At 35.7% G+C, this 72,089-nt stretch overlaps 2 protein-coding genes across 2 annotated transcripts; both read left to right on the top strand.

Annotated features, from left to right (window-relative positions):
• The first annotated feature begins 43,828 nt into the window (after positions 1-43,828).
• Positions 43,829-46,604, top strand: LOC121242210 (wall-associated receptor kinase 2-like). Its single transcript, XM_041140102.1, has 3 exons — positions 43,829-44,803; positions 44,939-45,106; positions 46,360-46,604. Exons 1-3 carry the CDS (start codon positions 43,936-43,938, stop codon positions 46,602-46,604), a joined length of 1,281 nt encoding a protein of 426 aa, XP_040996036.1. The 5' UTR covers positions 43,829-43,935.
• Positions 46,605-67,892: 21,288 nt separating this feature from the next.
• On the top strand, positions 67,893-69,736 carry LOC121242974 (protein JINGUBANG). The gene has a single exon (XM_041141021.1). The coding sequence runs from the start codon at positions 68,057-68,059 to the stop codon at positions 69,479-69,481; it is 1,425 nt and encodes a 474-aa protein (XP_040996955.1). The 5' UTR covers positions 67,893-68,056; the 3' UTR covers positions 69,482-69,736.
• The last annotated feature ends 2,353 nt before the right edge of the window (positions 69,737-72,089 follow it).

Here is a 72,089-nt window from a genome sequence, read left to right as displayed (position 1 = left end):
TCTGCAAATTGCCGCTGTCATACTGCTTGTATTCCTTACAACTACGTCAAAGAATAAAATGTAATGTCCTCTAGGTGTAGCTTTCCAACTGTGGCTTTTATTTACTTGTTTATTACCCCTTGCATTATAGTGCTCATTGTAAATCTTTAGAGTGCCAGAAATAAAGTTATCAATATTTGGGATCAAAGACTCATGGACAATCTTATTTCTAAGAAGCCAGATGCTGTCCATAGCATTGATGGAAAAAATTTGAAAATAATGCTCATAACTACAGGGCATAATAAGCTTATCTGATGGGGAGATTATGCATTCTATCCAGTGACTGATCTCATTGTTTGCAAATTGAGAGATGTTCAAGGGCCAAGGGGATTATCTCCAAAGGATTCTAGTGAAAGAGCAAGAGAAAAATAAGTGCATCTGGGTTTCTTCTTCGCTTTTGCAAATCGGACATTGGGATTCACTATTAGTCAGAGAAATGAATTTTTTGATCAAAGATTTGGTGGGGATGATGTTGTTTAGGATTTTCTAGCTTAAGAGTTTAAGCCTATCTTGAACTTTTACTTTCCAAATGTTTTTCTAAATCTTTTAGTGATCGTGAGGCGTGTTTTGATTTAGGATAATGGCTACATAGGTTGACTTGACAGAAAAGTTCCCTGAGGAATGATGCATCCATTTAATATTGTCCTCAGATCTGTGAAAATTTGTTTGGGCTAAAGGAATTTTCTGGATCTCAGTCACCGTGTCAGGATGGAAGAGTGCTTGTAGAAGATTGGTGTTCCATTTTCTTGGTTTTTTCATGGTAAGCTCGGAAACAATCATGCAAAGGTCTTTTTCAATCGACATATCTTTTGGGTCGGGCTGGAAGTTTAGCTTTGTAGGTATCCAATGACCCAACCAAACTTTTGCGCTAGCTCCATTGTTAATCTTAAAAACAGACACTCTTTTTAAGAAACTCGTTTTGCTTAAGAATGCTTTTCCAAATCTAAGAGTCCAAGTTTTGGTAGAGTGTCAAAGAATTTTGAGTTTTTCAGATATTTTCTTGACAAAACATTTTTCCAAATGGCAGTGGTTCCACTAATCATGTTCCAACCTAATTTGTACAGTAAAGCTGTATTGAAGTCAGAAGTCAATCTTAAGCCTAGAACCCCTAGAGATTTAGGCTTACAGATGGATTTCCAAGATTTTGGTGTGAAATTTTTTGATTTTTCAAAAGGGAAACCCCACCAGAATCTGGAAAAAGTTTTATTAATCTTTTTTGTTATAGCCTTCGGGATTAGCAAGGAAGACATGGCATAAGAGGGAATAGAGCTAGTAACAGATTTAATCAGCATGGTTCTACTAGCATGAGATAGGACTTTTGCTTTCCAGCCTGCTAGTTTATCAAAGATATTTTCTTGAATTTCTTCAAAATGAATTTCTTTGAGGTTTCAAAAGAAAGGGGAAGGCCCAAATATTTAATTTTTGATGAGGCTATTTTGAACCTGAGAATATCCTTTATCTCAATTTTGTCCCGAGGCAGTGTATTATTGCTGAATTGAATAGAAGATTTGTTAGTGTGAACTTTATGGTCAGAGTAGGATGAATATTTTTCCATGCAATTGAGAAAACCTTGGGCATTTTCAGAAGAGGCTTTTCTAAAAATGATAAGGTCATCAGCGAATAGAAGGTGACAAATGGGTGGACTGTTTCGGCTGATTTTAATTCCTTTAAGAAGACCCATACTTTCATTTCTAGAAATGAGCCTAGAAAGGACTTCGGTTTCCAATATGAAAAGGAAAGGGGATAAAATATCTCATTGCCTGAGTCTCTACGAGGGGTTAAAAAAATCATAAGGGTTTCCATTTATAATCATCAAGTATGAGAAGTGGTGATACATTCCTTGATCCATTTTATCCAAATTCTATGGAAACCAAGAGCTGAAGGGATATTAAAGGTGGAGTTCCATTCCAAGAAGTCGAACGCTTTTTCCATATCAATTTTGACAGCCATAAGCCCTTTTTTCCCTCTTTTCTTTTTTAGATGATGGAAAACTTTTTGAGCAAGGATGATGTTGTCTTGAATGACTCTACCAAGGACAAAAGCCGTTTGATGAGGAGAAATGATCTTTGGGAGGATTTCTCTGAGCCTGTTCGCAAGGATTTTTGCTATAACTTTATAGCACACATTGGATAGACTTATGGGCCTGAATTGATTCACAATGTTTGTGTTGTTTGTTTTTGGGATGAGAGCAATATGAGTATTGTTCAATTCTTTTAACAGCTTTCCATGAGTGAAGAAATTTTTAACAGCCGCAATGAAGTTAGATTTGATGATATCCCAATAATGTTTGTAAAAGAGACCCGTGAACCCATCAAGACCCGAAACTTTTGTTGAAGGGGTACTTCAAAGTAGATATAATTTCCTCCTCAGTTGAAATTTCGCAAAGAAAATGATTTTCCTCCTCAGAGATTTTTTCAGGGAAAAGTTCCTCTAAGTCAGATAGTGGGGCTAGGTTGGAGGAGTTGTAAATGTTTTTGAAGTGGTCCAAAAATCTTTCCTGAATGTCATTTTGGTCAGATGTCCAGTGATTTTGACTCAATTTCAAACTGTCAATGAAATCCGATCTCCTCCTAATGGTGGTTGAGATCGGTCATGGTTAACCACTGTAGCCTAGACTTCTGTCTCTAGAGGATTTCTTCCCTTCTTAACTATTCATTGAGCTACTCTATTTAGAGAGGATGAAACCAGGAGAACCAACAAAGTTAATGTTCCAAGCTTTTTGAATGACCATTTGACTAGTAGGGTCTTTTATCCAAAATTCTTTAAATTTAAAGGAATTTCTAGTGTAATTTCTTCTCATGGTGTCCAAATGGATTGGGGAGTGGTTAGAGGAGCTGATGGGGTGATTTTGGAGAGTGGCATCGGGGAAAAGATTCATCCAGTGAGCATTTGCGGCCCCTCTAACTAATCTTTCTCAGATGTTCCTATTGTCCTGTCTATTGTTGGTCCAAGTATGTTTTGGTCCATGATAACCTATATCAACCATACCATTTGTTTCCATGTACGCTCTAAGGCCATTTGGCCTAGAAGAGCAAGCAAAGGGCTCGCCTCCAAACTTTTCAGATTGACTAATCACAGCGTTAAAATCCTTTATACTGATGATAGGACCATTGAAATTGGTTGTTATGTTATTGAGAGTGTCCCAGAAATTCCCTTTTTTACTATATTGTGCAGGGAAATAAACAAGATTTAAAAGCTACGGATTATGAGTAGGATTTGAGTACACAAATATAGACATTACATTACTATTCATAAACACAGGTTCTACATCCATACCTTGTCTCCACATAAACAAAAGTCCACTCCATCTACTATTTAGTGGGATATTCACATACAAGTTAAACCTAGTCTCTTTACAATAGTACGAGTATTTACACCTAACAAAATTGTCTCCGATAAGAAGACTGTATCATATTTTAGAAACTTGATATTTGCCTTTAGACTTCTCAAAGCACGGGGTCAGACTAAACCCCTGCAGTTCCAACACAATGTCTTCATTTTTCATTTGGTGGCAGCATGAGCCCTACCACTTTGGCTTCATAAAAAAGAGTAAAAATAGTGGTATGAGATGCGTTACCCGGGTGTTGCACCTCCTTGTGGTAAGGGGAGAAATGTGGCTTCTTTGGTTGCCTACTTGGATTGCTTCCTCTTCTTTCTTTTGCCCTTTGCAGATATTTTGCAATTGGGATTTCCTCTTCAGTTACTGATTTTGAATTTTCCCCATGATCTGACCTTGGATAGTTGCTGTTTGAAAATTGTGATTCCTCTCCAGGAGAGGCAGACTCACCTTATCCTTCATGAATCTGTCTCTTCTTTGATTCATTTTCCAATGTTTCGGCTGTGGGTGGTTGTTTAGGATTTGTTTTGTTTCGGTTTGCATGGATTGAGATGGCTGAGTTGCATTGCTTGGGATGAGGTGATATGAATCTGTCCGCTACTAATAACTGAGATGGGTCAGGGTGAGTGTACTGGTATGGGCTAGTATTTTGTGAAGGTGGGTTGTTGTATTGAAAGCTCTAGTTTGGGTTGTTAATGGATTACTGTAAAGGATAGTTGAGGCATTGACTAGGATGGGTTAAATTTGGTTGGGATGAGACTGGGTTAATGGGGCACGGTTTGATTGGAGTGAGACTGGGTTGGGCTGGGACAAAGGTTTCAGTGGATTGATTAGCTTTTATGGCCAAACATGTCCTGCCCGATGGGCTGACCAGGAGAAAAATAGAGTGGGCCTTTGGAGCTATATATGTTGGGCATTTCAATTGCTCAAATTGAGCAGTAATGCTTTTAAAAATTGTGTTTACTTCAGCTTGGGTTTTTTGGTCAAGGGGATTTTTGTTATTTCTGAAAGAGAAATGTGAGTTGATGGGGGTTAATGAGTGCGGGCTGTGATTAATGGATGGAGGTGTGATGCTTACCATCTAATCTGCACTGCTTTGTTGGATGGCCTGGATTTTCTTGCTCAAAGTGAGGGGGGACAAGCCATACTGTTTTGATCTTTCAGAGAGATTTGCCTTGTCGTTAATGGGCTCCTTGAGCTGTCTTCATTAAATGAAGCTACCTCTAACATCAGGTGGGTTTGAAGGTTGCCACGTGTGTTTCTCTTCCCACTCGCATCTGCATGCATGTTGTAATGCCTTCCATGGATATTTTGAATAGTGTCTCCGCAACCATTGCAGTATTCGGCTTCAGCTTGCAGTTTTTGTTGTATTTCTCCTACTTCATGCATCTTTTCTTTGCCTTCGAGTTGTGCGGAAAGAAATTCCTAGTTTTTTGGATAGCTTGTCTACCTACCGAGGCTATCATCTCTAGTTGATTGAACCCGATTGCTTGTTGGAAATTTTCTATTTTCAAACTTTCTTATTGTGGTGCTCTCAGCTCTCATCCAAGGACCATAATTGGACACCTCTGTTTGAATTTGAAATAAGGGACAGACTTGTTGAACATGGCCGAGGCAACCGCAGTAGTAACGAAAATCTAACAATCTTTCGTATTTAAAACTAATCCAAGTTGTAGGTTTTCTTGGCCTTGAGAGTGGAGAGCTGTCTGACAGTGGGTTCTCAATGTTTATTTCCACTTGGATGCGCGTATACCTTTTCAAGATGATTTTCATATTAGTTGCACTTTCCACCTGAATAAAATTCCCTAACTTTCTTGCAATTCTTTTCGTATTAGAGCATCCTCATTACCTTAGCCAAATACATTTTCAAAATTTAGCAATTATCACACTTTTTTACATTTGCCCATTCCATTTAAATTCAATCCCCATATTGGATTAACCATTCACTCTCTATAAATAATAAAATATTATTAAATTAATAATTTTTTATTTAATTTATTTGTATCACATTTTATAATTATACCAATTTAATATTAATAATAATTATATTCTAATTAAATTAATATTAAAAAAATCATATTTTCAAAGGTCATTTAATGCTAATAACCAAAAATTGAGATTAAACTTATCTAAAATTTTATCTAAATTTCTTATTCACTAACTAAATATCTAGCAACATATTCATTTCAATGTCAATAAAAAATCTACATACATAAACACCTACAAGTGGTTGGAGTGAGAAATTAGTATTTTAATATTTGGTGAATCAATTGTGGTTCTCCATCTTTGGTCAACCACTATAACAGAAGTCCAAATTGTTTTAGAGATGCTCAATCTAATGTGGGGTCTTTGTGACGCAGATTATCTAAATTTTAGCCATCCTTCAACTTTGGCCAAGCTAATGAGGATGCTAGCCATCGTCATATATTCCAGTGGTAGTCCATGGATCTATTGTAACACCCATCCCTGTGGTGGGATTTTTTATAAAATGATTTTAGAAAAGACGACGGGAATTACCGTTTGATTTAAAACTTTTTACTTCCATACTCAGGTTGCAAGACTCTACGTTATGAAATAAAATGTGTTTTGAGAATAAAAGAAATTTACAACAGAAAACATTAATCTTCAAAATAAAAAGGCCTCTCATACAATTAAACTCTCATGCCTAAACTTCCATTCTCTTTCCCATGGGCCGTGTCTGTCCTAACGCGTACTGTTCATTCGGTTCCTGTGGGGGGAGGGGCATACATAAAAATTAAAATGAGTCGATGACTCGTAAGCATTACTTCATACAGTTAAAATATAATAACATAGGTTTTCATTCATGCATTCATCATACCATACTATACATACATGCATGCGTGCGTTTGTTTGAAAACATCATTGGACAGAGTTTTTCTTTAAAAAATGGGCTTTCTCTTAGTAAAACGTTTCTCCCGTTAGTGCTTTAATTTCTTAAAGAATGTGATGCATTTATGCGTTCATACGTTCATGCGTTCATACATTCTTTCTTATCACTTTCATTGGCCGGTACAAACTATTACGCCTCATGTGTTGAGGTTAGCGGTCTTCCTTTGGACCTGGAATCCGCCCATGGCCATGGGTTGAGAATCCCTTTTTAGTCAAGGGGTGCACTACCAGTACTATTACTTATCCGACATTGCAATCTGCCCATTCATTTGGTACCCTTTTCATCCATTCATGTGGCCGTTATGTATTTTCATACATTAAACGTTCAGTCATTTCTTTCAGTTCATTTCAGCTCTATCTTTCATTTAACAGTTCGTTCATAGAAAATTTCATTTAAAAGCATGGGCTTAAACATCATCTTTCATGGCATCATTTAAAACATCGATTCGTGGCATCCTTAAAACATCAGTTCGTAGGGACATTTTAAAACAACATACTTTCTTCGTGTCGTTTAAAGCATCAGTTAAAGCATCAGGCATCAGCCTCAAAGTTTCTTTTCGTGGAAAATACAAACAATAGATACTGCGTATAGTCATCCATTCACATGCGTACAATTAATACTTTGGGTGAGTAAAAAGGGGCTGCCAAGGAGGACCGTTACATACATGTACATTTGAACACTTATACTTAGCACGTTTTTCGTAAACCATCTTTTGTGTCGTTTCGTAAGGCGTTGTAAAGGAAAAACATTTATTTTTCATTTCTTTTATTTTAGAAAACTCTAGAAGAGTATGAACGTAATACTTACCTGGACTCCATACTACTTTCATATCATGCAGTCCATTCATGTGCGTGTTAGATGGCAACCTACATGCATACACATAACTTTGACGTCATTCTTTATTTAATGCATAAGCAACTAAACTTAAAAGACGTAAACTACAATTCACTTGGAACACTCTCCTTCTATCACATGCTCTTACGTGCCTTTTACTATATTAAAACCTTCGAGATCCACTAACGATCACTAAATCTCCCAAACTCAAGATCTTATCTCAAGTGCCCATCCACTAAGGTGAACTCATGATTCACTTTAGGATTAAGACACTAAAACTTTCATCTTACTCTTTCTATTGACCACATTTCGACGCATGATTCCGAGCGACAGAGTCACGCATCTCAATTCTAGACAATACACCCGTCACTACCTCAATGCACCTTAGCTCACATTAATCCTCATTGCCCTCCATACACGCCACATGGCTCTAAGCCAACTCCGAGGCTTAATCACCGTGTAACCATACTTATGACAGATTACCTATTACATATGGTAAATCTGTCCGACACATGTGTCTCACTAGATTACACATGTACCTTACCCCTTCATCATCTAAAATCAACATATAACACGTTGATCACATGCTCTTAGGGACAAGCGCCATACTCCGATACCAACTTTCTCTTAACCTAGCTAGCATGACTCTTCATGTTTCCCGTCCCTTTTGACAGTTCATCCCAACACTTAACATGATAAGACTCCATTCACAACTATGCCTTACGTCATGTCATATAGCTCGAGACTAATCTCAAGATACACAGTGACTGTGTCATGTCACCTGACATCCCGATACGTCATTTCTACGCCAACTCCTAACTCATCGTGAGTAAGGTCCCTCACGTACTCCTATTACATCATGACATCTTGTCAAATTCCTGCTACGCCATTCCTACACTAACTCATCACTCATCACAAGCACGACTGTCAGTAACCATGTCACTTCGTGATATTCCCCAGTCATGCTTCCGTTGCGCAATTTTACATTTGTTCTGCCACTTCACACATACTCCTAGCCAAAAGTCAATCATAGTGACACTTGTCACCTTAGACTACAGGCTACATCATAGCTACTTTGGGACACTATTCAACAGTTCCCGACACTACTCACCACGCTCTATGCCCATCAACCACACAACTATCCTTATCTCTGCGACACGTCACATGGTGTGTCGTTTCACCTGATGGAGTACGCTCCACGTGTACTCCCTCTATACATGCTACGACCTATCACTACTACGGCATACCCGCCACATGATGCATCACTCCACCATATGGAGTACACTCCACGTGTACTCCCTTCACACACGCTACACCTCACAGAATACACTCCACGTGTACTTTTCCCATTCCACCTTATGCCATGAGGGTATATTTTACATATACTCTCCTTATCCAACACTACACCATAAGAGTACACTTTATGTGTACTCTCTTCCCAATCCATACGATGCCGCTCATCATTACAACACATACTTCAGAGCCACACTTCACAGCACAGTTCCCAACTATACCCAATACTTCACATATACAGCACATCACATCTCCATACTACACAGCGAACTCCACAATACTAACAGTACAGTCCACAACCTAACTAACCAACTAATATAAATAACGAATGATAGAGAGTTATACCATTGTCGAGATTGACTCGTGCGTTGTTCGCTGACCGTCACGGTTGATGACGTCAAAAGGGTCATACGTGGTGGCTAACCCACGTACAGTGGCTGTCCACCATATAAAGTGGTGGTTTGGGCTTAGGGCTAGGCTAGGGGAGGCCAAGGGAGGCTGAGGGTAGTCTCACAGTGGCTGGGGAGGCCGAGCATGGCGGAGCCGTGGGTTTTCAAGGGAAACCCGTTTGCCACAAGGCATGGAAAATAAAGGGGAGCTTGGTTGGTCATGTCTAGCCATGGAGGAGTTTAGGAGGTTGCTGGTGGAGTTATGGTGGCGTTAGGGTGGCTGGAGGCGGCAGTGGATCTAAGCCGCATGTGAGGGAGAGCCCGTGAGAGAGTGAGAGAGAGTAGGCATGCGTGAGGGATAGATCGGGGCTATGGGTGGTTTGGGTAGACCGATAGTGGCCAAAGGAAGCTCAAGACGGTGGTTGGCGCCATGGGTGGCGACGCACTGCGGTGGAAAGGGGAGAACCCATGCGTGAGGGAGGAGAAACGCACGTGCGTGTGGGGGAGAGCTATGGGCTTCGAGTCAAGGGGAGAAGAAAGGGGGAGGGAAAGGGAAGCTCATGGTGGTGCTCGGTGGCCATGGGTGGCTGCATACGGCGGTGCACGAAGAGAGAAATGGGTTTTACACATTTCGGTTAGCTTACCGTGAGAAGAGAGAGGGAGTTGCGTGTTGTTCACCGGTGGTAGGAAGGTGCTCACTGGCAGGAGAGGACGCCGGTGGTGGTGGCAGTGAGGCCAGGCGGCGCATGGCGGCCCCGGGCTGGGCTATGGAAGAATCGGGTGAGAGGGAGGAGGCTTGCAACACACGACGCAAGGGAGAGGGAGGAAAGAGAGAGGGGAGGGAAAGGGGAGAAAAAGTGAGGGTCTGGGTTTGAATCCTGATCCCTTTATCTTGGGATCTTCAAAATGATTTAACGGTGGAGGATCAAAACACTAATTTGAATAGACGTAAACATTAACTTAATTAAAAGCACTGAGAGGAATTAAGGTAGAATATTTTTTAAGCTAAACTTTAGTTTATAAAATAATATTCCTTCATCATTAATAAATGATGAAATCTTATTTAATATTTTTAAAAGAATAAAATCATTTAATTAATTAGAGTTTTCAACATAATTCAAATCCCATAATATTTTAAATAACTGAAATCATTTTAATAATAATATAAAAATGATTTTTGACAATTATAATCTAGTATAGTATTGAATTTAACTATAGTATTCTTTATAAGTTCTAGACTTTTTATATGAGTCTATATGATCAAATGTGTAAAAAATACATTTACAAAAAGAATATATATAATATAATTTATTATGCAAAAATGTATTTATCATTTACTTATATATATATATGTATCAAAAGTAAGTTTATATTACTAACTTAACACTAATGTTTATGTTGAAGATTAAATTTTTATGTTATATCACTTGTTATATAAATTTTATGTTATAAGATTGATAGTTTTCAATAATAAGATTAGAATTTTATGTTATATTAATTAGCAATTTAGCATATAATATGTAATGCCCTGATCTCGGAGGTCCGGAGAGTTAGCTTTTAATACTTAATATCAATTCCAATACCAGAACTATAAAATTTAGAAAATTCAATAAAATATTAATTCATTTGTTCAATCTAAATATCCATGTTACTTCATATGGACAACAAAGAAACTCTCAATAAAATAAATTAGAAACTCCTTAAAAACTCGAAAATATCCTTAACTCATCATGTCAAAATAACCAAAAATAATCCATTTACTAACTATGACTCTCAAATAAGTATTTGTACCATCGGACACATAATCCTCTACTAACATCAAACATCTGTAACACTATCAACTCTTGTTCTCCAGCAGAACCATCAAGACCATCTGAAAAATGTTTGGAGATAAGGGGTGAGTTATCAACAACTCAGTAAGCAAAGAACATATACTAGTGTGTAAACATGAGCATTTACAAAGTTCAGAATGTAGAAAAAAATACTTTCTTTTTTTTTTAAAATGCAGAGTTAGAACATATTATCAAAATATCAGAGCGAAAGTTTGAAAATATTCATAATCAAAATCCCTTTGGCATAGCATAAACTGAAACATCACATCTTATCTTATCATATCAGAACAGAGACCATGTTTAACTCTCATTGTAGGGTTGTGCAAATCCCAGTGACGAACCGAGCAGAAATAGAATGTGAATCTTTCCCTTATTATTCTCGTTGTCCCGAGTGTGCACATAAGAAAGACCAAGCAGACAACCACTTTGCCTCTAAAGTGGGTGCACTGAAAAAAAAAGTTGGTACCAACCCGAACAAAGGCCATAGTTGTACACCCATGGTAAGGTCAAAACAGAACAAAAACAGAAACAGAATGTTATGCCAGAAGTTTTCAAAAATCACATCATATCATATCAAAGTATTGAATATCTTCATAACAGAACAAAATTAGATCACAAAAATATAATTTATGCACAAAATTTCATATTCTCTCTCTTTTGCACAGTTTAGAAACAAAATGCGAAAATAGCTCATGTCCACACTAGTTATGCTAGAAAGTACTTTATTCTTAAACAAAATTTTATGAGTAATGCAGAACAAATAACTGAGCTAGTTCAAATCATAACAAAACATGCATATTTTTTAAAATTGACGTCAATCAATTTTATTTTTATGCAAAGTCTGGCATAGTTTCTCGTGGTTTCCTGTGGTTGGCATCGTGTGTATGGTGCAGGAATAGTGGTTTATGTTTTCTTGAGGGGCTGAGCAATAACTAGTGGCTTCCGTCGTGCAGGGGGAAGACTCGCACGATGGTGGTCTCTGTTCGGCTGAGCGCACATGGGCTTGGATTTTTGTGATGGTCTGAACTAGGGGAGTTGCGGATTGAGGTGTTGCAGGGCAGAGCTTGGAGGCCTTGGCAGCATGAGGTGGTCTCTTGCATGATCACTACAGATTCCTCCATGTACTGACCGTGCGTGGGCTGGGGTGCAAGGCAACCTGCTGTTTGTGGGACTTGGTGGCTATGGAAGAAGAATTAAAATATCAGAGGGTGGAAAAACTGGGTTGTGTGTGTGAGTTCGGTGTTGCCTGGATGTGCAGGTGTGTGGGAGTTGGCAACCCTATTTTGGGTTTCTGCATGCACGAAGGATGTGCATATATAGGTGATTGAAAGACCAAAATAAAACCCTAGAGATGAGGGAAAGTGGCGTGCATGCATAAAGATAAAATGGACGTGAAACCGTGTAGAACGTGAAGTCTGAAATAAGGTAAGACGGGCTTGGGGTTTTTTTAGTGAGTTATAAGCCTTGACTCAACTTAAAAAAAAAAAACCAACTTGTCCAAAAACTTTCTCAATCCATAAAAGGCTTTTAACCTCATAATCAAACCCAACGTAAAACAAACACATACTCCGCCTAAATAAAAAACATAAGCCCGCAATACATTCTAAAAAAAATTATCTGAAATTCCAAAAAGGCTTTTCATACAGAAAAATCCTAGAAAATTTTAGAAAGTAGGCTGGATGCTGGACCCGGGTATTACATAATATATATATATATATATATATATAATATAATATAAAAAGATTATAAATATATATACCAGTCAGTCTGGTTCGGTTTAAATCGGTTTTCAAAATATGAAAACGGGTACTGCACCAGTTTATATTCTTAAGAACTAGTACCACACTGGACTGAGTCCATCGGTTCGTTCCAGTCCAGTTCAATCGGTTTTTCAATTTTTTTTTACACTCTAAAGTAGAAGTACCATGCTACATCCACCAATAAAGAGTATTGAATGATATATCGATAGTGTTGATTTTTTTAAAATCATTTTTGTTAGTATTTTAAAAAATACTATAGAATAAATACGTATAATTTTGTTTCAGTTCTACTACGTACAACCGGCAGTGGGGAACCGCCGGGTAATCTATTGATGTGGCATTATGCCACGTCTGCCGATATATTAAAAAAAATAAAAAAAAAGGAACAAAATAGAAAACATACGAAAAATAAGAAGAAGAAATGGGGACAAAAAGCATATGAGCCTCCAAGCTTCAAGAAAGCTCTTTCCTCGGTTAAAGCACAAGTTTAACCAAAATAAAAGGAAGCAATATAAAGAGATGAACTTTAACTTACATAGTATAAAGAAAAGGTAGCAACAAGAATTTTCCAACCAGAGAAATGATAGGGTATATTGGGCGGATCATCAAGGTAGTGATGGGTCAAATCCAACACTACATGGAAAGGCCACAAAGAGAGGCACTCGTATTTAGTGAAGATGCAAGCAAGCAAAGAGGAGTGGCGCATATGGGCATTAGATTAGAGGAATGGTAGCTCAGCGCTAAGCTCTGTGAGCATGAATTTTATTTGAAGCAGGAAAAACCTTGCTTAGACAGAGATGCAGTTTTTGGGACATCGTATTGGGGGTTGCCAAAAAGAAAAGTCACCAGTTCAACCAGTTTGACACGTTTTCAAAGCGAAAATCTTCATCATTTGTGTCTTCAAGGTCGTTGTTGGGTCTCTCGTCTCCGTGGGTCTCTCGTCTTCGTGGTCTTCGGAAGCCTCAAGTTTCAACTTTGCACTAGACCCTGTAGCAGAATTGGGGAAAAATTGATAGAGAGAGGGAACGAAATGAAGAAGGTAGAAAAAATAAAAAAAATTTATCCACTCGATTATGCAGGGGTTCCCCCAGCCGGTTGCAAATAGAATTTTTCGTTTTCTTTTTAAGAAAATAATACTAATCAATACAATACAAAGCATCGATGGAAGTATCATTTTTCAAGGTGGAAACAGTGAAACATTGTATGACATCCGATGTGTCAGTCTCAAATGCTTTTTCATTCTCTTTTGTAGTGAGTGAAAATCTCTTCATTTCGTGGTTGGTGATGTATCTAATATGATTTTTAAATAATAAAATTAAGAAAAATAATATTTATAGTGGTAGAATACGTAAATATTGCGTAATTTTTTTTAAAAAGCAAGTAAATAAGGATCTACATGATAAAAAAATAATATTTTTAATAGTAAACTCTACCAGTTTTTAAAAAGATTATATGACATTTGCACATTCTACAATTATATTTAGTATTATGTGTGTGACCGAACCATATGACTAGGAAAGGTCAGGACGTCTGGTTTTGGCCAATACGGATCAACCCCAAATTAAATGCATCACCAAAAAATATTGCGTAAAAGGGTAATCCAAATGTGAACATGCAAGTAGACACGCAACAAAAACAGCAAAATATATACATATATATATATATATATATATATAAAGAATAAATTAGTACTCTTGACAATCATTTACTCAATAAAAATAAAATGTGCATTAATCACTGATTATAGTACTTGCAATTAATAAAAATTAAGTTTGACAATATTCCTAAAGACATGAATGGAATGGTTGAGCAGGGACTCTTAAATATTCTTCCTTGTTTCTTTCCCCAACACACTAAAAAAATAAAAAAAATAATAATAAAAAAATAAAATACAAAAATATAAGGGAAAACTAGTAATTAAGAGAAGATATTAAACATTTCTTTCGTTTTCAAGTGTCAACCACTATGAATTTGCTTTGGGGGTGGGTGGGTGTGAATGTGGGGCCGTCCCTTTGAACAAAGTGAACACATTCTCGGCCGTGACCTTAGATTCAATACTATATTATTTATATATATATGGTGGTTTTGTTTGCAATGCCATGCACGGCATTGTTTGTCATGTGTATAATCAGTATCAAACCTGAACGGCCGACCTCCAACTTTATTTAGGATGGCGATGGCAAAAAGAATATGCAGGTTTCTTATCATTTTTGTCCGAACACTCATATATATATATATATATATATATATATATATATTATGTCGGGTGCATAACTCCGATGCTTAAACTAGTCCCAAAATTAGCAGAGGAGATTAGGCCAGACAATTAAAGACAAATGTGATTGTTGTGAAATCACCACTAATCAATCTCTCCTAATCAAAGACAAAAGATACTGCATGGGATCATCTCTCTTAATCAATCTGCTTTTGTTCCTTGGAGATTTATCCCAGATAATATAATTGTAGTTTATGAGGCCATACATACTATGAATAGTAGATTGACTGGGGAGTCTAGATATATGACATTGAAACTCGATATGAGTAAAGGATATAACCGGATTGAATGGAAGTTTCTCAAAGCAATAAGAGTAAGTTGGGTTTTGAGCAAAAATGGATTGACCTAATGATGAGTTGCATTAAATCTGCTGTCTATTCTATTCTTAATAATGGAATTCCACACAGGTTGTTCAATCCAACAAAAGGAATTGGACAAGGTGATCCATTATCACCTTACCTATTCATATTATGTGCTGGATCTTTAAGCTCTCTTCTCTGTAGTGCAAAAGAAACAGGTGCTATTACAAGTGTCTCCATTGCTCGAGACAGGATCCACATTAACTATTTCTTTTTTGCATATGATAGTTTACTCTTTTATCAAGCCAACTCTCTTGAATGGAGTAGGGTGATGAGCATTCTAAACACTAATAAAAAGGCTTCTAGACAAAGGTTGAACAAAGAGAAAGCATCCATCAAATTTAGCATAAATACATCAAAGAAAAGTCAAGAGATCATTCTGAGTATTGCAGGCCTTAGATCTACAAAGTCTATTGAAAAGTATCTAGGCCTACCAGCACTTATTGGAAGATCTAGAGTTAGCTCATTTCAAAGTATTCTGGACAGAGTAAGACAAAGGGTCAGTACTTACAAAGTGAAAAATCTATCTCAAGCACGAAAAGAAATTTCACAAAAGGAAGTAGTGCAGACCTTGGCTACCAACAAAATGAGAGTTTTTAAACTCCCCGATAACCTCCTCAAAGATATCAATAGAGTAAAGCAGAATTTTTTGTGGGGACAACAAGAGTATGACAAGAAAATACATTGGATCTCTTGGAGCTCGATGGGGAAAGCTAAGTTAACAGGGGGATTGAGATTTAGAGACTTGGAAAGCTTTAATATAGCAATGCTTGCAAAGCAAGGTTGGATATTAATTCAATATCCTCACTCTTTAGCTTCTCAAGTCCTAAAGCAGAAATACATCCCAATGGACTCATTTTTTCAAACAAAACTTGGCAACATACCATCTTTTATTTGGAGAAGCATTCTTGTTGCTCGTTCTTTACTAGATGAAGGTACAAATGGAGAATTGGGAATGACTAGCAAGTAAAGATATGGAAAGACAAGTAGATCCCCAAGCCCAACTCATTCAAAATCCAAAGTGCAGTGAAGACTCTTGATGAAAATGCCACAATGAAAGAACTCATTGATCCTGATACAAAGCGTTGGAGAATTGATCTAATTGAAGGATTTTTTTTTTTCAAATTATGAGATAAAAGATCCGAATAAGTCACTACAATAATCAGGATAAGCTAATCTGGTAAGGAACTTCAAATGGCTAATTTATAGTAAGAAGTGCTTACCATAGGCATAAAGAATCTCAAGAACATTCAAAAGGTAGAGTTCTAGCAGAAGTAATCAGAGACAGCTATGGTCACGATCTTGGAAGCTGAACATTACTCCAATAGATAAGATTTTCTTGTGGAAAGCATGTCCAAAACAATTCCTACTAGGGATGAAAAAAAAAACCGGTGAATCGGTGGGTTGGGTCCGGTATCAAGTTTGGTTCAGTTCGATATCGGTTTAATTTTTCTCAAAACCAGTCAAAATCGTTCTGGTTTTAATTTTCTTTTTTCTAACACCGGACCAACCAGACCGGACCAGTTCATATATATATTTCAATTTTTTATATGATTTTTATATTATATATATAATTATATATAAAATAATTTTGTATTATATGATAAATTACCAATTAATCTAATATTAAAATTTAAAATTCTATATAAATAATTATATATCATCAATATAGTCTATTGTATTAATGTATCACTATATATAGTTCTATAATATAATTATAATATATATTATACTATACTACAATATATTATCACTATATTATTATGTACTATAATATACTATATTATATATACTATACAATATACCGGACTGAAACCAGTAAAACCAAAAGTACTAGTTTTGGAGTGTAACTGGTGCGGTATCGGTTTTTCAAATTTGAAAACCGGTATATACCGATTCGATTCTTAAATATATCTAAAACTGGACCGAACCAAATTGATTGCACCCCTAATTCCTACCAACTTGAATTTGTTCAAGAAGAAAATAGTGGATAAGCCAAATTGTCCGATATGTATTGAGGAAGAAGAATCAATGGTTCATGCTTTGTAGAAGTGTAGAGCAGCACAAGATGTTTGGAGCTAGTGTTCGAGAAGAATCTAATAGAGCAATATTTGCAAAAAATCTTTCTTGTAAACAACAGAAGCTATGTGTATTGTTTTTGAGGTAGAAGAACTAGAGGAAATAACAGTTGTAGCAAAAAGAATATGTTAGAGAAGAAATGAATTTGTTTTCCAATAAGAATTCAAACATCCTAATGTGGTGATGAAACAATCAAATGAGATTTTGCAGGATTTGAAAAATCTTAGAATTCAAAGAACTGACCAAGCTAGAACATCTAGCAATGTAACATAGAAATTGGACCCTCCTCCACAGAATTTTTTTTATAGATTAGTTGGGATGCTACCATTGATAAAACTTATTGCAAAACAGAATTGGAATCTTAGCTCGAGGTTAGAATGGTGCACTAGCATAAGCTTATGGTGCACTTCAAGCTACTAATTTTGGTTTGGAGTTGGGACTGAGATAGATTATTCTAGAGGGAGATTCTTTACAAATTATCCAAGACATTACTAAAGAAGAGGAATCTTGGGATAGTGCTGGTATGATTGTTGGTGATATCAAGAAGAAGCTAGGGAGCTATGACAAGTAGTCAGTGAAACATGTGAGAAGAGAAATCAATGAAGTAGCTCCTACTTTGACAAAAAATGCATTGCTTTTTTGAGATGTTATTGTTGACATGAAGTCCTTCGTGCATTCTTTCTTTGATCAATAAAGTTGATTTTTTTTTTAAAATAAGAATAATAATAATAATAATAATAATAATAATAATAAAACTATTGGAGTCGGACGTTGATATCAAAATTTGACTAAATCAACAACAATTTAAATGATGCTATACGAGTTGCCCGGCCCGACAATCTCTATCCACAAAAAGCCTTCCATTTTTCAAGGTAACATGTACAATTGTTTTTTTGTTTCCCCCGCAATTTCCACGGTGGAAGAGACGATCTTGGTTTTTGCTCGTTAGCTCAAAACCCAATACAGTCATGTAATGCTTCTTTGTTTATCTTTGCATTGTGCTTTAAAAAAGAAAGAAAAGAAAAGAAAGTTGCGATGTCATGATTTTTAACTGTCTCGAGTCTGCTTTTGGGATGGCTATTGAAATTGAATTCCCCAATTTATGGGTTGAAAACTTGAAAGTATAATGCGTGCCAACTCTATAATATATATATATATATATATATATATTTATATGCTTTGTTTTATTTATTTTAAACTTTGGTGGGGCCCGGGAATTAGGTTCTGATCTTGATGCTTATCTATCTAATTTATGTCATATGGTTGAAATAAAAGGATAAGTAGGTTGGAGAAATGTTTTGTTTTCTTCAAAGATAGAGATCTAAGAGATGATCCCTTGCATATGCCTTATAGATTTGGGTTTCTATAATTTGGAAAGAGAGAGATATAGACATATAAAATGGTTCACATCATTTATACTTATGAGAGTAAATTTTTTGAATAACATCAAACACTACTCAATAAAACCTGTATTAATGGAATAACTTAACGAGAACTGTTACAGATACAAAGAGATTACTCAAAGTAATCTCACAAATTGATGTGGTTTTATAGAATCTATTAGATCTACTTTATAATAAAAATAACTTTACAATCTGACATATCACATCAACTAACATCAGTTTGTAGATTTACTTTTGTAAAATCTTGTTGTGGTTAAAATGTTTTCCTATTTGATAATTTTCTACTAATTTTTAAGTACCTTCCAAGATAAAAATGGTGTAATTGAATTATTTTATTTATATTATAGCAATCCAATCAAACTTTGTAAATAACATTATATTTTAAAATCCGATCTCACAAATTATTAGATATGTATTATTTAGTATAATGAGCTTGGCAAAATAAAACAGGTTCATGAACTTGAAAATTAATAAGATTATTAAACAATAAGCATTAAAAAAAAAAAAAAATTGGAGTTCTCCAAGTTTGGACAGTAGATTCTGTCAATGCAGAAACATGAGAAGGTTAGAAGCAATACTCTTTTCAATCCAAATGCTCACACATTAAACAAGTGGACCAAGTTCTTGAACACGAATCCAAGCCCAATTGGGATATCCTCCATACAATTAAGTTCATTATTATTTGGGCCTTCTATACATTAGTATCTCTTATTATTCAAGTTAATTTAAGTCATTGTTAAGTTATTCCCACGTAAAGGAGAAGAGATGGGCATCTATCTTTTTGATATGATCAATGTAATAAATTAAAAAAAAAAATCTAAAGTTAATTTTTTAAAAGATAAAACTAATAATAATCTTTTTTATTATCACTACCCTATATTCTTTTTAATGTGATATTTAAATAATCAACAAAATAAATTAGAAATAACATATATTCTTTTGATCACTTGACTAAAAGATGAAGAACAATATTATTCTTTTAAAATAATATTAGAAGGAATATTATCTAATATTTTTATATTATGTTATCGAAAATGATATGCATACAACTCTTTTTACATCAGACATTCAATCCCTATTTACAAACCTTTAGACATCCATATTTTAAATAAGAGATATTTTTGTAAAATGACTTATAAAAGTAGCATCACATTATATAATTAAGTGATTATAGATACAGTTTTAAGATTTGTAAGTCTCGCACACTACTTTTGAAAAATAGTGAGATTCATCATTAAAAAAGTAACTTTTTTATCTGAGTCTCATGCATATTTATCTATTTTTTTTAAAAGAGAGTGTATGAGACTTGCACACTATAAAACTGCAAATATTATTTCTCTATATAAGTTATCATTTTTTTATCAGAAATTATATTTGTAGTCTTGAGTGGGGGACTACATGTGCTGTCCCATTGATAAATGAGGGTAAAATAGAAAAAAAATTTCATTTTAAAAAATATATTATTGTAATTGTAAATTTTTTTAAAACATAATCGTATGGGCTTGCATGAGCAGTCCCCATTTAGAGAATGTATGTAGACTAACTCTTTTTCTATATAAATACCTTCTTTGTAAACATAATTGTATATAGAGTTCAAAAATAATTGTGGTCATGCATAAAGAGAGAAAAAAAGGTCAGTGTTCATTCAAAATCATATTATTGTAATTTTAAGTTTTTTTTAAATATAATTGTATAAATTTGTATGAGCAATCTCCAAATGAAGACTGTATGTAGACTAACTTATAAAAGTAGATATTTTTTTCTTTTTACTCTCATTCATCAATGAGACTGCACATACAGTTCTCCACTTAGGACTGCAAATATAATATCTCATTAATTATATTAATAACTAGAATAATTAAATTCAAGAGGAAGAGTCCATTCAATAATTATTCTAAAGGAAGAGTCCATTCAAGATTTCTATTCCTATTACAAACAGACTAAGACCAGAAATTCAGTCCATTTATTTAAATACAAACACATGAGCAAAAGTTATTAGCTTGACCGTTCTAGGTACGTATATACAATCACGGCCTCCGGCCGGGGACAAAACCGGCTTAAAGTGAAGCAAAGGCGTCGTCCACCCACTTCTTCTCTTCAGCCGAGGCTTCTTTATGGGCTTTCTCGAAGAACGGCAGCCGGATCAGAGCCAGGAGAAAGGCCTTTACCTTGTTCATGCGCTTACGTTGACGAATACGCCGCAGAACCACTTCTCTGTCGAGGGTTTGGCCCAATTTACTGGGTTTTATGTAGAGGTGGCTAGTGACTGGGTTTTGGGCTTCTTCAACGCCTGGTTTTTCTTGAATATCTATGGGGATGTTCTTAGCGTTTGAATCGACAGAGGGTTGGGTCTTGGACACCATGTAAGACATTTTTGAAGGTTTTAGATGGGAAGGGGAAGAGATAACCTAAGAAGAAGAGACATCCGTAGGAAGTCTGAACTCTGAATTGGGTGTGAGGCGGATTTTATGGAGCGGCAGATTTGGAGATTCTGAAGCTAAAAAGAGCCAGAAAATTGGGGAGGGATTAGATAATAGTATTTAGGTTGTCTTTCGCTCTTAAATCAAATTCAATTTATCTCAAATTAATTATTTATAAAATTAATTATTTTTTTAATTTTTTATAAAAATATTAAACTTATTTTAACCTATTTTTCATATTTTAACTTAAAAAATTAAATTTATTTTAACTTAAAAAATTTAAATTCATCTCAATATGATCCAAAAAATACTATTATTCATAACTAAACGAAACTCAACCCATCTCAATATTCAAACATAATCTTAGGCAACTCATCTCAAATAAATTATTAATGAAACTCATTATTTTTTAATTTTTTATAAAAAATTAAATTTATCTAAATTTTAATTTAAAAATATTAAATTTATTTTAATAAAATACATAAAATATTATTATTCATTATTCAATTCAATTCATTTTATCGTCCAGACATATCGTTAACGATGTGCGAGCTCAGCAGCAGCACCATTAAACTAAAGTGTTGGTCGGCTGAATCATATTCGAGGGGTCTTCGGAAAATGGAAGGAATCATCAGCAGCAAAAATCCACAGATTCTGACATTGTCGGCTTTCAGCCTTTGTCCCTGTCGTAAATACAGAGTATTCTATGGATGAGAAAATGATTGGTCAAAGCCACGTACATAAAGCACGGATTTAAAAAAGATAGACTCTACCTCATCATATACAATATATTTTATATATTTTTTAAATTTATTTTTTATTTATTTTTTATTTTATTTTTATTAAACTAATTGAGTTGTTCTATTGATGATCTATACACCACATACTTATTATAAGAAATATGAAAAAAAAATTAAAATAAATATGATTTATAATATGTAAGAATGATAAGTAGAATTATTCATTTTAAAAAATGTAAAACAATTTATTAATTTTTAGTGTAATTTACTCTTTTCTAAAAAAAATTTACGTGAGAATTATCTATTTAAAATTTATAGATAATATTATTTTTTATAGATTTGCGCGAGATTGAGACTGACTTTATTTTTTCTTTATTTGAATAATTCTTGCCTTAAATACTATTATTAGAAAGCACAACAGAATATCTCAAGTACAGTTTATTGAGTTATTTTGCAAGTCTATCCAGCTTGAATAAATAATCTAACAAGCCTCAAGTGTCTCCTTTTAATGGTGAAGTATACTATATAAAATAAACTAGAGTAACACTCAACATATCCACAACCTATATATTTTTTCAAGAGAGAGATTTAGTACTTTTTGAAATTATTTGAAAATCATCCACGAAGGGCTATCCTATGCAGCATATATAGTTGGCTTTAAAGGCTAGCCTTAAGCCATGCAATAAATTGGCCGTTTGTCACTTTTATTTTCAAGCATGTAACACATGGTAATTACTGCATGATCGTTACATGCCGTTACCGCATAAGAGGGGCTTGTTCATGTGGGCACCCCTCCATTTTCTAGCTATATATAAAGAGAACTACTCGACGTGATAAAAAAAATTTCACTAAATTTATGAACTGATGTATTTTGATGTGATACTTTATATTGTAAAGTTACTTTTATTATAAAATAGATCTAACATATTATATAAAAATATGTCATTTATAAATTTATTTTTATGAAATCTCATTGTGATGGCATACGATTCATTTGTAAATTATATCTTTATTGGAATGGTAGAAAATATTTAAATAAAAAAAAGTTATATTGTATTGGATGTGCCACTTTATTGGGCTCAAGTGCTCAGGACATAAAAATGAATGTTTCTCTGTATGCTTTTATTGATTTAAAAGAAAAAAAGGAAAAGTCTATATCCCTTGTCCCACTAATTCAAAGAACTAGATTCTTATAACCCGAATAAATAAGGATTTGAATGCAAAACAATTGTAGCTAGGCACATTAATTAGGCATTGGTCACAAAACTACAAGCATGCTTTTCTCTATCGTTTTTGCCTTCACCTTATTTTCTCTTTCTTTTCTTGCTTCGATGTTGGCAATTCGGCATGACCCAAACTGATCAGCAGTGGTTTTCTTTTGGGCCTGGCCACAATAATGTAGGCTCGCTAGTGGTTAGTATTTGCCTTTTCTTGGTCAGATTAGTTAAATATTGCTTAATGCAAAATTAAACAAGGACCATATATTTTCAAGTGGGACCTCAAGGCTCAAGGCGTTGTTTTTGTTGGGTGGTGTGCAGCAATTAACAAGGGCCTGTATGAGGTCCAAATCCCATGGTTTAGTTGTATGTGTTCGATCTAGATGGGTTTGGGTTTGAGCATTTTTTAGCCCAAGAGAGATGAAATGAAGGAAACATATAAATAAGGCAAGAAAGATTTAGATCTCTTAACGACGTTAATTATTCTTCAAATCTTAGAGTTAAAAGTTGAGAGGGATATATAAATATATAACTCTATTTTATAATATTTAATGAGTAATGCTAGATATAATTATAGGTTGTACAAGCGCCACGTGAAAAAGAATGAGGTCCACTACTAAGAAATTAATTTTTTTATTTGAATCTCATATTTACTCACTTATTTTCTAAAAAATGCATGTTGCTTATACACTAGTCTATGACTGCATGTATAATTTCTTATATTTAATATGTCAGTTTAAATCTCTCGGAGAGTGTTAAATGTTTAATACATATCGTAGAACCTATTCTATGCATTTATCTCTAATTTACTCTGAAATCAAGGGTTTTGACATAAAACTATAGATCGTTTTGATTCACATATATGGTACATACTAGCATAATTGATGGGTACCAAGATGAACCTAGTCTTAAAGATCTTTTGCAAGTTTTAGATGAGCCAATTATAAGGTCAAGAGCCAAAAAGATTAAAGAGGCAATGCAAGGATTTGTGCAATCCACTTGGGACGAGTCTAGCAAGGGCCCAACATTTAAAATGGGCTTGAATGATGAAGATCTAGTTTTGATTTATTTAATACAAGTTATGGAAGAGGGCAGCACAAAATTACTTAAAAGCTTTGGGCACTTGAATGCTTTCAACTTGTTTAATTCATTTCAAGGACTTATTTTATTAGTTTAAAATAATTGAATTTATTATGAAAAGAACTTAAGGGGGGTGCCTATTCAAGGGTATGTTAGGAAATTTATTATTTTGTTGAATTAGGGTTTCAAGAAGTTACTGTAGCTGAGTACTTTAGACGCGATACTATTCACTCAGGGGCATTTTTGGAAGATGGAGACTTATTTTGACTAGAATTTTAATTAGGTTTTGCTTTAAATACTCTTTGTAGGCTCATTTTAATTAGCTTATGAAATTTGATGAATTTATTCATTGTAAGTTGAGTTTATCTCCTCTTGTTCTTGAATGAACTTTTGAACTTATCAAAGACAAATCACAACTTTCGTGGCATTCTTCCTTATAATTTAGGTTCTTGAGATAGGTTTTGAAACGAGTTCCTCAACGGGTCTAAATTTTTTATTGGCTTGATTTTGGTTTTCTTGGATAGATTTTTAAATTGATTGTGGGTTCAAGGGATTCCATTCCCACAGGTTCATATCAATAATGGCTATCTGTTCAAGTGTTTATGATCATCAATTTCAGTTGCCTCAACGATCATCATCTAGTACTTCACTAATCGAGATTCCCACATTTCAACCATCTTAGTAAATGGTTTGGAACTACAATCAAGTAGGCCTCATCAATAGGTCTATACGTTTCTATTTTCCCATCTCTCATTTTGGTTTGGAACATTAATTGGCCATTTGGATAGATGCATATGGATTTGGAGAGGAAGATTTGGATAATATATAAGAATAAGAGTCTTTAAAGTTCAAATCCGTTATTCGGATCACAAGCATATCAAAATTTGGATTTGGATTTGGATTTTCATCATAGCCAACGTACAATCTAGCTTTTCAAAATCTTGGATTTGAAATCATTGTTGATTTGAAATCCAAATCCAAATTAAACAAGTTATATAAACCCTAGTTTTTTTTTTATTAATGCACAACCTAAGAGAATTCAATCCTAAGTTTTTTATACGTACGGAAACTACCACCAATTTTTAAGCTGCTAGCTAGCCAAGGTTTGGAATGACCTCTTAGACCAATGAAACTTGATTTATTTGGCCAAAACTAAACATTAAAATGCATTTTTCTAGCATGATTTCTTTATATACCACAAGAAAATTACCTATTTGTAGCGGTTATTTACTATGAAAATGACTATCATTTCCTATCAAAGTGATTATATTCTCGTTGCAGATAATTCATTACAGATTTTTTGTAGTGGGCGGCAGCAAACTCACAGAGAATAGAGAGGGAGTATCAAGTTGGGAGAAAAGAAAAAAGGGGGAGAGGGACAAGAAACAATGGGGAAAAGAAAGAAGGGAGAATTCACTAGATTTTAATATGACATTTTGCTGCGGTTAGAAATCGCTACAAATATAGCAAAAAGGTCACCCTCAGAGACCCATAACGTGCTATATGTCTCGGCTGTATTTGCAATTCTATTTGTGGCAACATATTGTTGCCGAAAATAGTCTTTTTAATGCTGATTTTCTCACTCTCCGAAAGAAAAACACGGCTACAGTGAAAAACGGCTTCTGCCATCCAATTGTTGCTTGCCGCAATTTTATTTGGCTGCAAAAACAGCTTTTTCTTGTATTCTAGAATAGCTAGTGACTAATGAAGCAGTAATCAGACAAGGACGAGCTGATAGTTACACCAATTAATATAACAATGCATCACTCATGTTATATAATAGATACCATATATATATATATAGCAATATTAGAGAATAATATTTATAAAAAAATTTCTAAATTAAATCATATATAGCTAGCGTGCACGATTTGGGTCGTTCTATTTTGATACCATATGTTATATCAAATGATTAATATATATTGCCTTAGAAGGAAAAAGAAATAATCTTTAAATTCCTTTGACAAATTTACAAGACAAACGTCATGATGATCATCAATATCATCGTACAAAATCTACTGGCTAATGATAATTAATTATTAATTAGATTTACCGGCCTATAGTACTTTAATCATTGGATGATCATTTCAAGCCTCTATGTATTATAAATTGCTCTGCATGCATGTCAATGTTTTTGTGACTTGCGATATTTGAATTTATAATTCTCTTATCATTGAATATATATAGCTAGGTGCATGTCCTGACTTTATCAGCACTCCAGGCCATGATCATGATCATATATATAATTGCTTCTCATTCTTGTGATCAGAATAGCTACGCAAAGTACGCTTGTTTCTCCCAAAACGAGGTGGGAAAGTTACTACGTACGTAGCTAGAGTATTGTTGATCTGTTAGATACAAGTAGCTAGATATAATGGCCGGCTCGGTTTCTGACCTATCGATGCTTTGTTTGGTTGCCAAGAAAATAAATTAAAGGCCATTCTATAATTTTACTGTTTCTAGGTTATTTTTTTCTGAAAAAGAAATTAAGAAATGATCATCATGTTCATCCCCATAGTTAGCTGCAAGTAAAGTAATGAGCATGCATGAAGTCATGCAGTCCTGGTCCTGATCATATGTCGTCTAAGTGTCCAAGCTAGCTGATTCTGAAAGAAATTAATCAACACCACCTACCAATTACCAGCAATCATTCCCCCATTTTTGTACGTTATTTGATTCTGCAGAACGTGCATCCTAGCTACTTTCTTTTTATTGAAATCGAAAGCAGCTCCGGCGCAAATATATATAATTACGGCCAAGATCGATGATCTTCAAGCTGTCATGCATCGTGTAATTCACCATTTCTAAAACCAACACTCAGTTCACTATTCTTGGCAGTGACACTATTGGAATTATCAGTGGGTACCAAATGGGAGGAATGTGTAATGCTAGTTACAAGTCCTAAATAGACAATTATCGCACAGGCTCTTTGTAAAAAAATGGGTTCCACTAAAAACAATAGTTATTTTTTACATATGTTTAAGGTGAGGTCCACATTTTACAAAAGCCTATGCGATGTTGTTTATTTGGGATTTGTATAAATCATTTCTCTAACTTTAATTACCAGCTAGTTGATTATGATATAATGTCGAAGTTATTAGTTTGGATTCCAACAGAGTAAAGGATATGTTTTCACCTACTTTTTACTGCTATTTATTATTATTCAATATTCTATCATTACTTTTTCATTACTATTTACAGAATATCTGACATCACCTCACTATCCAAACGCAACCTAAGACTCTGCCTGCGTAACATAGGTGGTTTTATATATTCATTGATGGTTATGCTAATTGTGACTCTTATGGTTTATTTGCCAGGTGATTAATTATTTTACATGCAACTTTGAGATACTGCATGCACACTGGGCTATGCTTGCGGCACTTGGTACTCTCGTTCCTGAAGTATTAGACATATTAGGAGGAGCTTTTCACTTTGTTGAGCCTGTCTGGTGGCGAGTTGGCTATTAATTCAAAGCTTAAGGTAGTGATCTTTAGTTGTGGTGCATATGCCATCATGCTGTTATATGTACACATCTCATGATTTTCGTTTGATTGAGATTTATGAAAATTCTCGGCCCCAGTATCGAGGCCTGTTGGGGCCTTTTTCAATTGGGTGGGGCTTTCATGATTTGTGGAGCAATTTTTCCTTCTACTACTGATATATGATTAGTTATCAGCGCTGATCAGATAGTACTTCAGAAGTTATGGACATGCCATAGCTTCTGTCATGACTTAACTTGATACAGCATATGTGCATATTGTGTTAGGGAATATCCAGGTGGGACCCACATATATATTATGCATTGCCAATGTGAATAAAACATTCATGACCGCTATTTCCTGCCAATATTAATGTTAACACAACATAAGTTTACATGTTTGTGAGAATTAGCATGCATGCTGGTATTTTATGAAGTCAAGCACTTTTTGTTAATTGAGATTTCAGTTTTTTTCGCTTCTTGCTTGAGCAAAAAACATGGATACTAATTTCTTTTTCTTCACTTATTTTATTCCACCAGGTCTTGATTATCTTGGCATCCTTGGACTTCGATCATTTAGCTGAAAGCCAAGGACTCATGCATTGTCATTGCAATTTGCCAAGCACTCCTGATGGTAACAGTTATTTGCATCATTCTTTTTTTTTTTTTTTTTTTTTGTCCAACTCGTCAACTGAAACCAGTCTTATCTTCCATATCCATGCATTATATACTTTGCACCCATATCCCATTTCAATCTGTTCTACTATTGGTCCCCTGAATCTCTCCAGAAATCCAGAAACTTTTGAGGAGCTAAAAGTGAAAAATATAAAAAAAAAATGGACGCTTAGCAATGGTTGCTTGGTTAGGCTTTTACATGCAAGCATCTTTGACTGGTAAAGGTCCTATACAGATTCTTCTTGAGCACATCACAGATCCATTTCATAATAACTTGCTTACCATCCTCAAGTCCATGTTAAAATATCAAGAGGCTCTCGGTCCGATTATTTCATATTTTTAGAGAGGGGAATGCTTAGGCAGATTTCCTGTCTAGGATGGGAGCGGAGGGAAGCAACGGCCTATGGTGGTCTTCTATGGATATTCCGTCTTGCCTTCGGGGCTCTTTGCGTATAGAAGGACTAGGTCTTCCTATTATTCTATTTGGTTAGGGTTGTTTTATTCTGTTACTGTTATTAGGTCTATTTTGTTTGCCTCACATGTTTTAATATTTATCTGGTTTTTTTGGTTGGCTTATTTTGGTTTTCTGGGTATATGGTGTAGTGTTTGGTTGGTTTATGGTCTTTTTTATATTTGGGTTTGGGTTTTTTTTTTTGAATATTTGTCACCCTAGGTATTTGCTTCTTTTTGGCTTGGTGTCTAGGTTTTTTTGAGGCCTAGGTTTTGGTCTTTATTAAACATTTGTAACCCAAGTTCCTGGTTGTAACCATAGTTTTCCTCCGTCATAAGTGAGGGTTATCAATAAAATTGGGGTACCGTCTTCTTCTTAAAAAAAAATTCTATGTAAAAATATCGTCATGACTGTAATTTTGTTATCATTGGAAAAGCTCTGCCCAGTACAAGGTCATGTATATAGTCACTTATTCATGGTTCACACAATTTTATATTCTAGACCTGGAATTTGATACGAGGGTCAAAGCACTATGCTACTTGTGCTTCCAAGGATCCTCTCAATTTTAAGTGTAATAGATGGTATTGGTTTAGTAGAAAACATAGTCTTCTGATCATTTTACTTATAAACATAATATAAAATGATCATTGATCAAAACACCCTATGTTTTAAATTAAGTGAAATGGAGTGGACTCGATTTTGACGCTTAGGAATAGCCTTTTTCTTCTTCCCCTTCATAAAGCTCTCTCCTCCCGTTGATAAAATTATATTGAGGGCTGTACTTTATCTTTTAATTAAAACACCCTCGAAGAGCATACTGTAGATAAAATAAAATTAGAGCAAAACCATCTGTATATGTTATTTTATCTATAGTATACTCTTCAAGGATACATAAGATACATGTGGAAAGCTTGGACTTTAGTAGCATCTTAGAATATTGGGCATATGCTCGAATAAATCATAAATGTCATTGCCATTAACTCAAAATCATGTCCTCTGTTAAATTCATGGACTATCAAATTTGTCTGCTTACAATGGACATAGAAAAAGAATGGTCCCATTTCAAACTCGTCCATTCCGCTTATGGGATGAAGACAGTTCAACATCCCACACTTTCCCATGTACATGCAACACCACAAAGTTTGTTTTCACAACTCCTTTTAACTCATCTTATTTCATGTCATCTAATGATTACAACTTTTTCAAATTCTTATACAAAATAAAATAAACAAATCGACTTTTTTAAATTCCAAAACAAGAATAATATTAAAAGACTATATTCTAACAATATTTTATTCAATTTTTAACCTTAATCTCAACTCATCTGTGAAAACAAACGAAGTCACTTCAATATTGCAGGTCTTTCTTTTCTTTTGTTTTTTTTTTCTTCTTTTCTAATCAAGATTCGATTAAAACTAAATAGGATTAATACAAGAATTTTTTTTCCCCAAAAAAAATGACTATTAGGGACAAGATTTTTTCCCTAAAAAAAGAAAAAAATCCGTTCAAATATTTTCAAATAAAAATGACAAATTTCGTCTCAAAAAAGTTTTTTGGGACATGCTTATATGGAGCAAACTGAGAAAATCCTTTTGGGACGAAAATCTTTAAATGTTTTTTTTAAGTAATTTTTTTATGCATTTTGAAAAAAATATACAAAAAATTTTAAAAAACATGTACAATATTAAAAAATAAACAGACACAAATCCAGAAAATAAAAAAAAACATGATCAATACAAATGATAGCTATCGTTTTTTCTTTTTTTATATCATATCAGTTTAATAATTTTCTCCATCACGAGGAAGCTGCTTCTGCGTGCAATATTAGTCATGAGTGGGAGGGCAGAATTGGTAGCTTCTAATTATAAACACGTATAAGGATGAAAAATTAGACCAATTCAGCCACCCAGACTTTTCCTAGTCAATGGAAGACGACGCCATTAATTGGTAGCTTCGACATATGAAAAGAATACGATCTTAAGGGTTGTGATGAATTGTTATTAATATCTAATGGCTGAAATTAATTAAACTGATGAAAATTAGAAAGTTGACCGATCGAGACCCGTCAATTTTTATATCAGAAATGCTTAGGTCCCGACGTTGGGGACACTTTTTTTTTTACTTAGTCATTAAGTATTTTTTAATAATATTATGAATTTGTTTTTAATATTTAAAGATATAAAAAAATGTATAAAAAAAGAGCATTTGACCTTTTCAAAAGAATTTGTCGGACTACACCTTGATGGATGTAACACGACTCTTTTTATAAATGTTTTTCCCGGCCTATATATTATGAAAAATGCTAGTATACTAGTATTAATTATAGGTGGTGTATAAGATCTCATATTGTTTGAGAATGAAGAATTCTTATTCTTTATAAAATTTCAATGAGGCTCCAATTATTTCATTGACTAATTTTTTAAAATATAAATCATATGATTTAGACTTTCTAGTAATACGTTACACATAACAAGTATCACACTATCTTCGTTGGGTCAACCTTGAAACCCACCATTAGTTGCCTGCCTCTGTCGCAGAGTAAAGACAAGTGAATGAGAAATAATTATACAGAGAAATAGTTATACAGGCTTACTTAAAAAAAAGGAAACAATTGAACTAGTCAAAAGTAAACATCCAATTGAAACAATCAAAGAGAAAAGTTGATCCAAGTTTGGCTTTGTTTTAATTTAGTTTTATTTAGGGTGTGTGTGAATGTTGAAGTGAGTTGAGTTGAGTTGAGTTGTAATGATAAAATATTATTAGAATATTATTTTTTAATATTATTATTATTTTGAAATTTGAAAAAGTTGAATTATTTATTATATTTTGTATTGGAATTTGAAAAAGTTGTAATGATGAGTTGAGATGAGTTGAGGTGAGTTTGGTAACCAAACGCAACCTTAATTGTGGGAGTTGGGAATATTTTTTCAATATGCTCTCGACGTTTGTGTTAATCTGAGGAGTGATGCTAACGGAATCATAGATGTGATATTTAGGAAAAGTATGTACAATGCCTTGGTCTATCTTTCTCATTGTCTAACTTCCAGCAGATCATCTAGTATTAAAAAACGAGCTTTACTATTCATAAGCTCTGCACATGACTACACAGCATAATTTCTTTTTTTATTTAAATAATTTGTTTTTGATTTTATTCTTCTTAAAATAATTAAATTCTTCTACTCATCATCCATATACCACACATTTGGTAAGAAAAAAAATTTAAAAAAATAACAAAAAGAGTGGTCATGTGTAGTATGTTAGGCTTTTGATAAGAATTTTTCTTAAAAAACACTCAACCCCAAAATTTGATTTCTCACACTTAGAATTCTTTTTTATAGGCAAACAGAAACTTTCATTGATAGCAATAGACATAGCCTATGTATTAGAATTCCAATCTTTGTAGGATAGAAGCCCTAGCACAACCCATTTGTTATAAGCTTGCAAACCCACCAAGCCAGATCATCAGCTACACTTCTGAAATACCATTCACAGCGCCATGAAAGATGAATTGGATAATATTTTTGTAACACCCAGCTCCAACACGAAACTCGTGTTCGAATTTTTTTTTTAATATGAATGGAAAGCCCACCTGAGTTTTAACGAGTAATTTTTTAGAATAGGTTACGGGCCTCAACTTTTGTATTGATGGATTATGGACTTTTTATTAGGCTTGATTATTTTAGATTATTTTCTTCGATTAAAATATTTTTTTTATGGAGCAAGTGAGATTTATTTTTGAGTTTTTGGCCCGACAAGTTATGGAACAAGTTAGGCTAGTTTGGATGTAAGTCAAAGCCCAAATATTTTTTTTTTAACGACCCCTAAAGCCAATCCGGGGAGATCACGCCATGCACACCTCTTCCTGTTTTTCCTATGTTTCAACAACCTATGTAAAGCCCCGTTCCCGGAGGTCCGGAGAGTTAGCTCTTAATACCTAATATCAACTTAAATAACACAACTATAAAATCCAGAAAACTCCATAAAATATTAATTCATTTACTCAATCCAAAAATCTATGTTCCTTCATAGGGACAACAAAGAAGTTCTCAATAACATAAATTAAAAAAAACTCTTCAAAGACTCGAAAATATCCTTAATTCATCAATCAAAATAAAAAATCCAAAAATTGTAAACCTACTAAATATGACTCTCGAATATGTACTTGTACCCTTAGACACTTATTCCACTACGATCATCGCACCTTGCTAAAACTTCTTATTCTTGTTTTCCAGCTAAACCATCAAAATTATCTGGAAAATATTTGGAGATAAGGGGTGAGTTATCAACAACACAGTAAGCAGAGAACATATACTAGTATGTAAACATGAGCATTTACAGAGATCATAATATAGAACAAAACGTTTCCATTTTTAGAGTGCGGAAGCAGAACATGTTATCAAAATATCAGAATGAAGATTTAGAAATAGTTTCATTAAAAAACTATCATTTGGCATGACATAAATGATCATCATCATCATCAGAAACATCATATAAGAACGGAGGCCATGTATAACCCCCGTGGCAGGGTTGTGCATATGCGGATAGCCAAGCAGAACATAAATAACTCTGTCACCAAGGTTTGCACTCAAAACATAGACCACTATTATAACCCGTGACAGAGCCGTATCCACTATTATAACCCGTGGTTAGGCCGTATCCACTATTATTACTCGTGGTTGGGCCGTTTCCACTATTATTACTCGTGGTTGGGCCATATCCACTATTGTAACCTGTGGTTGGGCCGTATGCCACTATTATCACCTGTGCCAGGGCCATAACTAAACAGAGCAGAGACAAAATCAAATTCAGAATCAGAGAGTCATGCCAAAGGTTTTCAGAAATCATGTCTTATCCAAACAGAGTACTGAATAAAATCATATCATCTTCATAATCAAAGTAGATCCAAAGCATATTTACATCATTATGCACAAATTTTCATATTCGCTTTTTTTTGCACAACTTCTATAGAATTAACTAATATCAATCAACATTTAAGATAACTACTAGTAAAAATTTCATTAAATAATAAAAAATAGCTTTAATCATAATTTAGTTCAAAATAAAATTACACAGTTATGGTTTACTTTTGAATGAAAACTTTACTCAAGAACAATTTAAATAACTTAGACAAATTTTTTGTACATAAAAGATTTTAGACTATTATAACAGAAAATAAAGCCCACCTATACATATTAAAATTTTTAAAATAGACTAACATAGCTTGTAACTCAACGGGTAACACTGTAATTTTCATCATAAAAGTATTTTATGCATGACCAACTTTACGCTGAGCTTCCATGAGACTTTGATATAAGAAAACATGTTCGTGAAATCATAATCTGTGAGGCAGAGGCTCACCGATAGGAAGTGAGACATGCGGTGGAGAAATGGGCTGGGCGGTGGACGACAGTGGTCATGGCGGCGGGGCACTGTGAGAGAGAGAGAGTCTCGCGTGGAAAGAGAAAATGCCTTACTGAGGGTGCTACATTGTGCAACACGGAGAAACCACGACAACAGCTGGGTAATGTGGCAGAGGCTTGCTTTCCAGTGAGTGATAGCGGCCCGGGGCAGTGGTGGCAATGGTTGCACGGTGCAACCCTCCTAGTGGTTGAGCAGCTCATTGAGGAGCCTTATGTAGTGGAGATATTGGCTCTGTTTTAATGGAAAAAAATAGGGGATGACTTATCGTGGTTCCCAGTGGTTGGCATCTTGTGTATGGTGCAGGTACGATGGTTTACGATTTCTCGAGGGGCTTGGTGACTAGTGGCTTTTGCCGTGCAGGGGAAAGACTTGCATGGTGGTGGATTCCGTGCCACTGAGCGCACACGAGTTTGGATTTTTGTGATGGTCTGAACGTAAAGGGCGGCTTGAGGTGTTGGAGGGCAGAGCTTGGAGGCCTCGGTAGCATGAGGTGGTTTCTTGCATGATCACAACAGATTCCTCCATGGACTGACTGTGTGTGGGCTGGGGTGCGAGGCAACCTGCCATTTGTGAGACTTGATGGTTATGGAAGAAAAACTAAAATATCAGATGGTGGGAAAATTGGGTTATGTGCGTGAGTTTGGTGCTGCCTGGACGTGGAGGCATGGGGGAACTAACGTGCGGTAGCCCTAGCTTGGGGAAGGAGACGAAAACCCTATTTTGGATTTTCTTCATGCACGAAGGATGTGTATATATAGGTAATTCAAAGACCAAATTAAAACCCTAGATATGAGAGAACGCGGCATGCATGCATAGGGATAAAACCGACGTGAAACTGTGAATGTGGAGTCTGAAAATAAGGTAACACGGGCTTGGCTTTATGGTCCATAAAAAAAAATGTAGTGAATAAAAAAATAAATGGGCTCTTCCTTAAATTTTGTTGACCCATAAAATTGTACTTGAAAAATTTTAACTGGATTTTTCACATACTTAACTCAAAATATGTAAAAAAAAAAAAAAAAAAAAAAAAAAGGCTTGGCGCTAGGCCCGAGTGTTACAACCTATTTAGGCATATCTCATGCACGTATAACCTCCCACAACTAGGGTTGCTCTTCATGCCCGTTTCTCCACGCTCTTGCACTAATGCACGTCTCTCCCTTTTGTTTCTCTAGGGTTTTTATCAATTTTTGTTTCTATATATAGTAACCTTCAACATGTCCTCACACCCGCTTGATGACCAGCAGCAGCATCTCCTAGCGTTAATCACGGGACTACCGTGGAACAGCCGGGTAGCACCCCATCCACTACCACTATCGAGCCCAGCTCGAAACACACGAACCACATTCCGCACGACGGAAACCACCATGTGATAGAACTGCCCAACCCACACTCGGACTCTATATCACAGCATAACCACCACCACCACGTCTTAGTCTCCTCCCTCTCAGCCACCGTGCAAGGTCAAGAGCCTTCATAACACTGCCCTACCTCACCGTTGCCCAGCCGTTGAAAGAAACACCACCCACTAAATACTCTGTTTTTTACCCCCGAAACAGAGGAAGTAGTTTTTCCCACCGTGTGCCACCAACCTGCCACCCCACGCCGCCAACCTCTTTCACGTCATCGCCACCGCACAGAGAGCATTGCCGAGAGCTGCACTCCATCCAAGTTCGTCGCTCTCCTCTCGGTAAGCTACCCCCGAACTCACCCACTCTCCTCTCCGTCTCTCTCTATCCCTCATTTCTCTCTCTCTTAGTTTCCCACCGCCGGGACAACCACCTTCTTCGCCGTACCGCACGTAGCTCCTCCCTTCTTGGTGAGTATCTCACGCCCCTGCCTCGCTGACTGTTGCACCACGTAAACGCATGAAAGCGTTTCCTTTATGTAAATTTAGTTTTACATATTATTGTGATATGAAATTACAATATTGCCCTTATTATTGGATGGTTTCAGTTTGGAATTATGTTTATATTAAATCTGTTTTTACGTGGTCTTTGTGGGAAGTATAAGAAATTGTATAGAAAATAAATAGATTTTTTTTTAAAATTGTACTATTGGTAGCAAATTATTTTTATAGTAAGTGTGTAATTTTATTTTGAACATTTTAAATATGATTAAAGCTATTTTTTTTTTATTATTTAATGAAATTTTTACTTTTACTTATCTTAAGTGTTGGTTGATATCAAGGAAATTTAGAGAATGAAGATATTTTAAGGTTATGAGAATTTTTAGGTATTGATCAATTAAAATAGATATAGTAGAAGCTTAGGCTTAAATGGTGTAAATTTGTGATTGATTGGAAATTTACAGAATTACGTGATTATTTTATAGGTGACGATTTATAGTTGAGTCGACATTTTTTTGAGGAAAATTCTAAAAAGCTAAGAAGTCTAGGTAAGTAGGGTTCCTATGCTAGACTTTACATAAAATAAAAATGAACGAAGGTTGATTTGGAAAAATGTGCATTATATGTGTTGAAAAGAAATGTGAAAATAACCTCAGTTATTTCTTCTTCATTACTCATTGAACTCTAATGAAAGAGAAATCATTTTTGTCATGATTGGTGTAGACATGAGCTAATTTTGTGCATTCTGTTTCTGAACTATACAAAAATAGCGAATATGAAAATTTGTGCATGACTATGTAAATACGCTTTGGATCTGTTATGATTTTGAAGATGATTTGATTTTGTTCAGTACTTTGTTTGGATAAGACGTGAATTCTGAAAATCTTTAGCATGACTCTCTGATTTTGAATTTGATTCTATTTCCACACTGTTTAGTTACGATCCTGCCACGGGTGATAATAGTGGCATACAGCCCAACCACGAGTTATAATAGTGGACACGGCCCAACCATGAGTTATAATAGTGGATATGGCCACACCACAGGTTATAATAGTGGTCTCTGTTTTGAGTGCACGCCTTGGTGACAGAGTGATTTATGTTCTGCTTGGCTATCCGCAGACGCACAACCCTACCACGGGGGTTATACATGGCCTTTGTTCTGATATGATGTTCTGATGATGATGATGATCATTTATGCTATGCCAAATGATATTTTTAAATGAAATTATTTTTGAATCTTCGTTTTGATATTTTGATAACATGTTCTGCTTCAGCACTCTGAAAATGGAAATGTTTTGTTCTGCATTCTGATCTCTATAAATGCTCATGTTTACACATTAGTATATGTTCTCTGCTTACTGAGTTGTTGATAACTCACCCCTTATCTTCACAATATTTTTTGAGATAATTTTGATGCATCAACTGGAAGTCAAGAGTAAGGTTTGATGATCATTGAGGAGTAAGTGCCAGAAGGTACAAGTTTATTGGAGTGTCTTATTTAATAGGTTTATGATTTTATGTTATTTGATATTTGGAGTCCTAGATATTTCTAAATATTTATGGATTTTTTAAATTATCTCATTGAGATATTTTTTTTGGTGTCTTGGTAGAGTAACATATATTTTAGTTTGAATAAATGGATTTGTACTTTTTGGAAATATTGGAGTATTTTAAATATGTTTGATTTAGGTTACAAGAGCTAACTCTCCGGACTTTCGGAAACGGGAAGTTACAATTTTCTTCATTTTCTAGTCTGTTTTCGAGGTCTGAAACATATATACGTACTGATCATATTACTCAATAACTAAACTATAACTCAATCTATTTTTCTAGCCCTCTCTACACAAAAAACTCTAAGTCAAGCAAACCCAATTTCCCTCAAGTAATTGCTGGCAGAGAAAATGACAGCAACCAATAGGTTTTGTCTACACCAAAAGCTATGGGAAATATTTCAAGCATTTTATTCACTCCACAAACTTTTCAAGTCATAATGACCTTCATATTTGCTACTTACAATCATTTCTTTAAATTTAAAGGCATGCTCACAAACTTCTGTGATTACATGAGGAAAACAAGACCTGGAAGATCAAATCCAGCAGTAATGGCACATTTACAATTGAAGATGCCGAACTATTGGACAGAAGATCATTGCCAATGAATCCCATTAGTCGGAAAGATGCAACTGCACGGTATGTTGCACAACTTGCGGCACTAAAATGAATGGTTGGAACATCAAGTCTAACAACTCTCTTCACAATAAGAGTGGCTGGAACTCCTTGCAACCCAGGCGGCCTAGTTTGGGTGTCCAACAACTCTCGCTACTCTGAGTATTTCTCGTACGGATGGGAACACTCTTCCATCCAAATGAGAAATGCAATATTTTCAAACACGTCCAAGGACCCATGTGACTACTGTTTCGGACGAAGGACTCGACGCAAAAAAGACTCTGCACTCTACACCCTGAGTTGTCCTTCACACAATAGACCTTCTTCCCCAAATCACTCCCGATAGCCATGGTTGAGAGAATCCCCCCACAGTGAACCAAAACACCACCGTACCCTGACCTCTCTCTCTCTCTCTCTCTCTCTCTCTCTCTGCAACGTTATTTCCTCTCTCTCCCTTTCTCTCTATGTCTGCAACGCAGTAGCTAAACCTTTCGAGGCTCCGATCGAGGTGAATCTCTCCATCGTGATTCGCCACCTCCTCATCGAACGTGTGCCCCATGCTCCATCCCATCTCAACTGAACAGATTCCTCTACCACTGGGTTTTGGTAGGGTACCTGTTTGAGGGTGATTCGAAATCTCCCCAGCAACAACAATCCCTCTCAACTCGTGCCCTTGAAATTATTTTTCCCTACATTATAAACCACCCATGGCCAAAGCCACATTACGCACCAGCCAATTAAAGGTTAGGGTTCAAAAGTAACAACACTCAAGATTTACAGCCACCACATTATTTATCACAGGGCCTCAAACGCGGTCCTTTAAGGTACGCAGAAATCCAATCCCATCTCTACCTTACTAAATATTCTTCTGTGGGTATGTCTTCTATTAATTTGGTAGCTTTGAGGGAAATCATATATGTTTTTTTTTTTTTTTTTTTAATGAGTGGTTATACTTTTTTGAGAAATCTTTATTTATGTAGTTCAGTGGGCTTTCAATATTATGTTGTGGCATTGCTTTTTTTCTTGCCTTGCCTTGGATTGTAATTTGTTTTTCTTTTTTCCTGGGTTTGTGGAATTAGTTCTGTAATTCCATTTTTTCTGGCTTGTGGAATTAGAAAGTAATTGGTGACAAGATGCATATTTTCCATGTTGATTCGTTTCCTTGTTAAAGTAGCCAAAGCCCAAGATAAAATAATCACATGTTGACAAATATTTTCTGAGGAATCGTAACTCAAACCTTGCCAATAGCAGAAATATAGCCGAAATATGTTTCCCTATGTTCTCAAAATGATGTACCAATTCCCAACTGAGTCCCTACGGCATCACAGGATATTATATTCATAAGAATCAACTTTTGAAATATTTTTTTCTCTCTGGCTTTGTACAACTAGAAACATATAGATTAGAAACTACATTTCTTATATGAAACATATAAATTAGAAACCACATCTCTTATATGAAACATAAAGATTAGAAGCCACCGACACCCACATTCTCCTCTTCATTTCTAGTAATACAATCCTCAGCCATGATCACTGACACATTCACATCTACTGTTCACTGTAAATGTTTTTAGGCAACAAATCTAGGTGAGATTGGTACTTGTTATTTATAGAAATATTTATAATTGTTGTAAATACATTCAAAAGATGATAAGATAACATAAAAACATTTTTGTTGTATTTCAAAATCATACTATAGAATTCATCTCCCAGTGTTTGGTCTTTCACTTGTTTTCCATATGGTTGTTGGATGTCATCTTAGCTTCAGGGCATCTTTATTAAATTATTGTTTCAAATCTAAATCATCATCGTCGATTTTTATTGATGAAAATTGCTTCTTTCGTGCCTTATTTTTTTGTTGTTGATCTATATTACAACGAATATAGAATCTTTTTAAAATTCCCATGACTTTTACCATACTTACGAATATTACTTAAACTTCTATGTTACTATTTTGATTGATATTGGTACTATGATAGTTTACCATTTTCAAGAATATGAGTTAAAGTTGTATGTGAATATTAGTTTACCATATTCTATGTTACTATTCTAATTGATATTGGTACCATGTTAGTTTACCTTGTTCATGAATATGAGTTAAAGTTGGGTGTCAATATTAGTTGACCATATTCTATGTTACTATTCTGATTGATATTGGTATCATGTTAGTATACCATATTCATGAATATGAATTAAAGTTGTATGTGAATATTAGTTTACCATATTCATGATTATTATACAAGGAGAAAATATTCTGAACATTTTAGAACTAGTAACCTACTACCCCAAGAAAGAAGATTTTTGGATTGTATATTCTTATGTTTGCAATGACCAACGGATGAGTCTGAACATCATGACCTGTTGGCCGATGGATTGGAGGAGATGTTGGTAGACATCCTCTACCAAGAGACCATTGAGGGAAAATTGGTTGACTTGAAGATCACCAACCGAGATCATCTCAGACTTGCAAAAAAGCTAACTCAAGTTGGGACGAAGCCAATTGATGTGTCACAAGTTAGGGGGGAAATCACTAACCTAAGGCGGAGGCAGCGACTGTTCACTGATTTAATGAGCCCAACGGGAATGGGTTGGAACCCATAGACAAAAACTGTAATTGTCATGGAGGAACATTGGGCTAACGCAATAAAGGTAAAAAAACGCTTCACTAGTATAATTTGGTTGACATTTTTGAGTTAGTGTTGTTATGGATTTCTTCTCATTCTCTAGTGTATAATGACAAGTCTAGTATAAGTTTTTCCTAATGTTAGGTGTGTAGCCATTGGAGGAAATTCAAGACTCATGGCTATCGAGACTTTTCGGACAGTCTGTGGCCATAGGGGTCCTCCATTTTGCATCCACGCAGCAACCCCCCACGAGTGAGGAGGAGAATCGCCTTGAAGAGGAGGTGAGGGCACGGGGCCCTGTACTGGGAACTGCCATAAACGCGCCAATAGACATAGATGGGCCAGACATAAATGGGATAATTGGGAGACAGAGACACTCTCGTCGTCCAACAAGGGAGCCAGCCCGGGGTAGCATATCCCCAGAATTGAGCAAAGCTTTGGAAGTTATGGCCGCCAACGCTGTCGCGAGGATTGAGTTGAAGCAGATGTTCGGGGAATGGATTAGAAAGCGTATCAAAGGCAAGAGGTCCTTAGGTTTGGACGCATCATTTAGCAAGATGGGTCTATGTATGAAGTTTTTGGATGAGATTACCTCGTGGCTCCCTGCATATCAATATAACAAAGCAATAGCTCAGTTTATGAATGATAAGGCAGTTGATATGTTCTTAATGATGCCCCTAGACCGCAAAATGGATTGGATCTGGGGGTTGGAGTGATGTAGCATATGTCTGGAACCTAATTGTTCTTTCTTTCATTATTGCGGATGTTGTTTTTCATTGACACTATTGTTTATGAGTTGTTGCGGAGGTTGTTAGTATTTATTGCGGATGTTGTGTGTTTGATTTTATGAGTTGCATATGATGAACATGTTATTGATAGTTTATGAAATTTGGAATTTTTAATAATTGCATTATTTGGTAAGTGTTTTTTTGTTATTTGTTTAAAAAATTACTAGTTATTAGAATTTATAAATGTTTATTATTTAGTGGCATATTGGAGACATGTCATATACGAAATGTTTTCTATATTTTTTGACATATTGCATCATCGTAGACACGCTTATTATGTGCAAACTATTCTTGCTCAAAGTGTTATTGGACTAATTATTTTTGACACCGCAGAATGGATTTTGGAAGTGGGTCAGATGATGAGCCCCAGGTGGAGGCAAACAACACCACTGAAGCTGGATCAAGTAGTAACCAACCTCCAGGGTGGGACGATTACAAAACTTGGAGGAGGCGTGATGTATTGAGTAGTCACCAGCCTCCAATGTGGGATGGATACCAAGTTTGGAGGAGGCGTGATGTATCAATGTGGAATAACATGGTCATGCTTACGCAAGCAGCAGCAGAGGAATACGCACCGCCATTGTTTGAGTGAATGCCGCAACATAATATTAGCTTATGCGGATGAGAGTATATAAATGCAATTCTCAACAGACAACAGTTAGAACATGTTTCGAATGGAATTATATGCATTTGAAGCGTTATGCAATACGTTGCGGGGGAATGAATTTCTCAAATTGACAAGAGAGGTTTCTGTGGAGGAAGCCGTAGCAATGTTTGCATACACAGTCAGACATGGCCAAGTTCAACGAATCACAGGCAACCAGTTTCAACACTCTAGTGAAACTATTAATCGGCATGTCTACATAGTGATGCGTGCCCTATGTAATCTTGATCCTGAGGTGATTGCACCTACACATATTGCTGGGGTGGTGCCGTATATTAAAGGCAATCCAAGACATTATCCATGATTCGAGGTAATAACTTCTTACTTTGGTTTAAAGAAAACTAAATGTATTTGAAAATGAGGGTGTGTGGTCGGTCCATTTTATTAAAAATGTTTGAACTCACAATTTTATTATATGATTCCAGAAATGTTATGGTGTAATTGATGTGACTTTTATTGATGCATGGGCGACCGCAGAGGCAACTAACGCGTATCTATCTCGGCATCAATGAGTTAGCCAAAATGTCCTAGCAACTTGTGATTTGGACATGAAATTTGCATTCATATACACTAGCTGGGAGGGCACTGCCCATGATGCTTGCATATTTATGGACGCGTTGAGTCGTCCAGGGATGAATTTCCCATGGGCTCCTAAGGGTAAGTATTGTTTTTCATTAATTTATGGAGGAGCGGTATTTGTACTGATGTAATGTTTAAATCCCACATTATTAGTGTTTTTATTGGTTTTCAGGTTATTATTACTTGGTTGATTCTGCATTTCCGTGCACGCGAGGATTTATGCCCCCGTACCACAAGGTATGCTATCATAGGTTGATTACCACAACAATAGTTCATTCCATAGATATCAAGATTATTTTAATTATCGACATTCTTCCCTCCAAAATGTGATTGAGCGCACATTCAGTGTGCTAAAAAAAGGGTTTTGAATTTTGCGATCAATGAACCCATTCAGGCTGACACGGTAGCGATATATTGTCATTACATGTTGTGTCATACATAATATTATTCGATCTATTACACCGAATAGTTAGATATGATGTCGATTTACCAATCCAGATGATTATGAAAGACGAAGTGTTGAAGATAACCCGGATCACCTATTGCGTATTCCTAACATGTCATCTGCTTTAGCACAAACCATGGCTGGAACCAGGGACTCTATCACACTAAACATGTGGGCACATAGGGAGGCGAATTGATACTTGCCTTACATTTTATGGTATTGTATGTTTTTCAATTGTATGTGTGGAACATGTTTTGAAATTTCGTCTGTTTTGTATGTTTTGGATTTTCGCCTGTATGAATGAATTCTAATTTTTATTACAACTTCGAATGGGTTTAATTAAATAAGTTTCAGAGTGAAAAAAATGTGAAATAGCGCACTTGTGAGTTGTCATCATAATATATAGCCAAAGATTGATTTTTACAAATTTTGATTTAAATAAATTTTGATACGAATAATTTTTTAAATCAAAATTTATTTTTAAAGGTCTTGGGTATTATTTCTTATAGTAATTATATTTATCACTATAATATATTAAAAACAATCATTATTTCATTATCATTACTAATAAAATCAATTATTAATAAGACCCGCACATTTTTCAACTATCTATTCAAAAGTTAACATACTTCATACGGCTAAAGCAATGACTGTTTCTTTATACAAGGGAAAGTGTGGGGTGCTGAACTGGTCTTCATCCCATGCATATGCCTATATATTAAGCAAAGACTTGTTAATTTCTAGGAGGAGGCTCCAATTAAGCACTTGCGAACGCAATAGAATCACATTTATCTTTCTGAAAAAAAACTATATATAAGTTCTGGCCATGGGAGTACTCTCGAAGCTTTTGCAGTTAATCTCATTCAATGGAGTGATACTACTGTTAATTGCGATGGTGGCAGCAGCGGCAGCTCAAGCCAAGCCTGTCTGCGACAACATGTGTGGGGGTGTAGAAATTCCATATCCATTTGGCTTGAGTACTAGTGAAGAATGCTACTTGGGCAAGAACTTCAATATCAGTTGTAATAGCTCTGATCATACTCCAATTATAGGCAATGTCCGTGTCACAAACATATCCATTAAGGCGCATGAAATGCATGTCATGGCAAGAGTAGCCCAAGCCTGTTACCATGCGAATGGTTCCCTCGAATCCAATTTTCCAACCTGGTTCAGCGCAGGAATATTCACCATTTCTACAACAAAAAATCAGTTCGTTGTTCTTGGCTGTGACACTACGGGCATTATTAGTGGATTAAGAAACGGAACACACTACTCGACAGGGTGCATATCTCGATGTAATAACCGTAGCGATGCGATCAACAGATCTTGCTCTGGCGTTGGCTGTTGCAACATAGGGTTTCCAGATGGCTTAGAATATTATGAAGTGGATCTTTCAAGCTTTGAAAATAACACAAACGTAAGGAACTTCAATCCTTGCAGCTATGCTTTTGTTGTCCAAAAAGAAAAATTCATCTTCTCCACGGATTACCTTCAGAAACGGCCACGCGAAAGGCGTCCAATAGTGCTTCATTGGGCAATTGGGAATGAAACCTGCGACGAAGCTCGGAGAAAACCGGATTTCACATGTCGGGATCAGAATAGTGAATGCCATGATCCAAAAACCAGGCGGGGGTACCAATGCAAATGCAAGCAGGGTTACCAAGGGAACCCATACCTCCCTGACGGTTGCAAAGGTATTTTATATATACACAATCAATATGATGAATAAGGAACTTTGATTGATTCCACTTAATATTTTCCCATTCAATCGTTTCGATATATGATGTCATAGCTTGATCGATCATGATGATCACTTGACTCGCGCGCAGACATTGACGAATGTAAGGATCAAACTCATAAATGCAGCAGAGTGGAAGGCTGTGTCAACACAGAAGGCAACTATACATGTCGTTGCCCCAAGTGGTACCGTGGGGACGGAACAAAAGATGCCGAAGGCTGTGCTGCGGATTTCGTACTAATTATTCAGATTGCCATTGGTAAGTATATTTTACCTGCTAATAATACTCACTCACGTACGTTACGATTTATCTACATCTAACTACTCTTGGATTGCCAAAATTAATTAACTTAATTGCTTACCAAATTTGCAGTTGATTGTGAATATATATAATATATATATATATATATATATATCTATATATTCCTTGGATATCATATCATGTATGGATGATATTCAGAGTACTTCATGACGACCCACCATAGATTTGTCTGTATATAGAAAGTCAAACTAGCCGGCTAGATATATAATTCAACATGACTACTCATTCTTTCCAAATGAATGAGATCATCGTTGGACTATGATATATATCCAACGACCACCTTTGCGTACAATGATCAGCTTTGCGTACGTCCACTTCAATGACCTGCTTTGCGTACAATTAATTAAGCTTGATCATGACTAGGATTTTCTTTTTCAAAATTAAAATATGAAGGTAGTTTCTAATTACATAAATATATCCAACTTTATTTATCTTATTTTCCATCTAATTATATATCATCATTTTAATTTTTTTTTATGCGACTTACATGAAATGATTGAGAATTATTTAATATTGTTTTTGCTTATTAATCTGTAACTATTTCAAGCACATTGAAAATAAGGATAATGCAGATTAATGAGATTTACTATGTATCAGCCACTATTTACTCACACCCCACATCTATACCTTTTTCATAGTGTGTGGAGGTATTTTTCATAAAGTATGTGAGTGTTTTTCATAGGGTTTGGGGTGGTAAATAGTGGCTGATGAGAAGAATTTTTTATGTGTTCCCTCGTTTATTTTAATTTTTTTTCTAAATGATTAAAAAAGTGACTACTAATGAAATTGTATATTCTTTTAAAATGTTTAATTAAAGATGTTGAAAAATGTTTGAAAGAAAAAAAAATGCAAGCACTAGGTACACATACGAGGGGCACATTGGGGAGGTAATGTACGTAGCATTGTCCTTAATATACTACAAGAAAAACCCTTTATTAGGTCGATTTAGTCCATGCTGCAAAAAAAATTGCCGGGAATAGCGTGCAGTAGAGAAGATTTCTGTATCCAAACAGGCCGTAGACTTAGATCCCTTTGCTTTTGTCATTTGGATATTTTTTGATTCCTTGAATCATTAACCGAGGAATAACCACAACAAATTCTTAGCTACTACATACCCTTAATTTTGCTCTGAATGGCATCGTACTTCAAATGAATAATGGCTTCGATCGGCGGTATTTCAAATATTGTAGGTGTTGGAGTAGGCTTTATTTGTATGCTTGTGTTTACCTCTTGGTTGTACTTCATATACAAGAAAAGAAAGATAATGAAGCTTAGAGAAAAGTTCTTTCAACAAAATGGAGGCTTGATTTTAAAACAGCGGCTCGGTAGACAATTAGAAGGATCCACAGAAACAATCAAAATTTTTACCATTGAACAGCTACAGAAGGCTACCAAAAACTATGTTATATGCACTCTACAGCCTCAATACCTATAATTCACAGGGATGTAAAATCAACAAACATAATGCTTGATGATGACTTCACTGCAAAAGTCTCCGACTTTGGAACTTCAAGATTGGTTCCGAGAGATCAAACGCAACTAGCCACTGTAGTGCAAGGAACTCTTGGATACTTGGATCCTGAATACTTGCAAACAAACCAATTGACAGAGAAAAGTGATGTTTATAGCTTTGGAGTGGTGCTCGTGGAGCTTACTTACAGGAAAGGAGGCACTTTCATTTGCTAGGTCCGAGGAGCAAAGAAGTCTAGCTATTTCATTTCTTCCATAAAAGAGGAAAGATTATTTGAAATTCTTGAAAATCACATAGTTGCATAAGGAAATAAGGAGCACATCCAACAATTTGTGGAGCTTGCAAGGAGCTGCTTAGCAGTAAAAGGGGATGAGAGGCCTACAATGAGGGAAGTAGTAATGGAATTAGAAGGAATGAGAAAGATGCAGAAGCATCCCTGGGTTAACTTGGAATCAAATTCGGAAGAGCTCGAACACTTGCTTGGTGAGACATGCGAGGCTAACAAATATGGGGAAAGTAGTAGTACTATAACTACTGGATATCATCATAGCATGAATGACCACTAAACATACACCTTGGGAGATGGAAGATGAATGTTTTATGCTAAAGTATATGGATCTTGATGTCATTTTCTTATCATGCATATATATATATATATATATGCAATTTCCTACTTTTATTTTGTATGCGCATTCCCTTCTACCGATATGACATGTCCTTGGTAGTTGTTATCTAATGTGGTTAGCGACTTTGTAGTAAGTGCTTGTTTTTACTTTGTTTTTTTTTTTTTTTTTTTTGTGTGTGTTTCACTCTTCCTCGTATGACATTGCCTTCTTGTTTTTATGTTCCCATGTACAGTTGTAATATTTTAAGTTGTTGAACTGCTATATATTGTCATACTACTCTGCATGCATATCTTCAGTTATTTATACTTGATTGACATACTGCATGCTTCAAGTTGTCTTGAGAGATAAATAAATGAACAAAAACATACTTCTTCGACTGCATGGAAAGCTTAGTTGACATAATGCTTTCCGTTCAATCATGGAACTTCTGTGACTCTGTCCATAGGGTTTAGTTGACCATATTAATCGTATTAATCAGACTAGACTTCCTTTTAATAAGTTTGTATTACTTCAAAAGCATGCAAAAAAAATATAATCAATCTCAAACAGATCCTCCTATAGATTTTAATTTCAAATTAATGCCCATAAGAACTAGCTCTTACACATATACATTATATAGTCTAATCCTCTTCAAGATTAAACAAAAGTACAAGCAGAGAGAGAGAGAGAGAGATATATCCTTTCGTAGAAGCAGAATAATGAACATTCCTTTGAACTTTCCCTCTCCTATTCCTCTCTGAACTTTCCCTCGTTTTCCCTGGGCAGAGGGGGTTTGGAGCTTAGGCTCCGACCACCTCCTCCCCTAGACAGCCCAAGAGCTTTTTTATTTTTATGTTGTTCTTTTTGTTTTTTTCCCTAGGTTTTTCCTTAGTTTTTCCTCCATTGCGCCGATCCTCACCGATCTACTGCTTTCCGGCAACCTCCGACCAACACGCGACGCCGATTCAGCCTCCTTGGTCGCCGATCTTCATGTTCGCGGAAGAAAAACGCGTTTCTCTTCAGAGAGTTTGGCGCACGCGCGGCCCCTGCTGTGTGGGTTTTTTAGCCGCAACCGCGTCCTACAACGATATTGGTGGCCACGTGCAGCTCCACCAGCTTCAGAGGCCTCAGATCCTTCAGATCTGCTCGTCCATACACCTACTCAAGTGGCGCGTGATCTGCACGTGCCACCACTGCCTGTGTTGACCCGTTGCCGGCGACTCGACTTAGATTCTGGCTGCTACACTATGTTACCGCTTTCCATAACTAGTGATCTTGTAAGAGGGATCGAGGACCTCTCCAAAAATCATCTCCAGACAATATGTGACAGTGCATCGGCCACCTTTACTGCTTCCAGCAGAGGTTCTACCGTCTTCAGAGGTGGTTCCATCGTTCGCATTTTTGCGAACATATTTTTGTTTTTTTATAAGACTGCGTCCTTTTGTAGGACATGGGTAGGGATCAAGAAACTGGTCCCTCGCTCACCACTTTGCACTGTTTTCTATTGTTTTTTGGGGCGATTGTTGGGGAACCCCACCCCCTCTTCATGTATTACTTTTTTAGTTTAATGAAATTAACTTGCTTAAAAAATAAATAAAAAAACAAAAAACAAAAACAAAAGTACAAGCTTTGACGAAAACTAATTAGAGCACAAAGAAGCCTAGGTCTCTAAACGCTTTCTACAAAAATTCCTTAACATTAAGATGGAAAAAAAGACTTAAAAATAGTCTTCACACGCTCAATTTGCACATAAAAGTTATAAAAATCTACAACAGTACTCGGCCATTAAGTGAAAGGACAAAAAAAGCAAAATAAGTACAAGTATACATTCCAAAGTCTCAATAATACATAAAGTCTATTTGTTCAAACCAAATATATGTGTTCCCCAACAACGACATCAACAAACTACTCCAACATAATTAATTAAGGAAATCACAAAATCTCAATAACAACTAGGGTTGTAAAAATAAACTGGAGAACCGGCCAGGACCGGTTCGGTCTAGGACCTGTTCCTCCATTTTAAAAACCGGTCATAACCGGTCTGGTCTGGATTTTAAATCTTCTAGGATCGGATTAGACCAAACCGAACCAGTTCACATATTTATATATTTTTAATTAATTTTTAACATTATAGATAATATTTTTTATTATATATAATTTTGATAAATTATAATTATATATGAAATAATGTTATATTATAATTTATAACATAAACTTTTAATCTTAAATATGAAAATTTACATCATCATATGTTTTAAATATAAAATATATATTAATTACATTTTATGGCTTAATAAATTCTCAACATATTACTTTTGATAAATATATTAGTAATACTAATATATATTAGTATATTAATTACTATATTATCACTAACATATAGTAATAGTACTATACCAATAATATTATTATATACTAATGGTATTAGTGTATTACTAATATTTATATATATTAATATATATATATATATAAGTATAAGAGATTAGAGATTTAATATATATTAAAAACTGAAAAACCAGACCGAACCAGACTGAAACCGGTAAAACTGGAAATACCAGTTTAGGAGGGTAATCGGTGCGGAATCGATTCTTGAAAATGCAAAACCGATGTATACCGGTTCGGTCCCAAAATGTTTTCAAAACCCGACAAAATTGGACCAGTTACACCCCTAATAACAACATCAATATTCTAAAATAATACTAAAATAAATTACTGGTTCTTGGATAATATTCTCTTATAGACTCTTGGAATCCTTGGCACTTGTTCCATTACGCACAACTTTACAAGCTCACCCATACTTTCTATTCTTCATCTTCAGATGAAACATTCAAATCATTTGAAAAATAGTGGCGATAATTAGGTGAGTTATCAACAACTCAGTAAGCAATGTGTCTATACTAGTATGTAAGTATGAGCAAGTTACAGAATGTAGAAATAGACAGTTTTAAAAAAATATGGAAGTGGTATTTTCAGAAGCATTTCGTTTCAATAATAATATACAAAAGACCATAGGCACAAGCATAATTCAAATATCATTAGAAACAGAAGCAGAGACCATGTTTACCACCGTGGTAGGGTTGTGCATGTCTGCGATTAGCCAAGCAAAACATTTCACTATTTTACCAATGTGATGCACTTAAAATAAGGACCATGTCTACCCCCGTGGCAAGATTGTGCATTATGTGGATAGCCAAGCAAAACATTAAACCACTTTGTCACCAAAATAATCACACTTAGAACAGAAATCACTATTATATCTCGTGGCGAGGCTGGAGGCCACTATTGTATTCCGTGGCAGGGCCGAAGGCCATTATTATGTCCCCTGGTGGGGCTAGATGCCACTATTGTATCCCGTGGCAGGGCCATAAATTAGAGCAGAACAAAATCTTATGCTTTTGGGTTTTCACATACAATATCATATCACAACATTATATAGAGCAGATAAATATCACATAATCAAATAAAAATTTCAAACTTTATAACATTATACAGAGCAGACTTCATATTTACATTTTATGTAAATAAAATTTTTAATTAACCATGAAACTGATTTTTTATGAGCTAAATGATAAGAAAAAACAAATATTTAATGAAGAAACAAGCTATATATCATAAAATAAAAACTATTCAAAAGTGACAATGTTCGAGACAAAATAAATATTCAATACAAAATATTTCTACATGGATAGATTTTGGATGTCCTCTTGCATCACAATAATGTGTTCCTTAAGTCCTTACAATCGAGTAATGATCGGTGCATTGATCTGCTCCATGATCCTCTAAATGTCCTGGATCAAAAGTTCGCAATACTCCTCCAATAGAGATCGCATCTCCCTAGTACTAGTTGATGCAGCCTCTATAGCAGCTCTGACATACATAGTAGCTGGATCACTTTTAGTGCTACAGCAACATTAATGCTAATCTTTTGCAAGTAGCCCTCGCTCTTGTTGAAAGTGATCTTATTAAGGGGCCAATCTGTGGGTGCATTCACTCTGTCAAAAGCAAATCCACCCCTAATTTAACTAGGAGGTTGGAGATCATCAATGCATATGTAGACTACCTCTAGTCAAATATCCTGACTCAGATTCAATGTGGATGAGGAAGTATAAAGGAACATCAATCTATTGTCATCGTGCTATCCGTAACATTAGTCGAGCCCCTTTGATGCATAAATTTATCTTGTGCTTTCTTAGATCGATATTGTGTAAGACAAGTAAATTTAATATGCAAAAGAAGGCTCAACAATCTACCTGTTTGATGACCTTGCTGCCATTATAGGAAGGAGCCGAATCGTCCAGCATGAACCGACAAACCTCATCGTCTGCTGGAGCCTCATCCTCGATATCATCGCCACTATCTGTCCCTATTGGTGGTTGCAAAGCAGGGTATTCACCTACCTTATAGAGAATGAGAAACTCAGTGATACTGTCTAGTGAGAACGTAATACTGACTCCCCGAATAGAAAAGGTGAATAACTCATCATTAGCCCCCATCTCTGATATAACCTGATAGAATTCACCAACCATATTTGGATAGTTCACCCCGTTCTGCTCACAAATCGGACCCCATCCTCTATCGTGGATGATGGATGACAGTTTGATTCCCTCCCAAACAAAATCGCGAAAGACACCTAATATTATCTCTCGCTCAACCAATATGGGCCTTATGTGCCTCATTGCTAGGTTGCCCCTCTTGTCCACACTTTCTTCCAACATATTGCATGACTTCATTGTTTAGAAAAAAAAAAAAAAAAACAATAATCAGTTAAAAATAGATCAAATAATTGAATAATGTAAATATGTTCTACTGAGCTGCGTTTGAATTGAAACAATTACTGTGCAGTTTGATATTTAACATGTTCGAATGAAATTTACAACGTTCGAACTAATATAATAATTTTTTTCCAGTTCAAATAGCTTTTAATCTTTATGAACTAATAAACATCACACCGTTCGAAGGAGTTGTGTCAAGTTCATACTAAAAGAAGTGTCGTCGTGCAAAAACCATTCGAACAGATTCATATCCATTCCAACAAATAGACCTCAGAGCGTTCGAACGCATGATCACACATTTGAATGCAAAGTATAGTTGTTTGGACTAGGGGTGAAAACCAAAGGTTTCAGTGCGGTTTAGGTCCAAAACCGAAATCGCACCGATAAGCTGAAAATATGTTTATCTCGACCGAAACTAGCCAATGAAGGGGAAGAAAACCATCGATGTCAATCTCAGTTTTCTTCCAGTTGGTTCACCGACGTCATTGGTGGTGCATACAAAGTTACAAACACTCGAATGCCATCATTGTAGATTCACAAAGTCACAAGATTCACAACAAATATCACACTATCATAGAACTGAGCCATAACAAAAAACTAGAAAATGGATCGGTTCCCTCTTTAGAAAATCTTACAACAAATATCATAAGATTGATTCACGACAAAATCAACAAAATGGATCGGTACCCTCTTAAGAAAAATTAAAAGAACCCCAGTCCCCATTAACAAACCTCAAACAAATCGGAGATGAGAGTTTGAAACGGCGCAAATGAATGGAGTGAGAGAGGGATGACAACGAAACAATAACCCAATGAAACTGGTAATGGATCGATGGCATCAGAGAGAGAGAGAGAGAGAGAGAGAGAGAACAGCGCAGAGAATGAAAGGGAAAAGAGGGATCTTAACCTAATCCATAAACGACGCCGTTTGCTTTATTTTTTTTCAACTGAGGGGGCCCGAAATGGTGCCATTTTTATATAGGTATAAAATGAAAAACAAATATGGTAAAAATGGTCAGCCGATTTAGCTATTTTTCATTGGGTTGAATCGAGACCAAACCGGCCGCATCGGTTCTGCTTATTTTCCACTGCCAGTCGACCGGTTCCCTGCCGGTTTTGGCCGGTTCTGTGCTCTAGCGGCCGATCTAATAGGCTTCTGGCCTGTTTACTCTGTTCCTATATAGCCCTAGTTTGGACATTTCAACGGAGTTGAATACGTTCGAACATACAAACCTCAGATAGTTCGAATGGGGTAGGTCAAAGTTGAACTATCTGATATGTGCTATTTGGTGAAAAGCATTCGAACAGCGTAATAGTCGTTCGAATGCACAAACCTTAGCCTTGAACATCCATGGCTTAGTCGACTCAGAAGCAATAACCCACGTTGCTTTTGAACAAGTAAAACTTCACAGGGAGGGAGCCCACACCTCACTCCATCATTTACACACCCAAACATCGTGTTTAGCATCTGGAAAAGACAACAAATGGGTCGAATCTCATTCAAAATTTTGAATCTCATTTTCAACACAACTAACGTTTTTCAAGCCTATTTACTACATAGAATGAAGGGGTGAGATTGTTTCCTGCTTAATGGCAGCCTTAGGTTAGTCTACGATAGAGATGGGCACCGAACAGTGATTGGTGGTCGAACGGGGAACTTTTATGACAATTCGATGCTTATGGGTTATATATATTTCCCGATTTGGTCCGTTCGAACGGTATTTTGTATGTTCAAATGGTGTAAATAAGATTTCTGTGAACAAATCAAACAGGAAAGGTTCGTTCAAACGGTAGATTCATGAATCTTCCAGAAAAATTATGAGGATTTATATCTGTATGGAACTCAGGTACATTCGAATATTCATAAAATCTGTTCGAACTATTTGATGGAAGTTAAAATGCAAAATGTGTAATTTTAAAAGTTCGAACAAATAATGAAGCATTCAAACAGGCGTGTAATATGTTCGAATGGCTTGTCCATGGAATAAATTTAATAAAAACACAATATTAAAAAGTAAACAAACACAAATCAAATAGAGCAATCATCTTTCATTATGCTATATGTAAGATGCATGAAACAAATATGGTAATCATGTTTCTTTTCTTGAAGCAACGGAGTATTGTCAACAAAGCAAATAGAACAAATTTAACGATACACCATCATGTAGGTTCTCTGTCTTTCATCACCTATAAAAGTATCGGTAACGTTATACTAGTCTCTATTAAATATTAACATATCAACATTTGTGATTGCAGTTGTAACATATATTTTCCTTTTGTAGTTACAAGATAGTCCTACCAATTATAACCCAGCCTACTTGTATGCTAAATTGCATACAAATCACGATGATGTTTGGACCAGTCCCGAAACCGAAGGAAATTACATAAGTTTAATTTTCTCCTAAAATATTTATGTTATTTATACTATCGGTAATGATATTTCTTTTCTTTTTTTTGGTAGGAGAAGATGGTTTCATTTTGGCAAAATGCTACTGCGTCTAATGGATCCTCCGTTAATGATGTTGAGATCTTTTCTCAGGTTTTTGGACCCTATTTTGGATATTTGAGGGGTTTAGGACATTGCGTGAAGCCTTTCTCCACAACTTCATCTTCTTCTTAAAGCAGATTGAATAACAACTCTTGAGTCTTAGAGGAAGCAAGGCTCAAGTTTGAACATTTGAAGTCTAAGCAACGAGAGTTAGAGAATCAATTGCATCTAGCAGTGGATATGGAGGCCCGATAACAACAAGACATCCAGAGGAAGATGGAAATTCAATCCCCAAAAATGTTCAAACAAATGCCATTAATGATATCCCAAAACTTTAGACCACTACCAATTTAGAACTAATATTATCACATTATGTCTATTGGCTTATTTTGACTTACTACAATATTTGAACAATTGTGATGTTTTAATAATAATTTTTAAATGTAGTTTTCTTATTTTAAATTTTTCAAATGCTATGAGTGATTATCATTTGAACGAAAATTACTAATCACTATCGTTTGAACACTTTTTCCGACGCCATTCGAACGAGCAACACAAAACTTTTCACCTGAAAATGAAATCATCACTGGAGTTCGAATAGATTACTCATTCATTCGAACACATATTGTTATGTTTGAACCAATTTTTCATCATTTGAATGGAGAATAAACCATTCAAAAAAGGTTTCTTGGACTAAACATTCGAACAAAATTTTTAATTCAAACGTTTTTTTAAGTGCGTTCAATCGGATAATGTATGTTCGAACAAAAACCAAATTGTTCTAACAACAAAAAAGCGTTTGAACACTTATTTCATTCAAACTTAAGCAAATAAATTTGTGTTATTGGAATTAAATTGCCAACTTGTTCGAACGGTTAGCCGAGTATTCAAACCAATAATATTGTGTTCGAACGGTTTTTTGGGACGAAACAGTTTCATCCCCCAAAAAATTTTAGTCTGAACGACTCAGCCACATTTTGTCCCTAAAATTACTTTTTTGGGACAAAAAAAAAAAAAAACCTTTTTGTCCCAAAAAATGCAATCTCTTGTAGTGCATATTTGTTTTCTTTCTCTATCATTTTTTTTTTCATTTTCCTCCTATAAGGAGGGAGAAGAGTTGAGTTTTCCATGTATATACGAGCGCGTATATATATATATATAATCTTGATTTTTACTTAATTTTTAATTGTTATGAATATAGACTATCTCTTTGATAAAATTAAATGACCGATTTTGCATAGATTTTTCGTATTCTATATTTTAATGTTTGAACAAAGTAAAACATGAAACGACTCATCCACCACCTTGAACAAGAGAATTCTGAATTTTAATCTCTCGATGGAATTGGCATTTAAGTTAGACCACTGAATTGACTATTTGTGGATATGAGATTTAAAAGAAATGAATTAAGATCTCTTAAAGTCTTTTTTTTTTTTTTTTAATTCTAAGGACATATTCCAAAGGTTTTTTCACAATCTATTTTCGTCAACCAAAAGGTATTGAAGACTGCTTGAGCTCTCTTGAACCTAGAGTAATTGCTAACATGAATAAGAAACTGCTCAAAGAATTAACTGTTTAGGAGGTAGAGAGTGCAATATTTTAGATGGAAGTTCTTAGTTCCCCAAGGCCTCATAGATATCTAGAAGCTTTCTATTAAAACCATCGGAGCACAGTAGGTAAAGAGGTGATTGAAGTTGTCTTGCATGTGCTAAATTCAAGTGGATCAATGAATGATATAAATGAGACTTACATTTCTCTTATCCCCAAGGTAAAGTCTCCTACAAAAATATCATAATTTCGGCCAATTAGTCTATGTAATGTTACTTACAAAATTATTTCAAAAATCTTGGCTAATAAACTTAAAAAGATACAGCCTGTGATCATCCCTCCTAATCAATCTGCTTTTGCTCCTGGAGATTGATCTTAGATAATATAATTGTAGCTTATGAGGCCATGCACACAATGAAAGGAGATCGATTCGGAAGCTTGGATATATGGCATTGAAACTCGATATGAGTAAAACTTATGATCGGATTGAATGGAAGTTTCAAATAGTAATCAAGAGTGAGTTGGGTTTTGAGGAAAAATGGATTGACCTAATGATCAGTTGCATTAAGTCTGCTGTCTATTCTATTCTTACTAACAGAATTCCACAAAAGGTTGTTCCATCGAACAAGAGGAATTAGGCAAGGTGATCCATTATCATCTTACCTATTCATATTATGTGCTGGATCTTTAAGCTCTCTTCTCAGTATTGCAGAAGACACAAGTGCTCTTACAACTGTCTCCAATGCTCGAGACAGAATCCATATTAACCATCTCTTTTTTTCATATGATAGTTTACTCTTTTATAAAGCCAACTCTCTTGAATGGAGTAGGCTAATAAGCATTTTGAACACTTACAAAAAGACTTCTGGACAGAGGTTGAACAAAGAGAAAGCATCCATCAAATTTTACAGAAATACATCAAAGGAAAATCAAGAGATAATTATGAATATTGCAAGCCTTAGATCTACAATGTCTGTCAAAAATTATCTAGGCCTACCAGCACTTACTGGAAGATCTAGAGTTATCTCATTTCGAAGTATTTTGGACAGAGTAAGACAAAGGGTCAGTAGCTACAAAGTGAAAACTCTATCTCAAGCAGGAAAAGAAATTTCGCTAAAGGAAGTAGTGCAGACTGTGGCTACCTACAGCATGAGAGTTTTTAAATGTAGCCTCCTCAAAGATATCAATAAAGTAATGCAGAATTTTTTGTGGGGACAACAAGAGTATGACAAGAAAATACATTGCGTCTCTAAAAGCTCAATGGGGAAAGCTAAGCTAGCAGGGGATTGGGATTTAGAAACTTGTAAAACTTTAATATGGCAATGCTAGCAAAGCAAGGTTGGATATTAATTCAGTATCCTCACTCTTTAGCTTCTCGAGTCCTAAAGCATAAATACTTCCCTGCGGGCTCATCTTTTCAAGCAAAACTTGGCAACAAACCATCTTTTATTTGGATAAGCATTTTTGCAGCTTGTTCTTTAGCAAATGAAGGCACAATATGGAGAATTGAGAATGGCCACCAAGTAAAGATATGGAAAGACAAGTGGATCCCCATGCCACTCGTTCAAAATCCAAAGCGCAGTGAAGACTCTTGATGAAAATGTCACAGTGAAAGAACTCATTGATCCTGATACAATGCATTGGAGAGCTAATATGATTGAAGGACTTTTTTTCAAATGATGAGATTGCTGTCATTAAAAAGATCCCAACAAGTCACTACAATAATCATGATAAGCTAATATGGAAAGGAACTTCAAATGGCTAATTTATTGTAAGAAGTGCTTACCAAAGGCATAAAGAATCTCAAGAATATTCAAAAGGGTAGACTTCTAGCAGAAGTAATCTTAGACAACTATGGTCAGGAATTTGGAAGCTGAATATTACTCCAGTAGATAAGATTTTCCTGTGGAAAGTATGTCTAGAAGCAATTCCTACCAACTTGAATTTGTTCAAGAAGAAAGCGGTGGATAAGCCAAATTTTCCAATATGTATTGAGGAAGAAGAATCAGTTGTTCATGCTTTGTGGAAGTGTATAGCAGCACAAGATGTTTGGAGCTAGTGTTCCAGAAGAATCCAAAAGAGCAATATTTTCAAAAACTCTTTATTGGAAACAATAGAAGCTATGTGTATTGTTTCTGAGATAGAAGAAATGGAGGAAATAACAATTGTGGCAAAAAGAATATGTTAGAGAAGAAATGAATTTGTTTTCCTATAAGAATTCAAACATCCTAATGTAGTAATGAAGAAATTGAATGAGATTTTGCAGGATTCGAAATTGGACCCTCCTCCACATAATTTTTTTTAAGATTAGTTAAGGGATGTTGCCCTTGATAAAACACATTGCAAAATGGAATCGGAATCATAGCTCAAAATTAGAATGGCAGTGTCATAATTGCTATGAGGATGAACCGACCTCTATTTCCTAATCCTAAACTAGCAGAGGTTTTGGTGCACTTCAAGCCAAAATTTTGGTTTGGAGTTGGGAATGAAAAAGATTATTCTAGAGGGAGATTCTTTACAAATTATCCAAGACATTACTAAAGAAGAGTGAATCTTGGACTAGTGCTGGCATAATTGTTGGTGATATCAAGAAGAAACTAGGGAGCTATGACAAGTAGTCAGAGTCAGAGTCGGAATCGGAGTCAGAGTCGGAGTCGGAGTCGGATTTTTGCTCATCCCTAGATCAGATTTGAGGGATCTTTTGAAAATGGAAGGAATCAGTAGCAAAAATCTACAGTTTTTGACATTGTCGGCTTTCAAGGTTTACCTTTTGTCCCCGTTGTGAATGCAGAGTATTTTATGGATGAGAAAATGATTGGTAAAAGCTACATATATAAAGCACGGATTTGAAAAAGGTATACTCCATTATCGGGTAATGATACCCCTTCGCTTTATTTACCATCGCTGCACTACCCACAGCCCACATGGCTTTCTTTTTTTTTTTTTCCCGTCTTTTGCTCTCTCATAATCAAAAAGTTGTAAAAAATGCTCAAGACCCCATCTCCACTTGCCTTACTCGCTCAAAACTCTCTCCCCTCTATATCCAAAAGTTGTTGTTAAGATTGGGCAACCACTAACTCAAATCATCCACCCAAAAGACACCCCTGAAGAAAGACTGTGGCACAAGCCCCAAATGAAACTTCCCCATCAAGAATTATCTTTGAACTGGTATACTTTTGACTATTCATCTTTAAATTCATTTTCCTATGCTGCATATATAGCTGGCCTTTAAGGCATGTAATAAAGTGGCCATTTGTCACTTTTCTTCTCAAGCATGTAGCGCATGGCCATTACCACATGGCCGTTACATGCCGTTAGTGCATAGGAGGGGTTTGCCCATGTGGGCACCCCTCCATCTTACAGCTATATATAAAAAGAACTACTCGATGTGATAAAAAAAAAAAAGAAATTGCTAAATTTAGGAACATACATATTTTGTTTTGATACTTTATATTGTAAATTAAGTTACTTTTATTATAGAATAAATCTAATGTATTATATAAAAATGCGACAGTTTATAAATTTATTTTTATGAAATCTCATTGTGATGGTATGCTACTCATTTGTAAATTATGTCTTTATTCGAATGGTAGAAAATATTTAAATACAAAAAGTTATAAAGTTTTAGATTTGTGTTGGGTGTGTCACTCTATTGGGCTCAAGTGCTTAGGACATAAAAGTGAATGTTTCTCTGTATGGTTTTATTGATTTAAAAGAAAAAAGGAAAAGCCTATATGCCTTGTCCCACTAATTCAAAGAACTAGATTCTTATAACCCGAATAAATAAGGATTTGAATGCAAAACAATTGTAGCTAGGCATATTAATTAGGCATTGGTCACAAAACTATAAGCATGCTTTTCTCTATCTTTTTTGCCTTCACCTTATTTTCTCTTTCTTTTCTTGCTTCGATGTTGGCAATTCGGCATGACCCAAACTGATCAGAAGTGGGTTTCTTTTGGGCCTGATGACAATAATGTAGGCTTGCTAGTGGTTAGTATTTGCCTTTTTTTGGTCAGAGTTAAATATTGCTTAATGCAAAATTAAACAAGGACCATATATTTCAAGTGGGACCTCAAGGCTCAAGGCGTTGTTTTTGTTGGGTGGTGTGCACCAATTAACAAGGGCATGTACGAGGTCCAAATCCAATGGTTTAGATGGTACCCGTTTGGATTGAAAAGTTATCTCATCTTATTTCATCTCATTATTACAACTATGAGTTGTGCAAGCGCCACGTGAAAAAGAGTGAGGTCTACTACTAAAAAATTAATTTTTTCATTTGAATCTCATATTTACTCACTTATTTCCTAAGAAATGCATCGTGCTTATACACTTTATGACTACAAATATCATTTCTTATATTTAATATGTCAATTTAAATCTCTCGGAGAGTGTTAAATGTTTAATACATATATCGTAGAATCTATTCCATGCGTTTATCGTAGATAATATAATTGTAGCTTATGAGGCCATGCACACTATGAATAAAGATTGATTGAGAAGTCTAGATATATGGCATTGAATTTCAATATAAGTAAAGCATATGATCGGAATGAATGGAAGTTTCTACGAGCAATCAAGAGTGATTGGGTTTTTAGCAAAAATGGATTGACCTAAAGATGAGTTGCATTAAATCTGTTGTCTATTCTATTCTTAATAACAGAATTCCACAAAAGTTGTTCAATCCAACAAGAGGAATTAGGCAAGGTGATCGATTATCACCTTACCTATTCATATTATGTGCTGGATCTTTAAGCTCTCTTCTCAGTAGTGCAAAAGGCACATGTGCTACTACAATTGTCTCCATTGCTCGAGACTGGATACACATTAACCATCTCTTTTTTTCATATGATAGTTTACTCTTTTATCAAGCCAACTCTCTTGAATGGAGTAGGGTGATGAGCATTCTAAACACTTATAAAAAGGCTTCTGGACAGAGGTTGAGCAAAGAGAAAGCATCCATCAAATTTAGCAGAAATACATCAGAGGAAAATCAAGAGATCATTATGAGTATTGGAAGCTTTAGATCTACAATTTCTATTGAAAAGTATCTAGGCCTACCAACACCTATTAGAAGATCTAGAGTTAGCTCATTTCGAAGTATTCTGGACAGAGTAAGACAAAGGGTCAATAGCTACAAAGTGAAAACTCTATCTCAAGCAGCAAAAGAAACTTCGTTAAAGGAAGTAGTGTAGACCTTGGCTACCTACAACATGAGAGTTTCTAAAGGTAGCCTCCTCAAAGATATCAATCGAGTAATGCAAAAGTTTTTGTGGGGACAACAAGAGTATGACAAGAAAATACATTGGGTCTCTAGGAGCTCAATGGGGAAAGCTAAGTTAGCAAGAGAAATTGGGATTCAGGATTGGAAAGCTTTAATATCGCAATGCTAACAAAGCAGGGTTGGATATTAATTTAGTATCCTCACTCTTTAGCTTCTTGAGTCCTAAAGCAGAAATACTTCCCTGATGACTCATTTTTTCAAGCAAAATTTGGAACAGGACATCTTTTATTTTGAGAACCATATTTGCAAGTCGTTCTTTAGTAGATGAAGGCACAATATGGGGAATTGAGAATGGCCAGCTAGTAAAGATATGGAAGACAAGTGGATCCCCAAGCCCAATTCATTCAAAATCCAAAGCGCAGTGAAGACTCTTGATGAAAATGCCAGAGTGAAAGAACTCATTGATCCTAATACAAAGCATTGGAGAACTGATCTGATTGAAGGATTTCTTTTCAAATGATGAGATTGCTATCATTAAAAAGATTCCAACAAGTCACTGCAATAATCATGATAAGCTAATCTCGAAAGGAACTTCAAATGGCTAATTCACTATAAGAAGTGTTTACCAAAGGCATAAAGAATCTCAGGAACACTAAAAAAGGTAGACTTATATGGTCAGGAATTTGGAAGCTGAACATTACTCCAATAGATAAGATTTTCCTATGGAAAGCATGTCTAGAAGCAATTCCTACCAACTTGAATTTGTTCAAGAAGAAAGTTGGATAAGCCAAACTGACTAATATGTATTGAGGAAGAAGAATCAATTGTTCATGCTTTGTGAAAGTGTATAGCAGCCAATGTTTTGAATTTCGTACCGTACCGACCGATAGGGCTGAAATATACATTTTCTATGGTGTAGCTGGTACAGGGAAGCCTGTTATTTCGTACCTGTCAGAATTCTTTTTTTTTCATTTTTTGACCCCCCAATTCATACCAGACTATTTATAATTTATATATAATTTATTCATATATAGACGATTATTTTATAATATAATTTTTATATATTTATATATATAATTTATTCATATATAGACTATTCCGAAACGGAACATGTACCGAAATATTTCTTTTCAATGCCTCGACCGAAATGGTCACCAGTACGGTATTCAAAACATTGATAGCAACACAAGATGTTTGGAGCTAGTGCTCCAGAAGAATCCAAAAGAGCATTATTTGCAAAAATTCTTTCTTGGAAACAATAGAAGCTATGTGTATTGTTTTTTAGACAGAAGAACTGGAGGAAATAACAGTTGTAGCAAAAAGAATATGTTAGAGGAGAAATGAATTTGTTTTCCAATAAGAATTCAAACATCCTAATGTAGTGATGAAGCAATCATTTGGAAAATCTTAGAATTCAAAGAACAAACAAGGCTGGAACATCTAGCAATGTAACACAGAAATTGGACCATACTCCAAAGAATTTTTTTTAAGATTAGTTGGGATGCTGCCCTTGATAAAACTCATTGCAAAACGAAATTGGAATCATAGCTCAAGGTTAGAATGGCAGTGTCATAACTACTATGAAGATGAATCGACCTCTATTTCCTAATCCTATACTAGCAGAAGCTTATTGTGCACTTCAAGCCACTAATTTGGGTTTGGAGTTGGGATTGAGGCAGATTATTCTAAAGGGAGATTCTTCACAAATTATCCAAGACATTACTAAAGAAGAGGAATCTTGGGATAGTGCTGGTATGATTGTTGGTGATATCAAGAAGAAGCTAGGGAGCTATGACAAGTAGTCAGTGAAGTCTTGGAGTCAGAGCGAGCCGAAGTCAAATTTTTGCTCAGCCCTAGATCAGATTCGAGGGGTCTTTGGAAAATGGAAGGAATCAGCAGCAAAAATCCACAATTTATCGGCTTTCAAGGTTCAACTTTTGTCCCTGTTGTGAATGCAGAATATTTTATGGATGAGAAAATTATTGGTAAAAGCTACGTATATAAAACACGGATTTGAAAAAGGTAGACTCCATTATCAGGTAATGATACCCCTTTGCTTTATTGACTACCGCTGCACTACCCATAGCCCACATGACTTTCTTTTATCTTTTTCTGTCTTTTACTCTCTCATAATCAAAAAGTTGTCAAAAACGCTCAAGACCCCATCTCCACTTGTTGCACTCACTCAAAATTAACTCTCCCCTTTATATCCAAAAGTTGTCGTTAAGATTGGACAACCACTAACTCAAATCATCCACCCAAAAGATCCAAATGGAACTTCCCCGTCAAGAATCACTACAAGAAAAACAGACTTTTTTAATCATTTAATTGCGGCGAAAATACTATTTGTGATCAAAACAGACTCATTTTGGCTGTAAATAGTCATTTCACTGGAATTAACTGGCCACAAATAAGCAGTTTTCTTGTAGTGAATTATCTTTGAACTGATATACTTTTCACTATTCATCTTTAAATTCATTTTCTTCAGAACCTCCTATCAATAAGAATTATTGTTTGTTTTCTCATTCATGATTTTTCACAGTACATAATAAGAAAATAGATGAATCAGAATCATTATCTCAAGATTATTCTAGGTCTTTGACAAACGAATCTCAAAGAAATTGACCTCTATTTCCTACCAAAGCATTTCTTTCAAGTTCTAAGAACTATCTAAGTATTTAAAGATGGTGGGAGTTAGCAAAAAAGTAGAATTTTTGTTTGCAAGGGCGTAAGTATAATAATATTTAAATAAAAAAAATATAAAGTTTTAGATTTGTGTTGGGGGTGTCACTCTATTGGGCTCCAGTGCTTTGGACATAAAAAGTGAATGTTCATTTAAAAGAGAAAAAAAAACCCGGGGGGAGGGGGGGGGGAAGTCTATACGCCTTCTGCGACTAATTTAAAGAACTAGATTCTTATAACCAATAAATAAATAAGGAAATAAATTTGTGATTATAAATTGGGTGCTGATAAAATAAGGACCATATATTTCAAGTGGGACTTCAAGGCTCAAAGCGTTGTTTTTGTTGGGTGGTGTGCACCAATTAATAAGGGCCTGTATGAGGTCCAAATCCCATGGTTTAGTTGGTATTTAGTGTTCTATCTAGACGGGTTTGGATTTGGGCATTTTTTAGCTCAAGAGAGATTAAACGAAGGAAAGAAAAAAATAAGGCAAGAAAGATTTAAATCTCTTAAAGACGTTAATTATTGTTTAAATTTTAGAATTTAAAGTGTGAGAGAGATAAATATATAACGATCTTTTACAATATTAAATGAGTAATGCTAGATACAGTTATGAGCAGGGGTGTAACAGGTTCGATTCGATCCAGTTTTAGACATATTTTGGAACCGAACTGGAATATACTTGTTTTGAGATTTGAAGAACCGATATCGCACTGGTTACACCCCTAAACCGGTACTTCCGGTTTTACCCGTTCCAGTCCGGTTCAATCTAGTTCGGTCTGATTTTTCCATATATTATATTAGTATTAATATAACTATTAATACAATAGACTATAATATAACTATTAATACAATAGACTATAGTGATAATATATAGTTATTTATATAGGATTTTAAAATTTAATATTATAGCAATTAGTAATTAATCATATAATACACAATTATTTTATATAAAATTATATATATTATATATAATATAAAAAATGTTTTATACAATATAAAAAATTAAAATATATATATGAACTAGTCATGTCTGGTTTGGTCCGGTGTTAGAAAAAGAAAACGGGTTTGGTTCAGTTCGGTCCTTTTTACTGGTTTTTTTTTTCACCCCTAATTATGGGTTGTACAAGCGCCACGTGAAAAAGAGTGTGGTCCACTACTAAAATTAATTTTTTCATTTGGATCTCATATTTACTTACTTATTTCCTAAGACATTCCCACATTTCAACCATCTTAGTAAATGCTTTGGAACTACAATCAAGTAGGCCTCAACAATATGTCTATACGTTTCTATTTTCCCATCTCTCTTTTTGGTTTGGAACATTAATGGGGCATTTGGATAGATGGATTTGGAGAAGAAGATTTGGGTCATAATAAGAATAAGAGTATTTAAAGTTCAAATCCCTTATAATTTGAAATATCACAAGCATATCAAAATTAATTTGGATTTGGATTTGGATTTTCATCATAGCCAACAATCTAGCTTTTCAAAATCTTGGATTTCAAATCATTGTGTTGATTTGAAAACCAAATCCAAATTAAATAAATTATATAAACCCTAATTCTTTATCGAAGAACAACCTAAGAGAATTCAATCCTTTGACTAATTTACAAGACAAATTACGTCATCATGATCATCATCATGATCGTACAAAAACTACTGGCTAATGATAATTAATTACTAATTAGATTTACCGGGCTAGTCCTTTAATCATTGGATGATCATTTCAAGCTGGCCTCTACGTAATTGTTCTGCATGCATGTCAATGTTTTGTGACTTGCGATTGAATTAATTCTCTTATCATTGTGGATTCATGTGAACGTGGTATTGATCCTTTTATATATATAGCTAGGTGTCCTGACTTTATCAGCACTCTAGGCCATGATCATATATAATTGCTGATTCTTGTGATCAGAATGGCTACGCAAAGTAGTCTTGTTCTCCAGAAAGAGGTGGGAAAAGTACTACGTAGCTAGAGTATTGTTGATCTGTTAGATACAAGCAGTCATTTCTATATATGCATACATATATGCATGATATATAATGGCCGGCTCGGTTTGATCTGACCGATCGATGCTTTGTTTGGTTGCCAAGAAAATAAATTAAAAGCCATTCTCTAATTTTACTGTTTCTAGGTTATTTTTTCTGAAAAAGAAATTAAGAAATGATCATCATGTTCATCCCCATAGTTAGCTGCAAGTAAAGTAATGAGCATGCATGAAGTCATGCAGTCATGGTCCTGTTCATATGCCCAAGTGTCCCAAGCTAGCTGATTCTGAAAGAAATTAATCAACATGACCACCTACCAATTACCAGCAATCATTCCCCCATTTTTGTACGTTATTTGATTCTGCAGAACGTGCATCTATCCTACTTTCCTTTCATTGAAACCCAAAGCAGCTCCGGCGAAAATATATATAATTACGACCAAGATCGACGATCTTCAAGCTGTACAAAAAACACATGATATGTATGTGTGTGTGTATATATATATATATATATATATGCGCATAAGAAATTAATTAATTTCGACATCCAATTGCATGCTTTTTATTTTATTTCATTATTTTTAATGGATATATATTGACATCCAATTATGGGCATGTACTTGACATAATATTGTTTTTGATGATTATCTTTTCTACTACCATTAATTTCTTCTCTCTCTCTCTCTCTCTCTCTCTCTCTATATATATATATATATATATATATAAATTCCAAAAGATCAATACTGCATGTGTTATTACTTCTCCAATATTATCAGCTTCTTGATCTTTTTGGCTCTGAGAGAACGTATGACATCCTGATGATCATCTTTTTAGTTTCTTCCCATCGTTTAACTCTTTTAGAAAAAAAAAATGATAATTTAAAAAACCTACGTACGTACGTACTTCATAAGATCACGAGGATCGAGCTAGCTAGCTAGGGTCAGTGCCCTAGCTAACAATTCAGCTGCAATCGACGTTAGAGGTCCCTGTTGATTTTCTTGTACAAATCATATACATCATGATATGATCCATGCAAGCTAGAAACGCATAAGCCCCACAAACTGGTGCCGTTTGAATTCAACTGCAGTTTGTGATCCAAAGTGCATGCAGCAATATGATTATTCATGTTCACTTGCTCTTTTGTTAGCTAGCTAGCTAGATAGCTTGAGGCCATTATTTTCAGATCGAGAACCCGACCATCTTATGCTAGCTGCATTAATTAAGATTATACATGCATGCATGCATACATATATATATATATATATACATGCATGCATACATATATATATATATATATATATATATACACATACACACATATATATAGCTAACTATATATTTATTTCTATACTTAGCTTAAAAATATCATTTCTTATATATATTATTATAACTTGAAACTACATGTAACATGATGTTAAAAGTCTGTGACCTGGTTGACATAACCTCCGGCCTTCAAAATGGAGGTCTAAAGTTCAAAACCCTCTTTGCTAAAAAAAAAAAAAAAAACCTACAATACATGATAAAATATATACTTTCTATATTTGAAAGAGAGACAGATCGACATATTTAAACTTGTTGTCCGTGAACAGCATGAATTTATAAATACCCGCGTAAAATCTACCTAGTACGTACATTACGAACTATGGAAAGTAACCGAATCCAACACCTTATTATAACCTACATGAAAATCATACCACTGTTTGTTTGAAGTCTCAAAGATCAGATTGTGAAATTCACAACTTAATTTAGCCCAAAATAGCATTGTGTACAGCAAGAACCGCACAATTAAGTAACATCCATCGATACTAATTAAAGTAAAACAGGTTCTGTTGTAATTAAAACGATATGGCTCTCTGGTCTAGCTTTGTGCACGTGCCTTCATCCCATTGGCCTAAACTTCCCTACCGTTGTTTTTTTCTGGTCTATATATTCCTAAATGTATATATACTCCTCTACTCTTATCTCCCCTTCGGTTAATGTTTCATATCCTTAGCCTCTTCCGCTTCTTCATCTGCTTTTATGTATATAACGATCGTAAATCTTTGAAGCTGAGGTCTTTCATTCGTTTTTCTTTTGGTTTTGTTTTGCTTTCTTTGATGTGAGAGTTTGCGATGAGAGGCAAAAATTCAGGAGGAGGTACTATGATGTTTGTCGAGACGAATGACATTCCGGCGACTGGGGAATACGCTAACATCATGTATTCTGATCCAAACCTCCCCATGACGGGAAACCACGAGGATTTCCCATTGCGTAATAGCAGCGCTTCCTTGACCATGGCCGCCGGATGCTACGACCCCGGCAGGATGAGTGGCGAGGGCTCTCCCATGACTATGTCGCCGTGGAACCAGACTTCTCCGTTCGCCAAATCTCCATGGTCGCAGTTTGATGAGCATCTCCCCCAGAATGGTCTCATTGGTTCGCTCATCCGCGAAGAAGGCCATATTTATTCCTTGGCAGCGTCCGGGGATCTTTTGTACACCGGTTCTGACAGCAAGAACATTCGAGTGTGGAAGAATCTCAAGGAATTCACGGGGTTCAAATCTAATAGTGGGTTGGTTAAGGCGATTATAATCTCTGGCGAGAAGATCTTCACCGGTCACCAAGACGGCAAGATCCGCGTGTGGAAGGTCTCCCCGAGGAACCCTAGCATTCACAAGCGCTCGGGGACGTTGCCCACGTTGATGGAGATCTTCAAATGCTCCATCAAACCGAGCAATTATGTGGAGGTGCGACGACATCGGACTGCTCTCTGGATTAAGCACACCGATGCTGTGTCTTGTCTGAGTTTGAGTGAAGACAAACAGCTCTTGTATTCAGCGTCCTGGGACAGGACCTTGAAGGTTTGGAGAATGGCCGACTCCAAGTGCCTCGAATCCATCAGCGCCCACAACGACGCCGTGAATTCCGTGGTGGCCAGCTCGGAGGGCTTGGTCTTCACCGGCTCCGCCGACGGCACTGTCAAGGTGTGGCGGAGACAGGAAAAGGGGAAATCCACGAAGCACGCTCTCCAACAAACGCTTCTGGAGCAGGAGTGTGCGGTGACAGCGCTGGCAGTGAACACCTCCGGCTCGGTGGTGTACTGCGGTTCCTCCGACGGGTTGGTGAATTTCTGGGAGCGCGAGGAAAAGCAGTTATCGCATGGTGGAGTCCTCAGGGGTCACAAACTGGCCGTCCTCTGCCTCTCAGCTGCCGGAAATCTGGTGCTCACCGGCTCTGCGGACAAGAGCATATGCGTATGGAGGAGGGATGGCACGATTCACACCTGCCTCTCGGTCTTAACAGGCCATCAAGGTCCGGTGAAGTGCTTGGCGCTTGAGGAGGATCGAGAGCTGTCAACCAATGGTGACCCACGGTGGATTGTGTATAGTGGGAGTCTCGACAAGTCAGTGAAGGTTTGGAGCGTGTCGGAGCTGGCGCCGGACCTTAATCAAACTGCGGTGAGGCAGCAGCAACGTCTGGTTTCCGACGCCGACTCGTTTGCATGCGAGGGGAGTTTGTCTACGGGCAGAGCAAGCGGGAACAGGAGGAGGCAGTGACCTCCCCATCATCACGTTGTTGGGCCTATTTCTGTCAATCTGTCTAACATAAAAACATATCTGTAACTTCGTGACACGTGTACCTAAGAATATATAAGGGAGGAGTCTTCTAGGATGTTTGGGTTTGAGGACTGTGAGGGCTCGAGATTTTATTTTCAAATGGATTTTGAAGATTGGTGTTAATTGGGAATGAATTAAAAATAGGAATAAAATGCCATAAAAAAACCCTTTTTATGTAATATATTTATTCTTGATTGTTATCGTTTTCCTTTTTGTGAGTTTAATTGCTTTTTTTTAAGGTTTTAATTGTTAGTGATGCATGTTTTGTGAAGAAGATTATTTTGTCTAATTTTTTTTCTGGCTTTTAATCAATTTCACTAGTGTGCACAAGGTGGGAAGGGAACCATCAACCATGCACGATCGAGCTGGTAAAAAGGTTGCTTTCTTTTACAAAATTTGGGTATAAAGTTAATTATTATATAATTAATTTTGTCAAAATTAAATTGTTCTTGAATACAAAATATAACTTGGCAATAAACTCGAGTTTAATTTGCGTTCGAATAAAAATTAAATGAATGGAGCTTGACAATCTAATATTCGCTCTAACTCAACCCGTTTACACCATCAGTTATGTATGTAAGTTTCATGCGCATACACAATTACACATACTAAGCTCGAGTTTAATTCTTGTTTGAATAAAAATTAAACGAATAGAGCTTAGCAATCCATTATTGACTCTTAACTCAGCTTGTAACACCCAGACCGAGTATCAAGTCCAAGCTAATATTAGGTTCTATAATTTTTTTTTTTCTTTCTTTCCTTTGGGTTAATAAGCATGAAAGGCTCACTCGAGATTTAACAAACAATTTTGAAGTAGCTACGGGCCCAAAATTTAAAGCTTTTTAATGGATTGAGTGGAATCTTTTTATTTGGAAATTGGCTCGAAAATTTTATGAGACGAGATTAGTTATTTTAGAATTTGAGCCGAGGCCCATTAATTTTTATTACATACTTGATTTAGAAAATTTCGGACAAACCAAAGAGATTTATAGGCTGTTTTAACCGGATCAACCCATTTATTAAATCTATACAATATTCAAGACGTGTGCCCAAACACTTTGAAATGGTCCCAAAAAGTCAAAGCTCGTGGGAACCAAGGATCAAACTCCATGACATGTACGTCTCCTCTTTCACTAGGGTTTTCAGCAACCAATATATATACTATTACACACTTTCACGCACAGACCCTCTTCGCACCTAAATCATTTTTCTTAAGCTAGAGTTGCCACAATAGCCCATCATTCTTCCTCAACCCCACGTTCACCACCCCAGTCTTGCCCAAGCACTCTCACCCAACACTAAACAGTAACCACCATACACAGCTCCAACCGATCCATGACGCAACCCTTGCATGCACGCACCAATAGCCGCTGCCACCCAGCCTCCATCTCGCAGCAGCAACCTGAACGGAAACCACCCCAGGTGCCGAGATCTCCCCTACATGACGAAAGCCACTAGCCCATTGCCCAGCCTCACGTGAAACCGGCAACCACCTTGACTCCCTTTCATAAACCGCAACCACCCACACACACGACAACAAGCCACAGATTGCACAGCTGCCCTCCACGTCCCGTAAGAAACCAGAAAAGCAAACTCAACGTGCACTCATGCCTCTGCACTACACCACCATCGCCCAGCCACCGAAAACTACCAACAATAGCGCTATGTTCTGCTACACCGAAACAAAGTAGTTCCACAATGTGAACCAGCCACCACTACTTCTCAGGAAGCCACTGCATGTCACCAGCCCCTCTACAAAGTCGACACCTGAACAAAAAGTGTCGTTGGGCACCTCACGCGACCCTAAGCCACCGTTCTCTCTCGATAACCTCTCTCTTCCACCTCACGCCATGCTCTCTCTCTCTCTCTCTCTCTCTCTCTCTCTCTCTCTCTCCGTTGCCGTCGTGAACTTGATTCAGTCAAGTCACCAGTCTGTCACACAATTTTTTTTTTGCTTGGTGAGTATCTCACACGGTCCCTCCCTCACCAGATGTAGTTCCTGATTTGAAGCTTATTTTCTCCAAGTTCTAGCCATTTGGTTCTACCACTTATTATACATAATTACCTAAATGCTCTTAGTATCACGTGTATAGCTCCTAATGAAAGATTCTAAGGTTTTTTTAATATTAATTACATGTTTTCCCTTTAGTTGGAAGTCTTGGCAGATTGTTTTAATTATTTCAAGTAGGTATTGGTCACATATTGAGTTAGATTGTAATTATTACAAAACACCAATAGTATCTTGTGTGGGTTTGGGCTTGATATTAAATAGACTTGTGATTGAGTTTCAATTAGGTTAAGTGAATATTAAGTGGATATCGATGAATTTGGGAAGTGGCGATATTTTAGGATTACGAGAATTTTAGAAAAATAGGTTATTTTAGTATTTCAGGTTTAAGTATCGAAATACGTATTCGATTGAAAATTTACAGAAGTTACGTGACTATTTCATAGGTGACGATTAATATTCGTTCAACATTGTTGTGGAAAGATTCTGAAAAGTTAAAAAGTCTAGGTAAGTGTGCTAGATTTTGCATAAAACGAATGG

Source organism: Juglans microcarpa x Juglans regia, chromosome 8D, assembly GCF_004785595.1.
Source record: "Juglans microcarpa x Juglans regia isolate MS1-56 chromosome 8D, Jm3101_v1.0, whole genome shotgun sequence".
Taxonomy (NCBI): Eukaryota; Viridiplantae; Streptophyta; class Magnoliopsida; order Fagales; family Juglandaceae; genus Juglans; species Juglans microcarpa x Juglans regia.
Note: the sequence above shows the minus strand (reverse complement) of the source record. Positions and strands in the feature narration are given on the sequence as shown.

Bases quoted from the DNA above. Each gene is read 5' to 3' on its own strand.
- LOC121242210 (XM_041140102.1), top strand. From the start codon at position 43,936: ATGGGAGTACTCTCGAAGCTTTTGCAGTTAATCTCATTCAATGGAGTG. The intron at 44,804-44,938 runs GTATTTTATATA...ACTCGCGCGCAG, and splicing joins CCTCCCTGACGGTTGCAAAG to ACATTGACGAATGTAAGGAT. The intron at 45,107-46,359 runs GTAAGTATATTT...CAAATATTGTAG, and splicing joins AATTATTCAGATTGCCATTG to GTGTTGGAGTAGGCTTTATT.
- LOC121242974 (XM_041141021.1), top strand. From the start codon at position 68,057: ATGAGAGGCAAAAATTCAGGAGGAGGTACTATGATGTTTGTCGAGACG.